This window comes from Physcomitrium patens, chromosome 19, assembly GCF_059467195.1.
Source record: "Physcomitrium patens ecotype Gransden chromosome 19, ASM5946719v1, whole genome shotgun sequence".
NCBI classification, from domain to species: domain Eukaryota; kingdom Viridiplantae; phylum Streptophyta; class Bryopsida; order Funariales; family Funariaceae; genus Physcomitrium; species Physcomitrium patens.
In genome coordinates, this window is record NC_143428.1 from 7,566,068 (window position 1) to 7,636,122 (window position 70,055).

At 35.5% G+C, this 70,055-nt stretch overlaps 7 protein-coding genes across 18 annotated transcripts; 3 read left to right on the top strand and 4 right to left on the bottom strand.

The window, feature by feature from the left end:
• Window positions 1–18,718: 18,718 nt before the first annotated feature.
• On the top strand, window positions 18,719–20,713 carry LOC112295803 (uncharacterized). Of its 2 annotated transcripts, none has more exons than XM_024547760.3 (3): window positions 18,719–18,850; window positions 18,997–19,210; window positions 19,862–20,713. In XM_024547760.3, exons 2-3 carry the CDS (start codon window positions 19,066–19,068, stop codon window positions 20,410–20,412), a joined length of 696 nt encoding a protein of 231 aa, XP_024403528.1. In that variant the 5' UTR covers window positions 18,719–18,850; window positions 18,997–19,065; the 3' UTR covers window positions 20,413–20,713. The 2 variants fall into 2 exon arrangements, with proteins under 2 accessions (XP_024403528.1, XP_024403527.1); XM_024547759.3 differs by having other exon boundaries at window positions 18,719–18,809.
• Window positions 20,714–23,597: 2,884 nt separating this feature from the next.
• On the bottom strand, window positions 23,598–25,335 carry LOC112272664 (ATP synthase subunit gamma, mitochondrial). The gene has a single exon (XM_024500646.3). The coding sequence runs from the start codon at window positions 25,178–25,180 to the stop codon at window positions 24,161–24,163; it is 1,020 nt and encodes a 339-aa protein (XP_024356414.1). The 5' UTR covers window positions 25,181–25,335; the 3' UTR covers window positions 23,598–24,160.
• Window positions 25,336–29,974: 4,639 nt separating this feature from the next.
• Window positions 29,975–36,008, top strand: LOC112272784 (NAD-dependent protein deacetylase SRT1). 4 transcript variants are annotated; one of them, XM_090244912.1, is made up of 16 exons: window positions 29,975–29,989; window positions 30,219–30,248; window positions 30,526–30,696; window positions 31,048–31,077; window positions 31,265–31,357; window positions 31,583–31,702; window positions 32,051–32,151; window positions 32,633–32,741; window positions 33,020–33,099; window positions 33,279–33,357; window positions 33,558–33,611; window positions 33,752–33,845; window positions 34,145–34,227; window positions 34,495–34,562; window positions 34,733–34,835; window positions 35,056–36,008. In XM_090244912.1, the coding sequence occupies exons 3-16, from the start codon at window positions 30,595–30,597 to the stop codon at window positions 35,422–35,424; spliced, it is 1,485 nt and encodes a 494-aa protein (XP_090101038.1). In that variant the 5' UTR covers window positions 29,975–29,989; window positions 30,219–30,248; window positions 30,526–30,594; the 3' UTR covers window positions 35,425–36,008. The 4 variants fall into 4 exon arrangements, with proteins under 4 accessions (XP_090101038.1, XP_024356657.1, XP_024356660.1 ...); XM_024500892.3 differs by lacking the exon at window positions 29,975–29,989 and adding an exon at window positions 30,035–30,108; XM_024500889.3 differs by lacking the exons at window positions 29,975–29,989; window positions 30,219–30,248 and adding an exon at window positions 30,016–30,174.
• A 934-nt stretch (window positions 36,009–36,942) lies between these two features.
• On the top strand, window positions 36,943–41,777 carry LOC112272781 (uncharacterized). Of its 2 annotated transcripts, none has more exons than XM_024500885.2 (5): window positions 36,943–37,077; window positions 37,317–39,056; window positions 39,320–39,726; window positions 39,976–41,022; window positions 41,190–41,777. In XM_024500885.2, exons 1-5 carry the CDS (start codon window positions 36,972–36,974, stop codon window positions 41,277–41,279), a joined length of 3,390 nt encoding a protein of 1,129 aa, XP_024356653.1. In that variant the 5' UTR covers window positions 36,943–36,971; the 3' UTR covers window positions 41,280–41,777. The 2 variants fall into 2 exon arrangements, with proteins under 2 accessions (XP_024356653.1, XP_024356652.1); XM_024500884.3 differs by having other exon boundaries at window positions 36,972–37,113.
• Window positions 41,778–42,671: 894 nt separating this feature from the next.
• On the bottom strand, window positions 42,672–44,121 carry LOC112272785 (uncharacterized). Its single transcript, XM_024500895.3, has 4 exons — window positions 43,857–44,121; window positions 43,441–43,532; window positions 43,123–43,293; window positions 42,672–42,962 (listed from the first exon to the last, which is right to left on the bottom strand). The coding sequence occupies exons 1-4, from the start codon at window positions 43,981–43,983 to the stop codon at window positions 42,846–42,848; spliced, it is 507 nt and encodes a 168-aa protein (XP_024356663.1). The 5' UTR covers window positions 43,984–44,121; the 3' UTR covers window positions 42,672–42,845.
• A 740-nt stretch (window positions 44,122–44,861) lies between these two features.
• LOC112272779 (uncharacterized) lies at window positions 44,862–53,566 on the bottom strand. 4 transcript variants are annotated; one of them, XM_090244909.1, is made up of 18 exons: window positions 53,169–53,566; window positions 52,883–52,980; window positions 52,276–52,611; window positions 51,815–52,079; window positions 51,314–51,608; window positions 50,861–51,089; window positions 50,178–50,602; window positions 49,603–49,911; window positions 49,199–49,258; window positions 48,861–48,977; window positions 48,584–48,653; window positions 47,973–48,161; window positions 47,288–47,586; window positions 46,973–47,050; window positions 46,701–46,847; window positions 46,211–46,459; window positions 45,593–45,892; window positions 44,862–45,400 (listed from the first exon to the last, which is right to left on the bottom strand). In XM_090244909.1, exons 1-17 carry the CDS (start codon window positions 53,549–53,551, stop codon window positions 45,752–45,754), a joined length of 3,690 nt encoding a protein of 1,229 aa, XP_090101035.1. In that variant the 5' UTR covers window positions 53,552–53,566; the 3' UTR covers window positions 44,862–45,400; window positions 45,593–45,751. The 4 variants fall into 4 exon arrangements, with proteins under 4 accessions (XP_090101035.1, XP_024356650.1, XP_090101034.1 ...); XM_024500882.3 differs by having other exon boundaries at window positions 46,196–46,459; XM_090244908.1 differs by having other exon boundaries at window positions 52,276–52,653.
• Window positions 53,567–54,554: 988 nt separating this feature from the next.
• LOC112272782 (BTB/POZ domain-containing protein At4g01160) lies at window positions 54,555–58,388 on the bottom strand. Of its 4 annotated transcripts, none has more exons than XM_090244911.1 (8): window positions 57,815–58,382; window positions 57,412–57,593; window positions 56,997–57,147; window positions 56,578–56,849; window positions 56,117–56,383; window positions 55,644–56,000; window positions 55,058–55,291; window positions 54,555–54,857 (listed from the first exon to the last, which is right to left on the bottom strand). In XM_090244911.1, exons 2-7 carry the CDS (start codon window positions 57,535–57,537, stop codon window positions 55,211–55,213), a joined length of 1,254 nt encoding a protein of 417 aa, XP_090101037.1. In that variant the 5' UTR covers window positions 57,538–57,593; window positions 57,815–58,382; the 3' UTR covers window positions 54,555–54,857; window positions 55,058–55,210. The 4 variants fall into 4 exon arrangements, with proteins under 4 accessions (XP_090101037.1, XP_090101036.1, XP_024356655.1 ...); XM_090244910.1 differs by having other exon boundaries at window positions 57,412–57,660; window positions 57,815–58,354; XM_024500887.3 differs by having other exon boundaries at window positions 55,058–56,000; window positions 57,815–58,388.
• Between the last annotated feature and the right edge of the window lie 11,667 nt (window positions 58,389–70,055).

A 70,055-nucleotide genomic window follows, 5' to 3' on the forward strand; every position in this document is an offset into this window, starting at 1 on the left:
TTTGGAGTACTTCACGTCGACTCGAATTCTAAATCGTCGTTAAGCTTGATAGAATATGTTGCTATCCAAGTTTGACTTTGTTATTACTTATTGACTTGGGAAGCAATAAGAACTATCTGATGCATTATCAAGGAAATTGTATCTAGTGCTAAAAGCTAGAGAAGCAGTGTTTGATCAACAGTGTACAATATTATTGAAGTCGAAATAATTCACACTTTGCTCTGCCATAGTGCCAATTGATGCTGACTTCTTCAACCAGGTACGTACTACGAGTATTAGAGATTCTATAGCCCTTCATATCATGCAACGTGTCAATAATGACAAGTTCAAGGTAGAAGGAGATCTTTTATACTTTGAGAAGCAATTGTATATTCCAAAGGGACCAGCATGACTTCGAGTTCTCCAATCTCAACACAACTTTCCAACTACGAGATATTTTGGATTCAATAAGACCTTAGAACTTATTTCTTGAGATTTTTGGTGGCTCTAAATGTGGAAGGATGTCAAATATTTTGTCTTCTCTTGTGACATTTGTTCAAGATCCAAGAACCCTCAACATTGTCCTTATGGTCTTTTTCATCCATTGCCTATTCTACGTCGGCCATGGTCTTTAGTTTCCATGGACTTCACTACGGACCTATCGCCATCAAATTCATTTGACAACATTTTTGTTGTCATAGATTGGCTTACAAAGATGACACACTTTGTTCTTTACAAGAAAACATCGTCAAGCAAAGATACAATAAGGCCCTTCCTTAATAGTGTGTATCGATATCATGGTTTACCAAATGATATCATGTCAGATCAAAGAACCCAATTCGTATCAAAGTTCTAGAGATCTTTCTTTGAGATATTGAAGGTGGATATCAAGCTTTCTCCGGCTTTCTATCCTCAAACTGACTGCCAAAAGGAACGAATGAATCAAACTTTGGAGCAATATTTACGATGCAGCATCAACTATCACCAAGATGATTGGACTGCATATCTATCGTTAGCCGAGTTTGCATATAACAACACCCTTCATACGTCGACTCAACAAACACCATTCTTTTTCAACTATGGATAACATCCGAAGCTTGATTTGTTGAGTCCGTTAACTAATAACAATGCGACAACTAAAGGATTTGTGAAACAACTATCGGAGCTTCAAACTACATTGAAGCTTCAATTGCAAATTGCCAAAGAAGCTTACAAAGCGTTTGTAGATAAATTTCAAAATCAGGCACCTACTTTCAAAATTGGAGATAAAGTATGGTTGCTTTGACTGAATATCAAAACCAAGCAGCGATGTGATAAGTTGGACTATCGAAGATTGGAACCATTTGTCATCCAGAAGCAAATCAATGAAGTGGCATACCGTTTGGGGTTACCAGTTGCTATGAAGGTACACTCAATCTTTCATGTTTCTTTGTTGGAGTCTTATCGAGAGTTGTCTTTTCCTGAAAGAGTGCAATGTCCACCACCTAGTACTAAAATTGAGAACCATGAAAAATACGAGGTGGAAAAGGTACTAGATTTGTGGTATAAGTGGGAGAAATTGAAGTACCTAATACATTGGAGCAGCTATGATATCAATGAGCACACATGGGAACCAGCAAAAAATCTTATCAATGCATCGCAAAAGGCATAGGAGTTTCATCGACGCTATCCTTAGAAACCTAACCCCTTTTGATCAAAGTTTTTCACTGAAGTTCTTTTTCCTTGAAGTCTTTTAATCCTTGGCCTTATAAAGAAGGGGGAGAAGGAACCTCTAAAAGACATAGTTAGAGACTATAAATCTGTAACTTGAGCATATTCTTCCATGTTTAGTGCTTGTATTTTTCGGTCTGATATGAATAGCCAAGAGATAGATACTATATCAGTCATGTCTTTTCAACCGAGTATCTCACAAAGACGACCTCAAGATGAAGAACCGCTTGTACCACAAAGACGACGGATGATACCTAATAATAGGTCGCTAGTGATTGTGTTTGAGGTAGAACCTGCCTACGGTGATCTTTTCAAAGGAATGTTTGCACGCCATTGTTACAAGGAAGATATGAAAGTTCATGCTTGGTCGGAAATTGAAGGCGTAGGATACTATCGTTGGTTACAAGAACCAATGAACTACTTGCCATGTGAATAACAATTAGAGTATATTATAGACACTATGTGACAAATTTTTAACTTCTTATATTGGTATTGATTCGCAATAGGAGTGCTTCTTGGAGACCTCGAAGCTAAAGGGGAGAGGTGATATCAAAGACATATACTAGGAAGTTGTAGAAGATTCTAGAGAAGCTTTGTAGTTTGTAGAAGTTGCTTGAAAAGCTTCCTAGCTCGTAGAAGGTGCATGAGAAGCTTCCTAGTTTGTGGAAGCTACTTGAGAAGCTTCCTATCTTGTAGTATATATAAGAGCCAAGACTGAGGGAATCCTCATTCTTGACAACAAATCTCTTGGAGCTCTAGCTCACCTCTCTAATGTTGTTCTTATACTCATCTGATTAATCTAATTCTTACCGATTCTTCATGAGCTTCTTGTTTAGATTTCCATTTATTATTCTAAATTTGTGACAATTAGTCATGTAATTATCTATTAGATTCTATTATAAAGTCCTTAGCGAGGAGCAATATTGCTTAATAGCATTTCGGAGACTCAATCTTAAGAGAAAGCCTTGATTTAGGCATTCTAGATGAATTAAGCGACTTGATAAAATTTGATTGTATAAACATTATTATTATAGATACCATCTTCAACAACAACTTCATCAACATTTAGATATTCTTATTTTTTTCTAGAAAATATGGTCATAAACTTCTCATTAATATCTTCTATATCATCATTATATCCATATAAAATGATTCTATTTTTTAAAAAAATATCATTTATTAGACCATCTTTTGAAAAACTTGAATAAACATCTATGAAGGACATTAATTATTTATCAACAACCTTGTAATCAAGAAGTGCAACTATATTATAGAACAATAAGTTTGTACTTTTTTTAATTTGGCAAGTAATAAACAAAAATAATAGTCAATAATAATACAAACATAAAGAATTAAAATGTACCACCATTATTATATATAACTTCAATGTGCATTCCATACCTAAAGAAGCCAATTAACAAATTCAATCTCTGCTTGAAGTACTCTTAAATTCAACCATATGTTTTCTTTTAATGTATAGATTTTTATTTAAGGCCAAAGTATTGAATGTCAAAAAGATATAGTTATAATTTCTTCTCTAGTTTCTTTCATAATTATTAGTAATAATTGAAAAAAATCTCTACTAAAGATTATTATAGCTTTTTTAAATAAACAATCAATATCCAAAATATTCCTAAAAGAATGATCAATTGCTTTAAAAAATAACAATATTGAATTAGAAGTTTATTCTAAATAATAAGCAAAGTTTTGCAAATAAACTCAATATGGTCAAAATTCTTAGTAATTGAACAAAAAAAATATTTGCTACAATCTAATAGAATCTTGAATGTAGAATAGGCGGATTTTTCTCCTTTAAGTAGCTATGTAGTAATTCCTAATGATGCAATATATATGATAATTTTTTGCATCAATCAAACTTTAATCACCAAAGTATTAAAGATAAATGTTTTATCAATTTTTATTAGTCCATTTAGAAAAACATGCATCCATATTCTTCTATTAGAAAAACTACAATATCATCATATGCATTTTTTTTTGAAGATTCAATTGTGGAACATATTCTTCCAAATTTGCTTCTAATTTTTGAATATCTTATATTTTTCTTTCAATAATAAATTAATTTTCATTAATTATTGCATTCCAATTCTTTTTTGATAATGGCATTAGAAAAAATTATACAAGCATTCTTCAGAGTCTTACAAAATCTTATCAAGCAAGAAAAGTCGAAAATCTTTAATTTTTTCATCCATTGAATTGCTAATTCTATTTTTTCTTTACAAATGGGCATTATGATCATTTAAGATGCTTTCTCAAAATCTTTTTTATAGATTTAATGGATATTAAAAAAAATTATGTAATAACAAAATAACAAATAATGTCCTCAATTGAGATCCAATTGTATTCTTGATGCTTCTTCCAAACATTGTTGTCACTCTCTATCATCTTCAAGTAATCTTAAAGGTCCACATGTACTTTTAAATGTTAGATAGAAAATTCCACAAATAATATTTAAGTGCTCAAATGACTGTAAACCTATAATATAGATTAATAAAAGCCTCAAATAATATCTTTCTCTCATAAGAAGATTTACAAAATATAATCTTTCAATAGCAAATCCATGTTTTTTTAATATCCGTATCTTTTTAATCTTATGCCAAATAAAATATTATAGAAATTATTAGTATGTATATTATCTTGTTACTATAATTACCATATATGTCTCAAAAAATAAAGTTAATATTGTCTTTTGTCTTTCAACATGTTTTAAAATTATAATTACCTTATTATTTAGATAATATATCATTTGATATATTTTTGGTAGATGTATGGCCAAACAAATAATATTTGGCATTTCCTCATAGATTCGCATGCCAAAAAATCTCCAAACAACCTCCAAAGGTCCAATGTATCTTACATCAAAATGTTATTTGAACTTATCTTATTGGTTTTCAAATTATGTTGAAATGTAATTATGGTGTTACAGACATATACATGTATCTCAATAGTTACTTATATGATTAGATAGAAATAAGTAAATATAGATTTATTCCATAAAGTCTTTTAGAAGAGCTTCCTAGAAGCTTCATAGATGTGGTTTTGACTTTAGATGTGTTTGTAGGTTAAAAACTTGGCCAACAAATTAACTACGTGTTGGTAGCTTGTAAAATAAGTTAACTTTATGTAATAGCTTATGAAACAAGGTAATTATGTGGCTAATAAAGTCATATATAGATAACTTGTCTTACAAGTTAAGACATGTGGCTAATAAAGTCAATTTATGTTGAAGGTCTTATAGAATATTGCCACGTAGCTCCTCATTAGAGAGTATATATGGAGGCAAGAATGAAGCCTTCTTCATTCTTGTCAACACCTTTCTAGTCCTAAATCTTATTTCAAGACTTTCTAATATTCTTGTTTTTGACAATAGTCATTCTAGTTTAATATTATATCATCTTTTGAGTGACTTTCTACTTCTCTTCAGTAACATAAGACTATATTAAGGATTTTCTTTCTTCAAGATTTACGTCCTTGATAGTTTGACAAGAGTGTTAATATACTATTCTTGTCTTATTTTAGAAGTGAGTAGATTATCCTACTTCTATTATTATATTTTAAAGCTTGCAGACTATCTACTTTTAAATAAAAAATCTTATTTTCTAACATTGATCTTTTCTTTAAAGAAAGTAGATTATTCCTCTTTGTAGAAATTTTTATTAAAAGTTACAGATTATCCTCCTTTAATTTAATTTTTTGGATTTATTTGAATTATCTATAAAAGAAAAGATTATAGATGCTATTCCTATCAGAAGTGAAAATAGATTTGCAACTATTGTAGATCTTCATGAGCTTGTCAACACTCTAGGAGTAGAAAGCTCAGGTATTTCCAATAAGAATCATAGAAATATTATACCTACATCTATGGAAGAAGTTCAAAGTCTACAACAAGAAGTTGTATACTTGAAGGAAGCAAATAGATCAACCTTACAATCAAATCTAGAGAGTTTTATTTCTACAAGTATGATGGAGACAAGGATTAATAAGCTTGAGAAGTTTGATGGAATAAAATCAAAATTTTGAAGACTTTTGCAACAAATCAAGCTCTATCTAAGGTTGCATCTTTTTCTAATATCCCAATGGATTTATTCAAGTTGAATTCATAGGTGTATTTCTATCATGAAGTGTTTTTTCTTGATTTGTATCTTTAATGAAAAAAGATTTGTGACTCCTTTATGATTTGAATTCATTCTTAGAAGTGTTTATAGCCACATTCAAAAAAAGTAATCAAAAAAGAATGGTAGAGATGAAGCTCTTATCTTTATAACAAAGATCACAATCAGCCACCATATATATTGCTGAATTCCAAAACCTTGCAATATATACTAGAATTATAAAGTCCTTATCAATCAATTTTGATATAGGTTGAAGGATAATATCAAAGACTTCTTATTGGCAATGCCAAAGACAAAATCTTTAGAACAATTTATTACTCAAGCCATTACATGTGACAATTGATTATTTGAAAGATGTCAAGAACAAAGATATGGCTAAAAAGAAACAAATCAAATAATGACCACAGCTCCTATGTTTTGAAAAACTTATTTATCAAAGCCAGAACCAATGCAAATTGATATGGTATGTTTTAAATTCCTCAAAAAGCATGAAATGAGTCAATGATGTTAAGATGGCTTATGATCATATTATAGAAAAGCTAAACATATTGTCCAATATTGTCCAAAGAAACAATGTAATTACAAAATAGAAAGCACAATTTCCAAAGAAGACAATATATCGGAATACAAATTGCTCCAATTATAATAGGGACCATGCAGTTTGAAACATATGCAACATCTAATAAAGGTCCTATTCTTTTCTTTGATCTCTTACATTATTTTATAATAGAAGTCTGTTTAGGACCAAAAAATCACAAAGTTTTAGCCTTATTGGATTCAAGAGCCTCAACTTATTTTATATATGAAGACTTTGTTAAAAAAATAAGATATATTTTTAGTTAAGAAAATCAAACATGTACATGTAGAAGTAATAGATGGACATTTATTATCTTTTAAAGATATTATACATTAAATTATTCTTGTAGAAGTAGCAATTAGTGATCACAATAGTTTAATAATATTTAATATGATTAAATCTCCTTCTAATTCAATCATTTTAGGATTATCATAGTTAAAAAGTTATAACCCTCAAATAGACTAGATTTCTTGCAATCTTCATTTTTTCCATAATTTAGCCCCAGGTCTTGCTAGGTAGGTAGAAATCCAAAAGTCTAGTATATATCCAAATTCTTATTAGTATATGCAAAAGCTTTCATGCATGCCGCCAATGAAGGGCCATCTTTTGTAATATATGCCAAGTCCATTTTTAATGGTGAAAAGATATCAAGTGGTATTCTTAACCAATATTAAGATTTTTAAGACGTTTTTAAAAAAAAGAATATAGATATTTTTTCAAAGCATCATCCTTATGATTTTACCATCAATCTTCAAAAAAGAATTCAACCACCATTTAGACCAATCTATAGTCTGTCACAAAATAATTTGGCTACATTCAAAGAATATATTGATAAAAACTTGATTAAGAACTTTATACACTATTCTAAATTTCCAGCCGAGGCTTTTATCTTATTTGTGAAGAAAAAAGATAAATCTTTGTGGATGTGTATGGATTATGAAGGACTTAATAAAATCACCATCAAGAACATGTATCCTCTACCTTTGATTTCAGAACTTTTTAATCAACTAAATCAAGCAAAGATCTATACAAAAATAGATCCATAAGGAGCAAATAACATGGTCTCTATTAAAGAAGGAGATGAATGGAAGACTACTTTTGGAATCAGGTGCAAAATTTTTAAATATAATGTCATGGCTTTTGGACTCACAAATGCACAAATTACTTTCCAACATCCATTGAATGATGTCTTTTGTGAGTTTCTTTATAGTTTTATCATTTATTATTTAGACAATATTTTAATCTATTATAAGAATATAAAAGAGCATAAAGTTTATATTTATCATGTGTTATAAAAACTAAAAGATGTAGGATTATATACAAAGATTAAAAAAAAAGTGTGTATTTCATACTACTCAAGTTGACTTTTTGAGATACATCATTTCCAATGAAGGCCTCATGATGGATCCAAAAAAAGTCCAAACTATCATAGATTAAAAGATTTCAAAATAGAAAGAAATATGTAATATTTTTTGGACTTTGTCAATTATTACCAAATCTTTATCAAGAACTTTCCTCAAGTTATAGCTCCACTTTCATGTTTGACTTGTAAAAACAAACTTGAGTCAAATAAAGAAGCCAAATTTACTTCTACACCAACTTTGTATTACGTTGACTTTTCTAAGATATTTTTTATGGAAACAAATGCATCAGACTTTGCTTGGGATGGAATATTGTCACAAATAGGAATTGATTAAAAATTCCATTTGATAGCTTTTCATTCTAAGAAATTTTCAAGATTTAAGATTAATTATGAGAGCTACTATAAAAAAAACTTCTTACAATTATGGATTCATATAAAAAATGGCATCATTAGCTAGAAGACGCTTCAAGTCCAATCATAACATATACATATCATAAGAATCTTGAGTATTTTATGTCGACATATGTTTTGAATTGTCACCAAGCCTATTGAAGCATATCATTATTAAGATTTGATTTCAAGATTACATATCAACTTAGAAAATAACAAGGTTTATTAGATGCTCTTTCTAAATGGTTATAACTTGTACCAAAAGAAAGAGACGTATATTTTGATCAACAAAGAACAATCTTCTTGAACCTAAAATATTTTCATCTTTGAACAATAAAATCAACATTGTCTGTTGATTTGACCTTTATCAAACAAATTCAATCAAGTATGTCCTCTGATCTATTTATTTATGATTTGAAGAATATTTCTTCTTAGTCTCATATTACTTCAAAGTTCGAGTTCAAGAACAACCTTCTTTATTTCAAAGGATGCTTATATGTTTCAAAAAGAAAAGCACGTTTATATGTTCTTCATGACTTTCTAGCAGTATAACATTTTGGATACAATAAGACTTTAGAGCTTATATCTAGAGATTTCTAGTAGCTGCAAATATGGAAGATAGTAAAAGACTTTGTCCAATCACGCGACATTTATTCAAGATCAAAAACTCCTTGTCATTGATTCTATGAACTTTTCCAACCATTGCCTATACTTCAACAACCATAGTTTTTTATTTCTATGGATTTTATTATAGATCTTCTAAGTTAAAGTTTATATGACTCTATATTTGTAATTATAGATTGCTTCACTAAAATGGAACATTTTATATTATGTAAAAAAATTATTTCAAATGAAGAAATAGCTAAACTTTTCATTGATAATATCTATTGTTATTATAAATTGCTAAAAGATATTATATCACATAGGAAGATTTAATTTATATCAAGATTTTTGAAAATTTTATTCAAAATTTTAAAGGTGGATATAAAGCTTTATTTGGCTTTTTTTCTTCAAACTAATGTATAAACAGAATAGGTGAATTAAGTTCTAAACTAGTATTTGAGGTGTACCATCAACTATCATCAAGATGATAGAACAATTCTTTTGCCATAAGCAAATTTTGCATACAATAATTCAATACATTCTTCTACTCAACAAATACCTTTCTTTACCAATTATGATTATCATCCAAAACTTGATACTTTTGACTTTTAAAAAGTTAGTAATTCTGTCGCAAAAGATTTAGCAAATTATTTTTCAAAGCTACTTGCAACAATGAAGACACAATTGAAGGAAGCCAAGAATGACAAAAGACCAATGCGGATGCCTATTGTAATGAGCAACCACAACTCAATGTAAGTAACAAGATATGATTACATCATGGCAGTATCAAGACTACTCATTCTTGTGACAAATTCAAGTATTGTAGGCTTAGACCTTTCTTTATTAGTAAAAAAGTCAATCTAATTACTTATTAATTATATCTACTAAAGTCTATGAAGTTCTATCTTATATTTCACTTATTCTTTCTTGAACTGTATATGATAGTGAATATCTCAATGTTATATTATAATTACTTATAGTATATAAAAGTTAGTTAGAATATGTAATATATTCATAAGTCTTGGTGTGTGTTAGAATGGTTAATAGATTAATTTAAAGAGAGTGGATATAAGAAATTTTTTATTGAATTTTATCTATTTTGATTATGGCATTTAAAAAATTATAAGACCTAAATATTTAGTATGAAGCCTTGAGAGGAGATTAGAACCTAAAGATAAAAATCTAAACTAATAATAGGCTTATTAGAAGGTATGAAAGAAAGACATCATCAAATGAAGGCAAAGAATAGAAATCTGCATCCCTATTGATCAAAGGCCATATCTAATGGATATCAAAGAGGCTGTCTAAGGCCTTATAAGGGATTAGGTTTTTCCTTCTAAGATCATTCGAGCTTTAGAGGCTAGGATCAAAAAAATTTAATTTTTAGATATGGATTGGATGCAAATTTTATATAATTTGGAATTTTTATGAAGGAATTATTGACACTCAAAATTAAGGTGTCAATTTTGTACTTATTGTCACTCTTTTGGACATAACATACGTTTACGGGAAGCAACAAAGGATTAGCAACTAGGATTACAAAAAATCCTTTTTTAACTATATTTTATATATATTTTTTGATGAATTTGAAATTTGAATGAAGAAGTTATAGAGAGTTGAAGTCAGTGCATCCAAATCATAGGAAGTAAGTAAGTGATTTTGTTCATAGTAATGGTTGGAGCCATATTCTAAGTTTCTAGATGAATTTTTGGCTTAAATCTTTTAGAAAAGGTAGAGTATTGTATTAAAAAGATATACATATAAATTTGTGGTATTTGAATACTTAATTTGTGACATATGAAGAAAATTGCATACAACTATATAAAAACTAGGATTTGAAGCTCTTATTAGGATTTTGGTGATATCTTGAGATTCGTGATGAATTTGTAGTTGAAATTTGTTGTGATAGTTTTTAGAAGTGTATTACTACTTCATGTAAAATTTGAGTGTGTTTGAATAATTCAATTAAAAAATATGAGTTGTTGAAGTTCGGAAATAATACTCCATAAGGATATATAAGGATTTAGAGATTTTTATCATATTTTGGATGTTTTTGAAAACTTAAGACTTAAATATTTAATATAATTACTCCTAAAAGTGACATATATATATATATATATATATGAACTTGTTCTTTCCTATCTCAAGACTTGATTGAGCAATTAATGACAATCAGAAGCTCAATGTTTTTTTGAGGCAAACTCTCTCTATCTTAATATGGGGAAGAAGACAAATACCATGTCCACTTATAGAAGTGTATAATAATCAAGAGTTTGAGGTAGAAGAATTCTTAGATTCAAAGTGGTGCCAAAATAGGTTAGAATATCTTGTTCATTTACATGGATATGATATTAGTGAACAAACATGAGAGCTAGGAAAGAATCTTACAAAAGCAGCAAAAAAAATTGAAGCTTTTCATCAACAACATCTATCAAAATTAAGATGAAGAATAGATAATCTTTGCTATAAAAGAAACAAAATCAAAAGAAGATAATACTCTACCTTCTATCATTTTTTTTTTTTTTTTTTATAGTTAAAGAGATAGAGAACCAAAAAGTAACACATTTAATTCAAGAGCTTTCATTTGGAAACTTATCAGATAAGGCATTTTGATTGTCACAACCTTCAATACAATAAAATTGAGATAAAGATCCTTAAGAATGACATGTCCTTTCTCAAATAGAAGGCAAGATATAACGTATTTAATATCATAAGCTTGAAAGAGACTCCCAATTTTTGGTGATTTTATTAGAGGTACGAACAACTTTCCATGATGTTCTATATGTTTTATTTGAAGGAAATTATGAAAGCATCAATAATAATCAAATAACAGGGTGATCTTTTTGTCTTAGTATAGGATACTATCAATGGCTGAATGGGCCTATCAACCATCTTCAAAAAGAACAAAGATTGGTATATGTGGCAAATATAATTTGCTACATCTTGAATTTTTTTAACATATGAAAACCACTCTTAGTAAAACTCGTTCCTACAAGAAGAGATAATGTCATAGACATACATAGGTATTTTAATAAATAATTATATGATTATATAGTAGTAGGTAGAAGTAGGTAAAAGTAGATTAATTTCATAAGACCTTTTAAGAAAGCTTCTTAGAAGCTTTATAGATGCTACTTGAATTTATATGTATTTGTAGTTAATTGATAGGTTAGAAAGTTGGTCAACAAGTTAACCACATATTGATAGCTTATAGAACAAGCTAATTATATGACATACATATAAAAAACTTATCTTATAAATTAAGATATATGTCTTACAAAGTCAACATGTTTTGGAGGTCCTATAGGACATCGCCACATATTTCCTAATTAAGAGTATATATGGAGGCAAGAATGAAGCCTTTTCTATTCATATCAATGCCTTTAAAGTCTTTAGTCTTGTTTCAAGACTTTTTAGTCTTCTTGTTTTTGAAAAAAGTCATTCTAGTTTAATGTTATATCATCTTTGACTGACTTTCTAGTTTCTTTTAATGATACAAGAGTGTATTGAAGATTTTCTTTCTTTGAGAGTCATGTCCTTAATATTACCCTTTTGTACCAAAATCCAGATATCTCTCAATTACACTATTAGATTAATACAAAATTTCACATACACTTGAGACATCCTATCAACCAAGTATTCTCAAATTTTGAACTATAGATGTAATACCAATTACACAAAGTAGCCAAGAGTATTAGCTCTAATTATACTACATAAAATCCAAATTACTGATAAAAACCTTAAATTTGAATAATAATTCGAAAGTCATATCAAATCCTTTAAAAAAGTCATATTAAGCCTTGTACTTCTAAAATTAGCTTAAAACTAGTTTCTAAATTCTAATTATTAATCTTTGAATGTTTCTTTATTTTGTCCAAAGCAATCATTTTAGTAGCTAGAGGTCTAATTTTGACCTTGTTCTACAAATGGTCGACCCTTGGATATCAATTTAATCTATCTTAAGAATTTTTTAGCTCAATCTTATATTAAACTTAATTTTAGTATCAATCATACTAATTATTTATTTTTTCTAATCTTATTTTATAAATTTATGGCCTTTGTAAGGTACTAAATGAGCTTCTATAGCCTAAAAGATAAAATTACTAACCAACTTTTAATCTATTAGCTATTAAAATAAAAAATAAATAAAGAGGCTTTTGTAAAAGCCATGTTTAAATATCTTAAATTATTATTAAATCAAGATGAATAGATATTAATTAAAAATTCATTCTTGATTATATTTTCACCATATAATTATATTACATCAGGCTATTGCAATAATAATAAGGATTTTGGCAACTTTAAAAGAGGCATTTAAGAATCAAAAGTAAGAATTTTAAGGTTTAGGATTTGGACTATAATTTGTATACAAATGTTAGAAGATTTGGAATTAGGATCATGAAGTTATAGCCATTTGAAATTAATGTATCTTTTAAAGACATATTATTGCTCTTTTGAGGATAAAAGGAATTTTATGATAGACTTTGGAGATAAAAAGATGCAACTACAAGAGTGATTTTAAAATCTACATCTTTTACAAAAGAATTTTTAAATTTAGACTTTATATGAAAGAATTTTTATATTTGGACTTGATATGAAAGAATTATAGAATGTTAAAGATAGTACCTATAATTTGAAGGTAGTGAATGAATTGTTTTATTGATAGTAATGGTTAGAGCCATATCTTGAATTTTTGGATGAATTTTTAACTCAAAATTTTCAAAATTATGTATTATTAAGTTAAAAAGCTGTACATTAAAATTTTATGGTATTTAAATACTTAGTTTGTGAGATATGAAGAAAATTGTATAGTACATATATATATATATATATATATATATATATATATATAAGCAAGGATTTGAAGCTATTGTTAGGATTTTGGTGATATCTCAAGATTTATAATGAATTTGTAATTGAAATTTGTTGTGATAGTTTTTGAAAGTACATTAATACTTCATACATTTTTTTGGTTTGTTTAGATAATCCGATTGTGAAATATGAGCTATTGAAGTTTAAGAAAAATTCACCTTAAGAATTTATAAGTTTTTAAAATATTTTTATTACATTTTTGGTGATCTTTAGTAATTTGGGCTCATATATTGATGTAATTGCCTCCTATAGGAACAATTTTATATATAAACTTAGTATTTTTTATCTTAAGACTTAGTTGAGAAATTAGTCACAATTAGAAGCCCAATACTTTTGTAAGGCAAATTCTACCTATTCTGATACTAGTAAAATAAGACCTTTTGGGAGGGTGATTAGGTATTATTCTTCAATACTAAATTGCCACTTACTATATCAACTCAAATCTGTAAACTGGTATCTTGGTAGCTTAGACTTTTTTACATTTTTGTAGTAATTTTTAATGTTGCGTACTGCCTTGAGTTTATGACACATATTTGGGTCTATCTGATCTTCTATGTTTTGTAACTCGAGATATTTTATACTAAGATAAGTTACTTTTTAGACCTACATCAACCACCACCACCACCACTAATTATACTTGATGACCAACAAGAATATGAAGTAGACAACATTTTAGAGCACTGTTGTTGTAATATATGAAGTCTTGCTTGAGAATGCTCTAGGCACCTGACTATAGAAGTTGGAATGGAAATTGCAACAACATAATTCTAACTCTAATAGAATAATAATAAATTCTAATTAGACTATAATAATGCTAAGTAAACTTTAATTAAATTCAAAGAAACCTCAAAGGAATTACAAAGAAATAATAAGAAATCTTAAAGAAATATTAGAATGATCACAAATATATCTCAAATACATCTTAATTCAATTTTAATTTAATCCTAATTAAAATCCTAGTGGACTTCATTCAAACTTTAGGCCAAAAACTAACTAAATCTTAAACCTTAAATTAAATCCAAATCAAATCCTAAATCTTAAATCAAATCCTAATCAATCCTAAACCAAACCCTAAATCCTAAACCAAATCCTAACCAAATTCTAATCCTGAATCAAATCCTAACTAAATCCTAAATCCTAAACCAAATCCTAATCATAAATCAAACTTTAATCAAATCCTAATCCTAAATCAAATCCTAACCAACCTTAAATCAAATCCTAATTCCTAAACCATATCCTAACCAAATCGTAACAAAATTCTAATCCTAAATCAAATTCTAACCAAATCTTAACCAAATCCTAATTCTAAATCATATTCTAGTAATTCCTACAACAGATTTACACCTTAATTACTAATGAATGAAATGTCGATCACAACTCAAAATTTGCACACTTTCCAATAATTAATTTGAAAACAAGTATAATTTTTTTTAAAAGAATCAGACTTATTGAATAGAAGATATTCTCAAAAACGTATTTGGATATTGGTTGGCCTCCTTTTCCAACCTTGATGTCAATCTCCCAGAGCCAATATCTCTCCTTTTCACTATTCAATTGGTCTTAAAATTCTCATACATATAGCAAAACAAGTCTAATATCTTTTTACATAAATTTCACTCCAATCAAACTAGTAGATTGAAAGAAATCTTAAAAATCCTCATTAGACCTAAAATTCTACTTTTAGAGACCTTGATCCACTAAACCTCAATAATCCTCAATTCAACCGTTAGATTGAACTAAAATTCATAATACATATTAAGCACAACTATAACCATTAATCCACAAAATTTCACTTGTAGATTTATTATCAAACTCTTGAAATGACTAGAAACGTCAATCCTATTTTATTTCACAAAACTCAAGTCATTCGAAAACAAACTTGACTTTGTAAAGCTCTTATAAAATCATTACAAATCCAAATCGCCCAAAACTAATTTTTATAGAAACTTTATCTAATTTGCTATCAAACCCTATTCTTTGATCTACAAAAGAATCCCTAAGTTGCTATAGGTACTCAGTTTTGTACCTCAAGGTGTGATTTTGACCCAGGTTGATATCCGATCTTCCTAGGATATTAATATCTAGTTTTTCTAGATAATTTTTATTAGAATTTACTCTTAACTTTCTCTTAAAGATATTTATATCATTTATTTTTCCAATCTACATTATTTTGTCTTGTTTATGGCCTTATAAAGTAAATAAAAGTCACTTTTATAAAAAGGTAGTACTACTAATAAAAGTTTTACTACCTTCCTATATTTTTTCCATATTTTTTTACTTTATCTTTTAACTTGGGTCTTCTATAATAAGATCCATATTATCATATTTCATCATATAGTCATGTTACAATACGACACCTCTACCTTTGCCATGGCATTGGATGTCTATAACTTTAGTACAAAGTCCTCTAAAAAGATTATTCTATCTACGATGCAATGTGAAAACCTACACAAAATCTCATCTATTATTTAGAAATAATTTGAAGATACCATCAGAAGCAAAATAAAAATATTCCACATTAGTAGAGGAGGATTAACTGAACATGATATAGATAAGATATTTGAATTGTTGATGCATAGGGATAGATGGTTGAAGTCATGTTTGAAAATTTTATATAAGTTTTTAGGATTGAAGCGAGATTAGTGAACTATATGAGATCCACTATAAAATATTCTAAAAAAAAACTTATGACAGTTATTTAAATAAGGTCTACCATAAAATATTCTAAAAAAAACTTAAGATGGTTATTTACATGGGATCTATCATTAAGAACATTCTAAAAAGTTACAAGATGGTTAAACAAAGTATAAACAAGACTAGTCATGGTCATGGCTTTGGATCCTTTCTCTTAGTAAAGTTTGGTTTTATATCTTTCTATTCAGTTTTGTTCTATTTTCTTTTGTTATAGTCTACTTTGTCCTATATTGTGATGGAATTTATGTTGCTGTAGATTAAAGGATTTTAGATTTTTGGAATTGTTTAATCTTGTTTCAAAAGCAATTATAATTTAATTTCAATAAAAAATATAAATAACCAAATATTTATGATGATAAAATATATAAATAAAAAATAATACTAAAATTATATATTTGAATCTAAATATATTTTATAATATATAATAATATTTAATTTTAAAATATATTAATTATATTTTAAAATTTCATGTATGGTATTTTGATTTGGTAATCCTAAAAAAATGATAAATTAATAATGATTTTACATTTGTTTCTTAAGAATTATAAATTAAATAGATAGATATTTTTATTATGTAGTTTTTTACAAAATATGTGTAAGAAATAGTTTATATATAATGTAGATAAAGGCCTTTAATAGATTTTATAATATTTTGATGTATTATTAAAATAAATTGATTCTAATTTTTATTTGTAATTATTAATGGTTGCAAATAATTTTTGCTCATCTTTTGTGTTTTTTGTTTTGATTTTCAGTGATATAGAAGGATTTCTAAGATATTGTCTAAGATTTTCAAGATCCTTGGAAGAAAATTTTGTTAAATGAACTCAATATTCTTGTAGATACATATTTATTGTTGACCTTATAAATTACATTTAGGTTTTAATAGAAGATTAAGAGTTAGTAGAATTTTTTTTATAACTTATAATTAATTAAATTCTATATAATGATATTTTATTTCACATTATATAATTCAAAGTAACATATTCAATGTAAAAAAAAACTTATTCTATTGATAATCTAATGAGTACGTCTTTAAGTAGAATGGATGTAAAATCAAAATTTAGTTTATAAGAATTATTTTTAAAATTAACCTTTATGAACAAATTTTGAGTCATATTTGAAAGTACTTAAAAATTACTAGTAGATGTTACAAATACAAAAGTAATGAACTTAAAGATCAAGTAATACAAGAGAAATAGGATACTAGAATTAAAAACAAGAGTAGCTGCTAAATCAAAGACAAGGCAATACTTTGATTGCTTTAAAGGTTTTATTGGCAAAACCAAAGTGTCTCTTTTCTTACTTATATTGTAGCAACCATGCCTTCAAAAAGTTACTAAAAGAGAGTTTGAAAAGTCTAATAAAAACTTTTGTAATTTTTTTTTAAAAAAAATATGTATTTTTTTTATAAGTTCTAAAAACTCTAATTGCTTTTAAATGCTTTATACATATATATATATATATATATATATATATATATATTAAATAATTCTAAAAGATACTTGAAGCTCTAATTTATTATAAGTTTTTGATAAAATATACCAAATTTATAAAAAAAAATTATCAAATAATAACAAAGGTTAGTATCATTGGCTTTAAGAAACTATATGCTTTTGTAAGAATCACTAAAAGTTTAAAGTATATATATTTATATATATAAAGCTGTTAAACCACACCTCAATGTTAAAACCACACCTTTCAAACTATATGATGATTAATCTTTAGGGACTTGGAATGGGGGACATGGATAGGGAACAAAGGATGGAGGTGGAAACAGGGGATAGGAGATATGGAACAAGAGACATAAACAAGGGATGGACAAAATTGATCATGAGATGGTAATGTGATAATATGAGGTGTGGCTTTAATAAGCTCTTATACATATATATATATATATATATATATATATACTTTAAAATTGATATATATATACTTTAAAATTGATAATTCTATTTAGTTTGTGTGGAACTCAATGCTAGTGGGAAAGATTTGTTGCCATGCACAATCATTCTAAAACCTACTACATTCTTTGGAATCCTTTTAAAACCTCCAAACACATTCAAACATTCAAAATAAACTTCCATAAGAGGCTGAAGAAGCAAACGAGGTGAAAAATTCTATTGGAATTTTGTTGCATGTCTTGGATGAAGAAAAGTAGAAATATGAACTGAAAACGCAAGCTGGAATATGAGCCTCAACAACCACGCCTTATGGGAGCGTGGGAATAGTCTGAACTGGTCGAAGGCATGCTCCTCAGGCACACCAACGAACGACGGCTGACCTTCGTCGCCACTTCGTCCCCACTTCGTTTCTACTTCGTTTCTACTTCGTCGCCGTCCTCGTCGTCCACCATTGCGTTTCTTCCTCCATCCCGTAGACCTAATGCATTTTTTTTTCTCGTCTACTTCAAGCTTGCATTACTCCGCATCTCCGTCGCCATCATCCGCGAACAATCACGACCATTTTTGACGCATTGTTGACAACAGAGGTGAAGAGCGATTCTGCACACTGGGTTCTGGGTTTGTGAGGGTTCGTAGCAGATCTTTTGGCTATGGCTTCTTTAGTTGAGGAGATTTCTGCAATATGTTTTGGGTCTTGTTTGAAGAGCGATTGGTAGAATTTATTGGTTCTGTTTTAGGGAGCTGGGATTGATCCCGGTTGTGGATGTTTTGCAGCTGGAAGAAGGAGCGTTGAGCGTGTGATGGAAGCGATGTAGAGTTGTTGGGGTGTTGAGCAGTGGGAAGATGGCGGACCTAGCCAAGGAGGTGTCGACGATTGGGGGCATAGCAACAGTTTCAGTCCTGCATTCCTTCATCCCTACCCATTGGCTTCCTTTTTCGGTTGTGGGTCGCGCGCAGAAGTGGAGCATATCTCGCACTCTTCTTGTCAGTACGTTCCTTACCCTTCGAAGTCCATTTTTGTGAATACCCTTTAGTTTTTACATTGATAACTGAGTTGGTAAGTATTTTTCGAGTGCATGTTTCATTTTTGGGTGCTGTCTGAACTGCCTCGGTGAGAATTTTAGCGATCTGGTAGTCTTACTATCTCAAATTAGAGAGCAGTTTATTGAAACGAGCAGAGTCTGAGGCACAATTGATATTCCTCTAGTCAAATAGGAAGGTCTGGTTCTAATCGTCCTGTACTTCGATTCTTTTGTGTGAATTTGTACAACAGCTGTAGTTGTAGAAGAGATTCTTATTGCGAACCGAGAGTGGGACTTTGTCGCAAATAAACTGTTTCGTTGGGGCACAGTACTTTCGATTTGATAGAGTTACTCACATTTAGACATATTATGCGTCAATCGGTGAACATTCCCATCTCTGGTTTAAACTGTGAAGAGAATTTAAATGACATCATACTAAGTCATTTCTTGAGCCTGCACTATGAGATGTTTATATATTCATTTACTTATTTAGATGTGGATGACAGGAGGCACTCAGAAGAAATTAAATTTAGTAGATGTTGGTGACGTAAGCGATTCTGTTTTCCCTACATTGCAAGTATTGTGGCACTAATGCACATCGTGGGACGTGGTTACAGCTGCATTTGGTGCCGTGTGCCATGTCTTGTCCACTTCAGTACTGGGAATTGGCGCAATTTATATGGCAAATACTATTGCTGGAGAAGAAACTGTCCACCTGATTGCTTCAGTGATCCTCGTTGTCCTAGGAGCGACGTACATCCTCTTGCATTTCTCTGGAAAGGGTGGCCACGGATCCCATAACCATTCAATGGAAAAAATGGCAGTCGCTGGACTTATTCTACTGCCAGCACTCTCACCCTGTGCGACTACGTTGCCCGTGTTCCTTGCTGTGGCCAACGGGTCGAACGCCACTCTGGCTCTGGCCATCGGCGTTCTGTTAGTGAGCACGTTGACAGTGATGCTAACTTTGGTCACTCTCTCTTTCTATGGCGCCGCCCAGCTGAAGTTTCGCTCTATAGAACGCAATGACAAGTTGCTAGTGGGCACTGTGTTATGTGCAGTGGGCATCCTCACATACTTCTTCCATGACCACGACCACGAAGGTCATGGCGCCGTGGGAAACGTGGAGGAATTGCACAAATTAAGTGCGCATGTACATCATCACTAAGTGATTAATTTCTTTAGATTGGATTGAAATTCGTTGCTTCTTTGGTTTCATGCTATTGCCTAGTGGAGTGTGATGGAGATGTTCTCCTTATTGTTCGTTCTTGTGATATGTTGATTTGATAAGGAGTTCAGCGATTAGTTTTAAAGGGGAGATTTGAACTTTCGATGTTGGCACGAGACTGAGATGTGTAAACATTCAAAGCTTAAAGGCCCCTTTAGAGTATGAGTTGTACAGGCCATGTGAACGATTATAGTATACTTGGGATGTAAATAAAGTGAATCAATGACACCATTCTCAATCACTGAGAGAAATAAGATAGCAATTTGTGAAGGGAGTCATTTTCGTTTGTGCGCTCTGCAGTACCACATTTTGATGCTTGGCTAGGGAGAGCATCTTCCATGTTTTAGCATGTGCAAGATCAACCTCTGTCATAAAATCCAACTACAAAGATTATGGTGAAATAAATTATGCTGAAATATCAAGAATACCCTTGCATTTTTGATAATTGCAAATGTACCCTAAAATATGATAAGGTATTATGGATTTGGCAAAGGCATAGTAATTCTCATGGATTTCATTACTTTTTTGTGTCTTCATATGGAGCCCAAACCACTTACCTTTATGATGTCACTTGTAGTTAGATTTTAGCTTGTCTTTTTGATATTTTGCCTTGCAGATTTTGCCTTGCAAATTCTCAATATCTAAAAATTTCTTTACTATAATAGCATTCCAATGGCTTGTTGAGGCAATGCTTTCTCTATTGTGGTGCTCATATCCTTCAAATTGTAAGCTCTTGAGTAGTAAGATTCTTTTGCCTCTCCAATCACTCACTTTGAGTTATTCAAGATGATACTAGAAGAAGAAGGATTTCCAAGAACAATCCCAAGATTCAAATAGACGGGGTCGAATTGATTTGCCTCCCTACAATGTCCATGGGCATATAAATATATGCAATGTGACCTAAATGGTATGTTGATGGTTCTTGTGATAGTGTTGGATGTTCATGCAAAAAATGGAGTAGAATATCTTGAGTCACACTAAACATCCATGGATATCCAATATTACAAACAACATCCCTTTTGCAAGTAAATGCATTGAAATAGAGCAACAAAGCTTAAAGCAAGATATTGAGCACATGGATATTTGAATTTGATACCAATGAAGCCATGTAATGCATGATGCATGGCAACTATAGATATTTCATTAGCATGACAAGGCAATGGGTGTGGAATAAGTCAATTGGAGGACCAAGGTGTGAGATGGTGGAGTAATAGACCAATGTTCTTGTCTAAGTGGCATTGACAAATGGATTATAAATTTGTTAAATTATTAAAAGACAAACATTTATTGTTTGCAACACATCCAAATTTTGGAGAGCATGCAATTTAAATGATGCAAGCACAATAGTAGGAAAAATGTTGCCTCATTTAGGAGTTGGAATGCTATTCTAATAGAGAAAGTTTTAGATGTCAAAAATATGCAAGGCAAAATGTGCAAGGAAAAATGTCAAAAAGATGTGCCAAGATCTAACTATAGGTGACATCATAAAAACATGCAGTTTGGGCTCCATTTGAAGACAAAAAAAGTCACTGGATCCATGAGAATTATTGCACCTTTGTCAAATTGGTGATACCTTATCATATTTGAGGTTGCATTTGCTATTGTAAAAAATATAGGAATATTCTTAATATTTCAACATACTTGAGATATATATATATATATATATATATATAATATTTTCTTTATATATAAATACATGTACTTGTTTTTGCATGTATACAAACATATGTCAATGACAATAAGAAATTCAATATTTTAAAACAATTAACTATAGCTTTGGAATTACTCCATTTGCCATGGAACAAAGTATAGAATTTAATTGTAAAATTAGGGAAATTCGAAAGCTAATTCACTAACAAATGCTTATAAGAAGCTTTTTATTAATTTATTTGAGAAAAGAACTAAGAAAAAGTGTTAAACTGTATGATATTAGTAAGAAAAATTAGACATTATCAAGTTTGCTAATGTGGGTAATTTAACAAAAAAATTATTAGAATAAAATTGTGACAAGAATATGCAAATTGAATGCACCAGAAATGACTTGCAAACCACTGAGTAATCAATGAAAAGCTACAATCCTATTGCACTTTTTTCTATTTCACTTGTCCTTTTTCTTTCCCCCTCCACCTCACCTCATCAGATACTGCAATCACATCTGCTCACAAGCCAAGCCTTAAATTTGGTGTCGTTGCAACAAGTCGAGGGAATTCAGTAGGGGTTAAGGAACGAGGCCGTGTGTAACCAGGTGAAACAGCAAGTTTTAGAGATTTGGTTGCGGCACCCCGTTTACAACTCCATTAATTTGTGTCACATGAAGGGAGTGTTCAAGTCTGCGTAACAGCTTCGAAGCATTTTCATCGGTTTTATAATGGCAAAATTCATTGCAATAATGACGGAGATAAACCTCAAATCCCCTATTTGACACAACACATGGCCACCGTGATGAAATCGACACAGGTGCTAAGCATGCAATGTGACATCAAGGAACAGGCGAAGCGAATGCATTTACTGGGCTTGGAAAACAGGTTTTTAATACAATGTTCAATATAAATTAACTATTTGTCAGAATAGATTTCTGCATCTTTGACAAAGTGCTCTCATCGTCATGATCAGTTTGGATCCTCATTCTTTTCCGTTAGAGTGTGCATTGATTGTACATTCCAAGGATGGATGTCAAGAGTGTGAGTTAGAGGCTTGATGCCTCTATGACTCACATTTACTGATGTCTATTTGGTAATGTGAACCGATCTCAAATGCAATGTCTAATATTTCTGAACTTCGAATTACGATTAGAATTGAGGACAACAAGCGTGCGAAACATAAAAAATGATAAGCCAAGAAGGGACACATCACATTATTATGACTTGTATTTGGCAGACAACAGGCTGCTTAATATTGAATGAAACTGAAAAACTTGAGTTCATGCGCTTGTTGAAAGCAAATAGGGAAAGGGATTCACAAGTTCTACCAGGAGTGAAAGGTGGTGGATTCTGAAAGTCCTAGAAACAGCAGATCAAATGCAGGACAAGAACTGCTACATCAACTCACAACCAAATGCCCGGATAGATGCCATACGCTTTACTCTTTTGTATCAGAGCTAAAGCATCCAGGTGATCTACTCAAAATTAACTCCTCTTGACCATTCGCCACGAGGAGATGAAGCTGAACCACTTTTATTTTGGAAATCTAATGGGAAAGGGCAACTAGATAGAGCATCCTGCCTCCACATCTTATTACTGATATGTCCATAAATGCTTTGTAGCACCACCAGAAGCAACATATGGCGTACCAACTTTCACAGGTCAAACGATTATCTCCTCGAGCTACACGACACTGATCGGTCAAAAACTAGTAATGAAGTCCTGACTCACTACATCAATCCCAGGTGGGTACTTACTCAGAAGATCCACTACAGGAAACTCCGTTCAACAATTGAAACAAGAAAAAGCCCTAGAAATCCTAGTTCTAGGACAGCATTTGAACACCGATTCACAGTTAGAGTTCTTAAGGCATGTATCCACAAAGATAGAACATAAATGCTTCAATGAACTACTATCTGGAAAATCTTCCGAACTGCTGACATCCCCATAATGACTAGAAAACTAAATGTCCAGCAGGAGAGCCATATGCTCAAGTCAGCCACTATCAGACTTAGTCAAGAAATCGGATGCATTTGTTTAGAACCAAACTAACCCTCTAATGCAGCAGCACCAGAGATGATCTCAATAAGCTCCGTGGTAATAGAGGCTTGACGCGATCTGTTGTAACTTAGAGTCAAGCGGTCAAGCACCTCACCAGCATTGCGAGTAGAACTGTCCATGGCAGACATACGTGCTCCCATCTCACTGGTAGCATTCTCGAGCATGGCATTGTAGAGCACAGAAGCCAGTTGGAATTCGGCAAGGTTCTGAAGAACTTCTCCCTGAGTTTCGGCTCCCTCGGTTTCATAAGACTCAAGGTTACCGATCTTCTGTGCTTCTTCTCCTGCCAGCGTCTCCGGAGAGAGCAATGTCGCTACGGTAGGAAGAAAAGAAACAGCGGAATTGAACTTGTTGTACACCACCTTGATGACATCATACTCGCTCGACTTGATGATCTCGTCGGCAATCATGGCACACTGGGTGAAATTGATCGACACCTTCTGAGTCTCAGTGATGTATGTGCTGATGAGCTTCTTATATTCCCGCTGCAACTGAGCCTTTCCCTTATCTCCCACAATCACGAACTTGGTGTCGTGACCCTCGCCATTCAACTGATTCAACTTCAACAAAGATCGCGAGTACTTCACCACGGTGGAGTTGATACCTCCACACAAACCCTTATCGGTCGAAAGTGTCACTACGAGAGTTTTGTTCCCCATAACGGCAGGCGCATCTCCTAGCAACGCAGTGAACGGCTGAAACAACCCCCGCGAGTTCTCAGCCTTCACCTGCACAGTCCTCAACTTAGACGCGGCGACCATCTTCATAGCCATGGTAATCTTCTGGATATTCTTTACGGAACGCATCCGATTACGCACCGCCTGGTTCGACGCGTACCTCACGCCAAAAGGTATCAACTCGTTACCCGCTCCCACACCTGATTGCACCCCCCACGGAGACCCCATAGCTCCCCCATTCTGAGCCCCTACGGACGAAGAAAGCGTCAATTTCTCCGCAAACTGCTTCGCGAGACGCGATCCACCACGGCGTGCAGCCCCTGTAGCCATAGCTGCGATCCAATGTGAGCTCCGGGATGCAATGCTAGCACAAAACAATCTAGGGTTTGGATAGTATAAGAAGACAGAGCGACCGATTCCCCATGCCTTTTAATTTGAGTCTCCCAAAGGAAGCGAGAGACCAAGCGAGACTGAGAGACGGTAACAGGCTACACCGGTTGATCAAGTTTCTAACCGGAGACAGTCAAGTTATTCGGCGATGACGATAATTCAACCCCGACTTGACGGATTCATATTCTCGTCAGTGGATCCGTCAACTGAATCACTCTGTCGACGATGGCATTCGTCCCTATCTCTATTACATTTCCTTGGACGCCGTCCTCAATGCGCCATCAGATTCGCTGAAAATAGTTCATATCATCAACGAATATAAAAGCCACTTGTGAAATGTGGGTATTTTTCTTGCACAATTTTTTAAGTGATAGAAGAGAATGATAGACTATTTATGGTCATAAGCATACACTGAACCAATGACAGTATACTTTGATGACTTTGATATTGTGAAAACCTGGGTTTGTTACATCTAATGATAACAATGTTTCAATATATAAGTGGTTTGATGCTGTTGAAACAGTTTATGTTTTGATGAACTGGGAATTCAGAAAAATATGACAATAAAATTCTAATCTTTGTACTTACAAATTTATTTCTCTTTCATACTAATCATAAGCATTAATATATATATATATATATATAAAATAAAATTAAGACTTTAGAATTGTGATTACTTTCAAATATAAACCACAATAGATTTATACAAAACGTGATGAATATTTTGCATTCAGATTCATATGTTTTAAAAGTTGTTTTTTTACTTAAATAGGCTATTTAACAAATTATCCAATTTACTGAAATTTGATTTTATTATGTTAAGAATCATATATATATATATATATATATATATATATATATTTCCAAAAGAATGATCTATATTTTGTATGAATAATTTTATCTGATAGATTTAGAATTTTCTATGTATGTAAGACATTGGATTTGAAATGGTTTACAGAATGGTTACATTAAGTACATAATTTTTCATTACAATTATTATTATAACATTTTTTGCACTGTTCTATTTGGGAATCATTCACAAATCAGAATTTTCAAACATAATATCGATCAATAATATGAAATATAACCCAAAATTCCAATTTTATAATTGTAGTTTTACATATGGTTGACCAGTTATATATATTTTTAATTTCATGCAAAATCACAAACATTTACAACTTCATTGTCTTTCTGAATTCCGAATGTTTATTTCAAATTACTGGTTAAATTAAATCTACAACCATGTCCTTCATTCAGTACAATTTTGTTTCAATGTAATCTTGTTTTTATTATTAATATAAGCATGAACTGTATTTCATATGCTTAATAATTATGGAAATTAACTAGAATAATGTCTTGGATCAAAGTCTAAGTTCCATAAACATCTGATAAGGCACCCTGCTCCTTTACTCTTATTTTATTTTATTTTAATTATTTACCTACTCTTTTTCATTCTGCCATATGTTCTAACTCAACCATGCAGAAGTAAAATCTTTGCTGCTTTTTGGTAAAATTTTGAAAAGCGCTAATAATACAAAGGTATGATTTGGAACAGTGAATTTTTGGCAGCCCACTTAGGATATTTTGTAACCCTCCTCCAAACTCTTCAGCTGATGTTTTTGGAAATGCCATTTGGAACAAGTTCTCATGTTAATATTTCTACCAAAATATTCTACCAAAATATTCAAGGGAGGTACCAAAGTGTATGCACCCATGTTTTATTTATCAATCATGAAGAATATAGTAATCATGATGAATGTGGTTGGTTTCTGTTGGTTTTGGATCCGATAGTGGAAAAATGAATGTATAGGACATTTTTTGTTTCATAATGGATGGATCAATTTAATAAAAACCTTGGTCCACTTAAAATTCCATTATATAGATATAGATATATATATATATATATATATATATATAGTTAGTTAGTTAGTTAGTTAGTCATTATTGTCATATATTACAACTTGAATTATTTAAAATTTTAGTAGTTTTACATATTAAAAGAAAAAAAATTATCAATATATTTAAATTTGTGATCTAATAAGTATTTATTTTAGATTTTTTAATATATATATATATATATATATATAAATATATATTTCATAAGAAGAATAATAATAAAAATATAATATGAAATTTTTATTATGCTATAAATCTTGATTAATGAATTGTGATTTAAAGTATTTTTATTGAAAATTTAAAAAATTCTTCAAATGAAAAATATAATAAAATCTAAAGCTTAATTATTATTTTATTTTGAAATATTTGTTAAAACCATAAGATTGTTACAACTCATTGTATTAATATTACCAAATAACTAGTCTTAGAAAGTATCAAATTATAAAGATTATCTTATCTATATATATATATATATATATATATATATATATATATATATATATATATATATGTATATTTAGAGAAGTAATTACTTAGAAAATAATGTGTGTTTTATATTTCAATTCAAATTATTATTTAAAAACATTGAATTAATAAACTTCTAATGTAATTAAATATTGAAAGTTTTATATGCATTATTTTTTTTTTTTCTCATGAAAATACTTTGGAACAAAAAAAAATTGAAATAAAGAGAATCGCATATGCACCACTATTGGCACATAGAATTGTAAAGTTTTTAGAATAACTAAGTTTTTATGAAATAACAAATTATTGTGCTACATGGTTCATGTTTTTGTCAAATCCAACTATACAAGGAATGTACTTTTGCATCTTAAATTAAAACATGATACTAAGTTTCTTTGATGCATTTTGTACTAGCCAAAAATTATAAGTAATGCTTAAATTTTGTTTCTTTAGATGAAAATTATTCAATTTTTACTTTTTTGATTTAAACTATTTTTATTGCCACTAAATCTTAGTCCTTAAGAAAAATATGTTAGTATAAAGTTTGTTTCCTCTTTCTCTTTTATATGATTTTTAATTTTTTTAAATCAATAATAAAAAATAAACCAAAATTGCAATGTTAGTTCATGGAATAATTTGGATATCAAGCAAAAAAATAAATAAATAAAAAGATATCCTCCATATCTTTTTTTTATGTAGCTAATATCTAATTTAATTTAAGATTGTTTCATATGGTATTTTAAGATTATTAAAATTAGATTTAATTTTTAAAAATATATATTTATTATTTATTATTAACCTTATTTAACATATTTGATTTATTTATTATTTTATCAATTTGCATTATTTTGAGTTTATAAATTCATATAATACTCAATTGCAAAAGCCATCATTAGTGAAGAAGATTTGAAATTTTGTTTGTATGCATCATACTTAGGCCCTTCCAATGTAGAACATTATAACACTTGTCATATATTAAGTAATATAGAACACTGATTTCATAATACAAGATACTAATAATTACATAAAACAAGGCTTTTATTCCACTGTATGCTAGAGCTGTAAAAGAGGGGAAATTTGCATTTTAAACTTAATAACAACTTTTTGCTGTTCCAGATTAATTGAATTGTCCTATGTTAAAAGGGCAATGTCCTACATCTTAAAGGCCTCATTATACTAATAAAATACATTTTTTAATATGTTAGAGTGTCCATTGCTTGTAGAGAATGTTTAATGACAAGAAGAGGGAAAATGTTATTTAACAATTACATGTTAAGTGTAAACATTGTATTGATATAAGTCTAAATTGCCAAAATTGCTTTATTTGAGGGTATTAGTAAAAATTTATGATTCATTGAAAACAATGATGATTCAAAAGATATCTTTTTTTTATACAATATATATGTATATTACTGTAGAATATAAAAGAAATTTAATAACACAATAATATTAAATCAGTAATATAAAATAATAAAATAATATTAAAACATCATTAGGACTTCATCAAATATTTTGAAAGATTTTAATATGTTGATTGATATATATATATATATATATACATACTCTCAAGCCAACATAAGTTAATGTTGCATATGTTTAATTTTCAAGTTTGAAGATTTGAAGGTTTTTATTTTTACATAAAACATTTTATAAAATAATAGAATAGAAAGAAAACGTAAAACTTAAATATAACATGCAATTATCCATTTTGTTCCAAGTATACATTTATTTGGGCTTCAATAACAGAAAATGATTAAGTTGAAGTAAAATATTTTTCAAAAGAAAGCACTTAGATGATAGAATGAAACAGGGGATAGATTTTATATTAATTATTTTATAAAAACTATTTCTTCACCTTTTACTTGTGAGAACCACTAATCTTTCAAACAACAACCTTTCGAAAGCTTAAAGTGCAACTTCAACTCACACAACGCAAGTGTAAAACCCAACGCAACAATTCCTCCACTTCTACTCTACTTAAAATTTCTAGAATCTTACCAAAACTTCCACAAAGATAGCACCGTCGTTAAGAAAAGGCAGGGCAAGTGCTACAACATCCACTTGACATTAAACCAAAAAGAAATAAAAGAAGACCACACCCAGGCATCACAGAGCAATGCGTGAATATTCGAGAGTGTGGGTCATTGCCAAAAAACAAATCTGATGTGGGAGAGAGACTGAGTGAGAAACTGCATTAAAAAATGGAGATTCATGGCAGCCTTGCTTGGGCTCCAGGTGTGAACTAAGCAAAGCCTCACTAACAGAAGGGACCCATTTCCATGGAAAATAGCAGGGGGTCACATTTCTGGCAAAACTTAGTATGAAACTAGTGTGAGAAAAATAACACACTGAGCAAGGGGGAAAGAAAGAAAGGAAGGAAGGAAGGAGGTAGAGTGGGAGGGAGGGAAGTAAGGCCCTGGTTTGTTTTTATATTGATGCTTTTGTTTCTTGTGACATAAGAGCTCCTTTTGTGCTTTGCTCCATTTGCTGCTGCTGCTGGGAGCGTGGTATGTTGCATGACCGCCCAACCCTACCGGCACATATAACTGGGTCGCGGTACTTTTGCTCATCAGGTGACCACGTATCTCTCTTTTTCTGAGTGTGTTTTTGGTCCCAGTTTGGTGCTGTGCAGATGGGGAGCTTGAAGGTATGGTAACCGGAGAGCCTCGGAGGAGCGGGAGGGATGGGCTGTTTTGGTGCTTCGTGGTGGGAGAGAGGACGTAGGGATGTGTGTGGCTGTGGAGCATAGAATTCTGGATGTGCGGGGATATGAGTTTTGACATTGGTCCAATGTTGGGGATTCTTTTCTGGATGCTGCAATGATGCTGCCAAATGAATTGGTGCTTGAGGTGATATGTGGTTTGCGTGGTCGTTTGATCGAGTCCTTGTTTTGTGACATGGTTTGTGTCTTGATTGGGTTGCAGAGTCGGTTGTGGGCACCGAATGGGAGCTCGGTGATCAAGAAGAAAGGCTCCGGGGTCTAAAGAGAGAAGATGTCTTCGCTTGGATATGCCGAGAAGTTGTCGTATAGGGCTGATGTTGGTACAGTGGGAATGCCAGAGCTCTATGACCCAGCCGAAGATCTTCAATCCAAGGTAAACTGAAGTTTTTAATGCTTTGTGCAACATCACGGTTTTTCCATGGTGTTGTTTTCTGTGTGTGGTGCTAGGTTCTGCATCTCCCAGCGCTGCATTCCATGGTGCTTTGGCTTTTTCTTGGAAATCCTCTGTACGTTTGACACTGAAGGAAGGAATAGCTACGTGCTGTGGGCTTCTGTGTCTGTCAATTGAGGAAGCTGCGTCTTGTGCATAGATCTCCATCGCACATGTCATTTTTCATGTTAGCAGATGTGGGGACAAATGGGTTTCTTTTGTATTCATGAACTCCTTCTGGACGGTTAATGCGTGGTTCTGATTGCTTGTTTTGTGGGATTTGTGAACATGAAGATCGATAAGCTGGCCCAACTTATATCGGAGGTTGGTTCCCTTCCACTCATTTCAGAAAGTCTCTCCCGAACATCCAGTTTTGGAACATTTCCTTGTCTATCCTTCCGTTTGTGGAACGGCTCGTGTCGCGACGAGTAGAAGCTGATGATTTCTCAGAAACTATGCCATTTTCTTCTTTAGGGTAGTACGAGCTATTTAAGAAGTATGTAATTTGCAGAGTCGTCATTTGGTAGCGTTCACTGGAGCCGGCATTTCGACCTCCTGTGGAATCCCCGATTTCCGGGGCCCTAAAGGCATCTGGACTTTGCAGGTTACACATCATCCTTAATTTTTATGAAAGAAACTGCATCTTAGCGGAGGTGTGAGGCCATATAGTGAGACTTGTATTTTAGGGCATCTGTCCAACAACTATAGGGCATGACAGTGATTCTTTTATATTGATGTTAAGAAAGAGTGTATATGTGAATATTTGGTTGGATTCTAGACCTCTCGTTGATGCTCATTCCATATTCAAATTGATATTTTCTTTTTGCAGCATGAAGGAAAGCCCATGCCGAAAATTGAGATGCCCTTCGATCAGGCTCGACCAGGCGTTACTCATATGGCTCTTTTTGAGCTTCAGCAAGCTGGAATACTCAAGTTCATTATTAGCCAGGTGATATACTGATTCTTGCCTATGAGTGACTTGAGTTCTGGGTTGAAATTCCGCTAAGTTTTTTGTTTGAGTTTCGCCACTTCTTTACATCGTTTAGTTGCCCGTTGTCATGGTGCTTGCTGGTCGGGCTTACGTTGGTGTACAAGAAGCCGGTTTTCAATAAAGGACTGCCCAGAATTTTCGTCTAATTTCCGAACTACTTTTTGATTTAAGTGCAAATATTCAGAATTTTTGATACTATTTTGAGCAATTCAGCCAACATTATTAGTTGTCGAGATGATGAGTCTTGTATGTTTTGCAAATTTGGCACCTAAAGTGGTCGTGGTGTTTCCGTCTATTTTGAAGCAGAATATAGATGGGTTACATTTACGATCTGGAATTCCGAGGTCGCAATTGGCTGAGCTTCACGGCAACTGCTTTCGCGAAATATGTTCTTCCTGCGACAAAGAGTAAGATTTCTCGCATTACGGGCTTCTTTCTGTACAATAAATTGGTTTCAAAAGTTTGTTCTACGGTGTGTCCCAGTGTTTCTACTGCGCTATTTTCTGGATTGGATACGTATGTACCGTACTACGGCTGCTTATATGTTGCTTGACCATGAATATGGAGCATTCAATGAATCCTGTGTGGATTATTTAGTGAGGTTACGAAGATCTGTATTAGCAACAATCCTGTACCTTCAGTGCTTCATATTGTGATATAGTTGATCAATTTGGTCATTCGTGTGCGAATTTCTAGGTTAAGCAAATATGAGCTTTTAGTTCTGCGAATCTGTGAGTTGTGATGGCTTTAAACATCTCAATTCACCTTCTTGATTGCCTCTTTATACAGGGCCTTAGCTGCAAATACAGATACAAAGATTTCTGAACAACGTTATGGTTTCCTCGAACATTGTTACGGTTGTGATAGCCCTTGGAACCTTTTTGACAGGTATTTTCGAGACTTCGAGGTGGAAACTCTAGGATGTAAACCAACTGGGCGCCGCTGTACGGAACACGATTGTGGAGGGAAACTCGTTGATACAATTGTAGACTGGGAGGTATGGCTTGAATAAATTTTTTTACCCGCATCTTCGAGGTTCTTATGTATCATGATGTATTAGGTGGTTTGAATTTATCGAAGCTCACTAGAATTGTGCATATTAACAGTAAGAAAATATTTGCTTGTAGATTATATGTCTGCTTTGTATGTAACTGCGGACCCTTTACTGTCAAATGGGACTTTGTGATAAGTCCGAGTTCTTATGCTTTGGAGTAGGCTAAAGTATTGCATGGTGTAGTTAATAGAACTGACGTCAATACTCCTTTCATTTGTCAGGATGCGCTGCCTCCTGCTGAATTGAGGGCGGCAGAAAAGCATACAAAGAAGGCTGACTTGGTGTTGTGTCTTGGCACAAGGTATCTATTACTTTGGTTATCTCCACTCCCTCCCTCTCCCTCTTTCTCTTTCTCTCTCTTGCTGACTATATTTCTCTCCCTGAACGTTCATTGTCGTATTCTTTGCATTACATTTTCTGGTTTGCATAAAATAAAGACTCTGGATGCTACAGGCCTCATTTATTATATCGCTTTCGCAGCTTGCAGATCACCCCTGCGTGTAATCTTCCTTTGAAAACTGTGCGAGCAGGTGGTAAAATGGTTATTGTCAATCTGCAGGTATTTTAGAAATCTTTGAAATTTAGGCGGAAGCATACTTTAGTTTCACTTCCAAGGAATGGAGTAGCGTTTGGGTCGTTCACATGGGCGCTAATTCTTTGCCCTCGGTTTGGAAAAGGTTTCTTAAGATAGACAAGTACGTAGAAATTTCTCTGCTGATGTGTCTGCCCAAATTCGTTAATCTGTGATAAATGGACCAGGCAACTCCAAAAGACAAGAGTGCAGCTTTGCTGGTCCGAGGACGGGTTGATGAGGTGCGTTTGAATTTCTTGTACTTTCTTGATGCTTGCTCGCACTTTGTGTTTGGATGGCGACAAGCTCCTTTTCAGTTCTTGAGTTAGAGTTTAGTACTTCATTTTAAGACAGCAGTTACTGCAAAAATTGCGGTCTCCAGGTAATATCAGGAATAATGAGCCGCCTGCATCGGACCATTCCACCATACGTTCATATTGACCGCATTCTACTTAGCTACTACTATTACTGGACAAGTAAGAAGCCAAAGCTTGTTCTTATCCTTTGTAAAGGCTTCGCTTTTCATACCTTTTGCAGTTCATTCACTGTTTCCCTTGTATCCACTAATATCCATGATACTTATTCTGAGGATCCACTGAGTATTTTGTCTTGTTTTGTTTGAGCTCTAAATATTACATGGCTAAGTGTCAATGTTAACTTGGTTTGCGACTAGTATTTGGATTGCTGTCTTTGTCGTTTAGAGCACATTTTTCAGCCTGCCTTTCGCCTGGAGGCCTTTCAATTAAGTTATTTATGGAGCTAAGAAAATTTGCAGAGAAGAAGAGTGTGAAATGGTACTTTCGGATTTCAAGCATTCATGGGCAAAAAATGGCTTTACCTTTTATCAAATCAATTGAGGTAACTTTTCGATCTTTTGTGAAGCTAGTATCACATGTTCTCTTTATGTAGTTGTGCAGTATCAGCTTCAGGTAATAAACCCACATCAAGGTAGGGAGTCACTGACTTCGCTGTGAACATGATTAGACACATATCTGCTTAGATTTTGGTCTACAAGCTGAACAGAACAAATAATTCTCTGATTATTTATGTATTTAAAATCTAAAGAGTTCTCCACATGCAGTCTACATTAGGTCGGTTATCTAATTACAAACGTTTGCGATGTAGGTAATGTTTCCAAACAGGCCAGAGTTCAAGCCAGCCGCGTTCGCCAAACCTCCATGCCTCGTTCGCAGGTGTGTCATCATTGGATTCGTAAATTCATTCCGAATTTTTTTCTATATCAAACAGTTGTGCTGCCGTGCCTAAATTATGAAGTATGCAACCTTATATTTTGCTAATTCTGTAGTGCCTGTATTATTAGTCTATATGTGTAAATCTAACATAAGCTTGAGTTTGAAAATAGGGAGACCATGCGGCTGAAAGAACTGGATGTTGCATTGAAATTGCACTTTGCGGAGGGCTGTATGTGTTCCAGTGGCGACATTTTTCAAACGTTGTCGTTTGAGGTACGTGACAACTATTTGTTATGTCGAATTGATTAGCAACGACTGTGAAGTGGTCGTCACTCCCACATTACAACCTTTCAGAGGCAAGATACAATTATTAGTTTCTGGCCATGGTAGATGAGCGTCATGCTCAATTGTTGTATCATTATTATCAAGTGTAACGTTAAATCCCTTCGAGAGACTAATCTAGTAAGGATGATGTGTGATTTGCATTTGAAAGGCACCTCCAGAGAAAACCAAAATAGTGGACGTTGATCCTAAGGAAGCTTTGAATAGCCTGAGGTTACGTGCTGTGGAGGAAGGAGTTTGTGGGATACCAACATTGATTAGTGCAAAAGCCTTTCCTGACACCAGCCAAGGCGCCACTATGGAGTACGGTATTGTGACGAGAATAGTTCAGCTTCCCTCTGTCGAGACCACCAAGGAAGAAGAGACTATCAAGGAAGACCAGACCATCAAAGAAGAGCAACCCGAGGAGGAAAAGCAGACGGTGGATGTGGCAATCTCCGCCAACGGTACAACTACCAAGCGAAATACACCCAATAAAGGCGTCCAAAAGAAAGGGGCCAAGCGACGGCGCAGTACTTAACATCCAAGTCACCTTTGTCATGCCACGACTAGAACAATGACAAGCAGAACTTGTCGAGCACAGCAATCAAAACGCGCTCTTGTGACTGCCATTGTGGGATCAGTAAACGTTCTTCATCGACACAAGACCTCTTCGCTCTGCAAATGAAACTTACGTCCATTTCCTTTCTGTGAGCTCACTGTTTGTATCTCAGCAAGAGGCTGTACAGTCCCTCTAAAATTAGTAGCACCATGTTTTTGTGTGAGGAGCTTGCATAAAAAGTCTTATCATGGGCTTCGTTGCACACAGTAGGACTGATACAGAGAGTGAGACCTAGACTGTTGGAAGCTAGCCTCATGCAGGTAGTAAACGCGAGAGTTGAATGATTATGTAGACCTTTGAGGTTGCGATAGATGAATGCGAAGTTTAATCTACACATGCCGAATGGCAACTATTTTTGACAGGTTTAGGCTAAACCGTAATCCCTGTTTATTACAGGTTCCATGCGCGTGCCACAGAGGTCTCAATGGGACGCTGCTGGACTACCTCAATTGTACATTACAAGTTTTGGATGAAATGAGCGGATGCTCTGTGCTTCTCTGAAAGCAACCAGCTTTGTGTTGGATCTTACATTGCAGATTGAAAACACCTTTACATTCAAATCACAAATCCATGTTACTTGACTCTGTCCATTCTAAGTACTGCCTAGAGTCTAGAACATCTTGGAAAGTGTGTACTAATAATTGTTTTCGGTTCCTCTAATCCCCCCAACGGGAGTTAAAGCATGCTTCCTAAATTAGACAACGCGGTACACTGACCCCATAATTTAGAAAGTCCCAATACGAGGACAGTCCTAATTTTCGGTGAAATTTTCAACAGCAACAGTCACTAAACTGGCACGCAGATCCAGACCCGCCACGTGTAATCGGAAACGAAATCGGTTGGAGCGGTGTGAACACGCTCAGGAAGGATGAAACCACTGCTGTCCGATCGGAGAAATCGGCGGCGAGATTTGATCCCCAACGGCTTCATGTCCCAACGGCTCTCTCCCTCCGATCCTTGGGATTCCCCGTTCAAGGCTGCTACGAATTCCTCCTTCAAAACCCATCGTTCGGGCTCAAAACCTCCCTGTTTCGATTACTTGAGAAACGAACTGTAGCCGAATGCCATCTTCTTCACTATCACACCTGTGCTTCGGTTTCCATCTGATAGGGTTGTTTTCCTCAGTTGAAACGAAGCGTCAGGGTGTAGCTTCAAGCTGAGTAATTTGGTCGTTGGGTAATATCCTTCGAGAATTCTTCGAGGGAATACGTTGTGAGTTGTCTGTTATGTGCAAAATTCGCTTTGCTTGCGTCGGTGGGTTTCAGGAGTTTGCGGAGTCTGCGGGATTTTCCGAGGCTCAACTTGAGACGCACGGAGTGCGGGTATGTGAGGAGGTCGGGAGGGGAGAATTGCCTCGTGAGAGTTCAGTTGTCCATGGCCTGGTGGCTGTGAGGAGGAGAGGAGCGTGAGAAGAGTTTAGTTAGCTGGGAACCGGGTGTGAGATTTGTGCGCGGAAGGGGGTGAAGATGTCATTCCATGGAGGCACGGGACATAAGTCGCCTTTCGCAGAGCGTGCGAAGGCGACGAAATCGCACTTGTCTCCGAGACGTTGTAGTACGGCTGCTGGAGCTGGTAATGTTAGACCGGCTGCACAACAATCGCTTTTTGGTAAGGAGAGGGATGTTGGGCAGAGTGTTGCAATCTCACCAAACCCCTGGCGATGTCATGGCTACCTCCTTTCTCATTATGAGTAGCCAGTAGTGGTTTCTGCGAGAATTACGCAGTTTTGCAGTGGATTATATGTGGTGGCATCAATCTAATTTTCGGCTGGTAACTATTTTTCTTAAGACATCGTATTTTGTGCTGCACAGGGGGACAGCTAAGGAGTACGCAGTCACAGTCCGAAGTGAAGGAGCCTACTACTCCGACCAAAGCATCAGAGGGGAGTGCCACGAAAGGAACTCGCCGGGATGAGTTTTCATCTTTCAACGGTAGGAGAGTGGGTACTCCTATCAAGACGCCTAGAACAGCGTTCGGTTCGATTCCACCTCGGAGTCCCAAGCGTCCTTACGTCGGCTCGCCAAAATATCAGAAAGTGCTTCTAGAGCGGCCAGCGTTCTACAACTCTCCGGCTACGGTGGTGTCTACGACAGACTCTGGCAGAAAAGAAGTGTCGATCTCTGAACTGCAGAAACGTTTGAAGAGATTTCTTCAGGATGAAAATATTCCTGCCCACATCCCGCTCGAAGTCACTCGCGCGGAGCACTTTGACGAAGTTCCTTTCAACATCAGTCGATCACCGCGGGTGAACCCCCTCTTCTATCATGACAACAGTGTGATTCAAGTTGCGAAAGGTGGGGTTGCGTTCACAGCAGGGGAGAATCCTAGCACGCACAGTCCCAGTCCAAGTGTGCATAGTCCTGTATTTGAATCTCTGAAGGAAACCGATGAATCAAGCTCTGGAATGCATTTTACCAGGGGTGGAGTTGCATTTACTGCCGGTGTAACTGTTGACACCTGCATGCACACACCAGTTGCCCTCTTCAATGACGAAAGGGTGCAAGAAAACAAAGGTGAGAAAGAGGGAGATCTGGGAAGAGCGGAGGTGGCGGCTTCCTGCGAGGCAGATTCCCTCCCTGAGTGTCCTCCGGAAGAGGAGTGTTCTTGTGCTGATGAATCGATCAACCCTCCCGAATCCACAGAGTCTGCGAAGGATCTCAGTACGGAGGACTTCCCCGTCTACTCGGAGACTGATGTCGGAAATCAAGTGGAAGAGTCTGGCCAAGAGGATGTGTTCCAGGGTCACCACGAGTCTGTGGAAACTGTGGCACTCGAAGTCAGCCATCCCAATCCTGAGAAGTGCATTGAGGTGGAGCAGCAGTGCGATGCAAGCGCCAACGTCATCATGTTCGACGGGTTAGATAGCAAGCCCCTTGAGGAGGCAGTCGAGGTGACCACCACTATCGAAGATGCCAAGGAAATAGTTGAGTCTACCCCTTTGATCCAGGAAGCTACCTGTGGCAGCAAACCACCTGTAGCAGCATCAGAACACAAATCACCTGTGGCAGCAATGGTGCACCACTGTTCTGCGAAGGTAGAATTTATCTACGATGAAGAAGAGGAAGCACAGGCTGTTGCCTCGGAGTCTTGGTATGAGAGGTTGATAAGATTTGTTGTCCTTGCCGTCATGGTGACTTGTGTGATGGGCTTTATGGCCCTTGTCTCTGGCAGTCAAGGTCTTATCCCAGAGGCCTTCCGTGTCAAGTCTGCGGTTACTCCTTTCAGCAATTCCCCTGTGAGAACGTCAATTATACCTGTATCCATCGGCTTCTTGGGAATGGGGAAAGATCATGAGAAAATTCCCTGCGATCCTGGGGTGCACTTTGGATTGAAGTTTCTCTCGATCTCCTTCAAGCCTGATGTGATTCAACCTGAAGGCCACGCGTTTCGGCACACTAGTTTTGGGTACGATTCCGCCCAGGATGCTGAACTTCCCGTACACGACGTGGAAGATTTGGATCAGTTAAAGAGCGTCACCGAACACTATAAGGAATTACAAGGGAAACTTCTGTTAGACGTTGCTAGTCTGACGAGCGAGTCCGCACCATCTGGTAACTTCTCTTCGAACACTACGCTCAATGTTGATCTAAAATGGTTGTTTCATCGAGAGTGACAAAATGACTGAAAGGCTATCATGCATGTTGAACAGTGCATGCCGTCCCCTCTTATTCTGCACGCGACGTTACTGAGTTTGATATCCAGCAGCAAGCATTGAGCTTCATTTTGGGCAACATTAGGTGCAATGTGGATATCAATGGATGTCCTGTCCTGCGTTGAAAACTTCAACTCACTGTTGGATTGTTAAATTTTCCAGGCACCTCTGATACCGTGATTAAAGACGGTAGGACATTTCACGATACAGAGGGCGTCGCAGAGCCCGAAGACAATGAAGTCATCTTGGAGTTAATGCCTAGTGAGGGTGCGACGGATTTGGTAACTGCCGAGAGCTTGTCAGAGCTAAATGTCCAGCCGGACGATCCAGAGTCTGCGGAGGACGTTGTCGAAGAACGGGGATTGGAGGCTGTTCCTCTTTCTGACGAACTTGGCTCTGGATTGGCTGACTACTCGTTGACGAGTGAAAACCTTGAAAGCAGCCGAAGCATCCTTGCCACAAATTTAGAAGTCGAAGCTCTGCAATTGGAATCTAATGCCGAGTTGGATGTACTGGTCGACGCTCAGAACGTGTTGCCTTCCGATGACACTGATTCTGCCGATTCTACGGTAAGCGACCACCGCAAATGATCCATGTAAACCGCCTTCGTTCCTGATTTTCGGCTTTATTCTTGCATACAGTTTTTTATTTTTCACAGGTTGCTTCATTGCCACCCGCATTCATTTTTGAGCAACTGTGCTGACTGGTAGTTTGACATTGTACATATCTTCAACAATCGTCTAAATTTGAATGCACAGAGTAACTATCGTTCTATTACGCGCGAACTCTATAACTGAACAACGTATCTATATCTACAGGAGCAAGTGTGTGATGTTTCTATGGAACCAGTAGAACTTGATTCTAATTTGGAGGAAGTCACTCCGTCTGTGGAAAAGATATCAACGCTAGAGGTGTCAGGAACATACACCTCTCCCGTCATAGTAGAGGATCTCGTGCCCCATGTCCTCGAGGACATATCAACAGACCAACTTTCTGTTGAATCACCTTGGCAAGGAACTGAGGATGTCGTCAGCATGGGCTACCCTGCCGAAGAACATGGTGTTGTGAAAGATTCTGAAGACATTGAGTCTTTTGTGGACGAGGGGCCCACCCTATCACAGAGCTTGATGGAGGAAGTTCATTCGAGTATTGGACCTACTCAATCCTCTGAAGCTGTCTGCGACGCTCCTGGGAGTACCACGATCGTCCCTGAGGTGGATATTCATGAGGAAGCTGACCTTCACACCACAACCATTGGCTTTCTTGTGGCGGCTCTAGCTTTTACAATGCTCTTCGCCATAAAATCACGCAAGAGTCCGCCAGCCACGGGTGTCACTCCTGTTACTCAAGCTGAAGCTTTCACTGCCATAGCAGCTGATAAAAAATTGTTTCCTTCCACAACATCCGCCTTCAAGCCTGAAAGTAAGCCTGTTACTCGACCTACACGATCGGTCTATGACTCCTACATTCCTGCCAGCGAGGAGTTGGATGCCATTACATCACCACTGAAAAGCATCCGGACACCCAGGTACATTGGCATGGAAGGCTTCTCTGCAAAATACGGGGCGGCTCAACCTGCCACTAGTTCCCCGAACTTCTACCAACCGTCAGCGAAAGTTGACAAGCTTCAGCAGAAGCCTACCACGACATGGCACCCTGCAATAAACAGTGGTAACATGATGTCCAGCTCGTACCGCCAGACGGCGTCATATGTTCCGACGTTACCCTCCGAGTCGGGTATTTCCACATCTACAAGGGGTGAGAGCGAGATGAACTCTGTGGCAGAAAGTGCCCTTAGCATGGGAGCTGAAGAATGGGAACATCTGGGAAGCTATACCACCACTGAACTCATTTCCCTAAACGACGTAAGTTTTCGTTTGACCTGGAAATCGCACAGTGATCCCTTTAAGCTTTAGCATGGCGTGAAGTTTCAGTTATCACACGTATCTTAGACAAGAAACATTCTCCTACAGAGTGTCACTTGTCCTCTCAACTATTCTCAGTGCCAATAATCATTTGTGAGCCTGTCCAGGGTAGAGAAGAGCTCAAGAAACGTACTCCAGTGCGAAGATCGCAACGTATTCGCAACAAAGTGTCACCGCTTCCCGTAAGGTTCACATAGGTTTTCTGTGCAGATCTACGCAGGTTAACGGATTTTCCGCCCTAATCTTCACTTCGAAGGTACAGGATGGTTCTGATCATCTGAAGTCCAGTATGAGGTCAAGCTACGTTATCCACATTTCTTAACATCAGATCTTCGATCGAAGACCTGATGCTGATGGATTGTGATAGAGCTGACTTGGTGCAGATCCTCCCGTAGGATTCTTTGCATAGACGAGCACGGGGAATGGGACTGCTATATTCACTTCGCATTTGAAGCGAAGCGCGATGAAGTTAAGTGATGGCATCGCAGTAGAGGTGTACTCTCTGTACAGTATTCTAAAAGTATGCGGTGGATTTAGACATGTCTAGTGCGAACGCTCAACCTCTGAGTGAACGTTGCAATTTACTGTTATTAAGGCATTTAGGAAGATTGCAATTACAATATCTGTCTCCGCCACTGTATACCACTACAACTTATGAACACTTTACAGAATATAAAGTGTACTTTTAGCTAAAACCTTTATAACTTCGATTGGATGAAAGACAGTTGGATTTGAAATCACTAAGGTTATTGCAGAAAAAGCATGTTTTGTTCCCTAGTGCAAATGTTTCTATATACACCACAACAATCTGCAAACAACAAGCTACATGACGAGAAGCATTCTGTCAACTACGTCCGAGGGGTAAGCCAGGCAATAATCAGTGTGAAGAAATAAATACTCTATTGTCAATTGGAAACGACGTTGCACAGCTGACGAACCGTAATGGAAAATATTCTTTTTGTAAAAGAGAAAGTTCTGAAGCAAAGAAAGGGAATGTTTCCGAAAAAAAGAAATATTATGATACACATGATTTTATTAGTATAACAGAAAAGGTATGTGTTGATTGGTATTGTATGATTGATTGGATGTATTTAATGTGCACATTGTTGTAGTGTTTGCAGGATGGATTGTTCACTACGTTCAGTGTTCAAGGTTATGTACAAATATCCCCAAGATGTCAGAAAATTATTGATTAGAACAGTGGTCACTATTATTTCAAAAGTACTATCTTCGGGAATACAAAATTTACGATGATAGATACTGGATGAACGTTCCAACTTATGCGCTAGCGGTACTGTCAGGATTTGTTTGTGGAAACAGAAGTAATACTATTAATGTGTCTCATCTTGATATCTAATCTGGCCAACACGTAGGAAAAAGTAATTACTGTTTACGTCGAATTTCCGGTTCGCGAATAAGGATAAGGCGACCCAGTTGCCACTCTCAAGTTGAGTGGTTGGGAATACTGGGCGACGAATGCAAAGATGGACGAACGAGAGACAAGCCAAATAGATTTCATTCTAACCAGGCCGGATCTTAAGGCAAACCCTCCTTATCACATGCACATAGACATAGTTAGAGATGTCCAATTTACAAGTCATTTTGCAAACTCTTTACTTCAAAAGAATCACATAGATTCATCAACCAACTACAGTCTTCCTCCTCCGTTGCACTTCTTACGAACATGAGGCATTCTCCGACTTTTGTACACAATGAGTTCAACCAGACAATTCAGGTCTGTGAAATGCAATGCAACATTTCAACTAGTGGCCGTCCTGGTGTTCCGCATACTTCTCCTTGTTCATCAAGTTCTCGAGCTCGGACTTGTCAGACAACTTCACCTTGATGAGCCAGCCTTCGTCATAGGGGCTGCTGTTCACCTGCCCAAACAATCATGTGTTAGTCAGAATGGGAACTGTTATCAAGCACGAGCAAAGTAGATGAGAAGAGTTCAGTTCCTGGGTATCAGTGTTTAGATTGAATTTCCTAGAGATTATCAAAATTGGGCACTTCTGGAACTTGTAGGATGTCAAAACTTACTGTCTCGGGAGTTTCCGAGAGGGAGCTGTTGGTCTCCACGACCTCTCCAGATACAGGGCTGTAAACCTCACTCACGGCTTTCACACTCTCTACCAAACCGAATCTCGTCTTAGCAGTGACGGCGCTTCCTCCTTCGGGCAACTCGATGAAAACCAAATCTCCCAAGGCTTTCTGTTTGACAATTTGAGTTAGTATTACTTCTACGGCACGAGTTTCATAACTTTGTGAGAATGACAATGCCTATCTCTCAAAGAGTTCCTGGGCAAATTAGAAGTAGCTGATTGTGAGCCATTGCCATAAAGTACTGTAACCATATACCTGGGCATGATCGGAAATGCCGATGGTGCCAATGTCACCATCAACCTTCACCCACTCGTGAGTCTCGGCGTAATGTAGACCATCGCGGACCTCTGTAACAACAATGCGAAAATCATCTACGATCCTCGTAATGCAAGATGAGGAACCCCTAGAAAAGCCTTGTACGAGGTGAAGGGCAAGTACCTCTAACGTCACGCGTGGTGAAGAGACTGTTCTTAGGAAACCCAAAACAAGATAAAATATCATGCAAGAACGATCCGCTCAATGCGCCGAGTCTGACACTTTCTTACAAGGACAGTACACCCATTGTAGTGCATGACTACCTCGTGCATATGGCCTTTTCTAGTTCACAAACAATGCTTCAACATGTTACAAGCACCTCAACGAAAAGATTGCAGATAATATAATCCACGTACCGTCGGAGGCAACCTGGGTGGTGGAGAAGCGTCTGGCCAGCGGGACGTAGATGCTCTGAGTGAGTGCAGGCCTGCCCCGCAGCCTCAACAAGGTAGCTGCCTGTGTCGCTGCCGATCGAAGCGCCATTGCAACAAACACGTAACTAGACTACTTGCTCCTCACTCGCACCTCACGCGCTTGGCTGGATGTTCCAATGCGCAAGGCTGTTGTGAATCTGAGACTGGAGCTGTGAGGGGAGGGTGAAGAACAAGATGAGCCTTAGTGTCTCACAGTCTTGGTTGAGGGGATGAAGAATGCCCATATGAATGAACGGTGGCAGGGCGGGCCCATCTCATCAGGAATGGACCTGCTTTCTCTTCTTCTCGCTCACTCGCTGAGGATGAGATAATCATCTCCAAACATAGGCCTCTTGTCAAACTCACACTGGCCTCTCCTTTTTTACCCTTTTTCTCAACCCCTTTCTGATAACTCCAAACTTGCATAATCCCGAAAGTACAAAAGTCCTGGGATGAATTGATGCGTTACATAATTCGGAGAGTTGTGAGCTCAGACATGAACAAATTAGACGCGCATAGTGCATCATATCCTCCTGGATTTGGTCGTGAGGAATCTGGAATTTATTACGTCATTCTGGGTGAAGCCTGTTGTAGACACGCGCTTTCCTTTACTTACCTTCATAGGTTCGGATTCGGTGGCTTATCCTCTGCAAAATAATTACGGGATGTAACATGCTGCTGGCGTCTCCACATCACAAAATTGTTGACTGTAGATCTTTGATTTAGTTACTGTTTACTAGCAGTCATCTTTCTAATTAGCCGCTATGGTGGAATCAAGTCCATAGCAAATTTAGGCAATTTTGCTTTGTTCACATACCTCTGGAATCCCAACTTTTAGGTAACCAACCCCAGGATAGAGAGAAATAGGCCAACAACTTCATAGCCATGATTTGTAGATTACTGAATTTGCAAATGAATTCCCGTTTAGTGCACACATGATTGCCAGCGTTGTTAAGAACGAAAATTTTAATTAAACTTCATTGCTGAGAGCAAATGGGATGTGGGTCAGACGACGAAGCACCCTGGCCACATACAAGTAGGCACTAATGAGGAATTCTATCGCTACCGAGCATTGAATCCAGCAGTTGGAACCAAGTGCATGCACATGATGTCAATCAAGCTATCAAGCGTCTTTGGGATTTCCGATACCCTCGTAGATTAAGAAAATGAACGTTTCTCTTCCTCACTACTCTGGAAATTTCCAGGAAATAAGTAATTAAAAGTACTAAAAACCAAATCATGAGTTGCATTGGTTTCATGGTATTAGACATGAAGCAAGACTCAGACTCTGGCGCTAATATAAGCATCGACGTTCCGAAACATTTTCTTTTTTCTTTTTTCATATATTTATTTTCCTGTAAAAAATGATCCGTAGATAGTATAAAACACATCAACAGCTTGGGCTTCTCAGTGGGCAATTCCAGAAGGTTGAGTTGATCCAGTGAAGGTCGAACAGATGTCACTGCATCTCCTGGTGCAACCTACACCTGTTGGAAAGAAAATCCCTCCCATTTAAAAATGTAAAATGCGCCTATATTCATCCTGTAAACTTGTGTCTAAGGATCGGAACTTCGACAGATAATTTGTACACTAAAATTGAACATGGACACATAAACTTATAGCAATTACATTCAGGATTAACCCTACTGTTAATTTTGATAAGATGAATCAATTCTTACCAATATTGTGAGCCATGAAGAACAACAGGTTGATGAGCAGTAAACGTCTGCACGTCATTGGTGCCTTTTGGGGAGCGCCCAGGTAATTAACATAATACAAGTATTTCCCTGATAGTTGACTACTGTTCAGAAACGTTGCTCAATGCGGTGCAACTTGATCTACAAAGAGTCACGTTTGGGATACACTTGCGCAAAATGTGCTCCAATCTGAGCAATATTCTGTCGGAGTATTGCAAAAAGATGCCCCTCCCAATCAGTATAGGCCTCGCTCCCGGCACTGCCACCCTCTAAACCTTGCATCTGCATAACATGAGCAAACACCGTTGAAGGTAATTGTAACAAACTACAATCGGGATAACTGAGAAGATGATTGAGTAGTGATTCAATTGTCAGAACTTAATTAAACACACTTAATAACAGTAGCATTGCAAATTGAACTGAGAAGATAAGCCCTGAAAGGAAATTCTCCTTGACCATCTTGATACACTACGAAATCAAAAGCCGTGAAACTTGAATTGAGGAAGTGTAAGAAAGAAACTAAGGCTCTCGTATAAGAATAACACACAAAAAGAATACATCTAAGAACGAAGAAAAACTCAATACCTGATCAAAACTAACCTGTGCTTTCTCGGCAGAGGCAACACTTTGAGGAACAGAATCCAACACCCCTCCCCAGTTGCTGTTACTAGCCCTTGCATGATGCATGCATCGCCAAACAAGGAGGAGTAAGTCTGCCACATCAGCAGCATCAATTATCTCTATGATTTCTATGGTAGAAGCCAAAGGTTGTGGAAGCCATCCAGCATCAGCCACTAAAATAATCAGCCGTATTACTTGCATGCGATCAAGTCTCTCCTCCTTGAATACCTGGAGCACAAGGGCAGGATCTTTGTTAAAACACTGAAAAGAGGAAAGAGGCAACAATAAGTAGCAATAACCAAACAATATCTCTAACCTTAAAGAGAAGTCAAAGAGCACATAAGCAGACGTAAACAGCTGAAGGATTCAGAATAAGACATAGATTAGCAATAAGAACAAGGACGTTCAGATATGTAAATAATATAATGATAAGATCAAAAGATCACAATAGACATGTGCGGGTAATTACTCTGGGAGGTGGAAAGCCTGGATCACGTCGGGTGCGAAAGGCACTATGCCAGCGAGAGATGCTGTCGGCAAGAAGTGCCCGGATAAACTCAAGCACAAAATTCAGCACTTCTTCACTTTGCCGGTATTTGACAATCAACTCTAACATCTACAAACAACATTTCTGCAAATCAGAAAATCAGCGATAAAAAATTACTGCACCACACTAAGAAACGACAGCCTCTAATTTGCAACATGAATATTGAATAAACGTTGATAACCAAGGATACAGACCTCAAAAAGAAGCAGGTTGTGACCAAAACACTCTATCAAAAATATGTGTCGTGGAGTGGAGACTTGCTTGGGGAGAACCTGAAAATTTATGTCAAACACATGAGTACCTTGGCAAATTAATAAAACAAGATTCACTGTAATCCGACTGTGTTTTAGAGTCGTTCCAAACGACACAGATCAGATCTTGAAACCGCAAATAATGTATTATATGAGACTCCCTACATGGTACCACAATATAACTGCACAATAAAAGCCCCAGAAGCAGCCAACAAATAGTACTACAAAGGAGCAACCACACAAATGACTGATCGTTACCTCCTCGTATTGCTCCATAGTCGTAGCTAGCTCATGTGGGGTTTCTAGTCGATCTTTCATTTGTGAAGCCAGTATGTATGCAGGATGTGGAGACCAGTCATCAGGCTCTTCTGCAGCTTGCAAGACGGCGCTGGCTACTGTTCGCCCAAGAAGGTCACTCAGTTCAAGCATGGTGCCATCTATAGTGTCTTCATCTGCACCATCTTTTGAAAGCTTGTGAACAGGTCTAATCGCATCTTCTCTACGCGGAATTGAGCCAAGTTTCTCCCTTCTGCCGTTATCAAGGGAAGGCAAGCTAGCTGCAAGAATGAACATAAGACAAAAACATTCGTTACAAGAACAGTAGCAATAAGCAACTCATAAACGCAACAGATTTCAGTAGAGATTAAATATCAGGCATATAAAACGCAGTTATATTGAACCATAGGTATATTTCACATCCAGATAAGAAAGGCAGATTAGTATTCTCTTAATATACAATCACGTGATCAAAATAATCGAGTGTGTAATAAATTGCAATCAGTTCCTTTCTCCAGACTAGTACTGATGGGGAACTAAAGCACCAAGAAGAATCGAGAATGACATCAGTTCACCTCCAAAGGTAGCATGTGTTGCATCTCAAAGAATCAAAGAAGTATACAGTTTGTCAATAATAGATGGCAAAGTCCCAAGCTGTACTGCAAACCTGACTTCATTCGTCGGTTTTCTTCTAAAAGAGAGAACTTTGGCGGTGCAATAGAACTGTGCTCTTTTCCAGATGACGAAAGAGCGAAGTTGCTGGATTGATGAAGCCTTCCTGGAACCAGTACGGAATTAGAAAAAAATCCTCGACCACTTGCTCCAACACCACGTCTTTGTGTCCTTCGATCGTTATCTGTTGACCACATAACTCAACATTTTTAGATACAGATCCAACTAGGTATTACGTGCCTTGTGACACCTAGTTGAGCCCAAAACTCATAAAACCGAGATTCAAATCCTTGAAGGATCCGAAACCAAGATTTACAGACCACTCGGATACCGAAGCTCTTAACTTTACCTGATTAGCAATTTATTACATACTCGATTATTCTATGATGGTACAGCATGTTGGTTTCACCAACGTCTGTCCAAATCACATCCAGTACTTGTGCCTCGCATCTGACGCGATGCTATGCCCAATAAACCATGTTTCAGATAACACACAATCATCTAAAATAAAAATCCAGGTACTGAACATGAATGTAAGTTGCCCTTGTGCTTGATAAAAGTGGATTCTTATATTTTAGAGGAAAAGAATTACAAGGAGTAGCTTACTGCGCAAAGATGAGGTTTCTGCCTTTCGCTCACTTCGCTCAAATGAATAGTCAAGCAAGCTGCTCACCATCTACATCGCATATGCAAGGACCACTTATTATAATTTTCATGACATTTGTAATTGATACTTAGATAAAGCCATCCAGAGTGGATTCGAATTGAAGAATGTATTTGGACAACTGATCAACTCATATATCCTGAAAACAGAAAGACGTATTATAAAAGATGCATGTACAAGCATTAATATACTACAAGGGTAATAAAAAGAGGGACATACAACAGTGAAAACTGCAAAGGAAGATGAGGCTTGTTGAACGATGACTCGTTTTAAATGCTCCAAAGCTTGCACTCGCTGCCACTTTCCAATTTGTTCTCCACTAAGTTCTGTCGTTTTCTGACAAACATGAATGTATGTGTATATACATGTATATTAGTTCAACTTGTGTAATTGAAGCAAATCAAGAGATCCACTAAACGAAGTTACTTCTATGAAATGAATCTTTTAGTCACAAGATAGAATCATCGTATGTGGGCCTCCAATGGTTTAAATTTCCACGAAAAAATGGTATATTTGGTTCCAGAATGACAAGCGACGGATGTAAGACATGCACAAACCTCAACTTCCACTTTGTCAAGAGGCTCTTCCACCCGTTGAAAGAATATACCCAGAAGATTCTGATAAAAAATCAACATGACCAGAGAATTAGCTCTGTAGAAGCATCCAAGTAATCCATGCCAGATAACAACTCTCAATCAATGCATCTTTGAACAGTGAACAAATCCAACATGCATCTATTGAATTGCTGGTACGAAGTTATGTGCCAAAAGTACAAAACACTGGTGAGAACAGATGGGAAAGTCCCCTAAAAAAGAAAAAGATATGATATGAAGCAGATGCGACCAACTGCCTTCGAGCATATGGGTTAACCTAACATAATCTTCCATTTTCTGGAAAACAAAAGTAATACTAGGTGAACTGGAACTCCAGAAACGAATCAAATAGGAAAGTAGTTAAGAACCTTTAGTCGAACAACAACTGCTTGAGGCCGGGAATCCTTGCCCGGTGAAAGGGATTGAAGGATAAATAATACCACGAGGTGAAGCTCCCAGAAGTTTTCCCTGCGTAGAAGTGGTACCAGATATAACCATTGAGAGTCCATTACCTTTCGAATAAGAACCCACACCACTTTCCAAGAGAGTCCTGTAGAATCTTTCAGTTCTTTTAGTTCTTTTCGCTCGATCGTGTGAAGGGGCATCAAATTGAATTGATGGGACTCCCAAAAATTCGGATCAAGAAGCAGCTTAATTGCAAATGCCCTCTGCAATGCCTGTGGATCAATGTTCAAGCACACGAATGATATGGTCAAAGACTTTGGAAGTTCCATATCAGCATCAAAGTATCTGCAAACACACAATATGAAGATACAACGAAAAATCGAGTTTATACTTAAGGCACAAACCACCCAAATGCTAAGGGCCTTATTTGGTGTCAGAAAGTGAGACGAACTCGGTAATACTTCTTATTTAAACGAAGCAGCATAAACCCACGAAATATACGTGCATTTAGAGAACTTGAAACGGACTAGTTTACTACCTTCACATTGTCAGACTTGTCAAATGAAGAAATACATATTTGCGACCATATCTCCAACACTTGGGCACCCCGGCCTTGTCCAGCAAGCAACTTCATACCTTCCATCACGAAAAATAGCCTTTTCATTGATTTCTTTTCCAGTCCTTCTCTGTCACTAGGAATGACCAAAGTTTCTTCAGCTAAAAGTTCAGCCACTGCGTAATGTCCACTAGATAGTATAGTCATCCGGCACACTCCAACAAATGGGTCTCCACTCCACCATCCCCTTCCACTGGAAAGAGGAAATGACTCCGAGCAGGCATTCAACAATTCTGCCCATAACTGCTTCAGATTATTCTTGAGATTGTCAATAAACAAAGAGTACCCCGTATACTCATCCTTCGTGCTGAAAGTCACTGGCTCAGCACCAATGATCTGTTCGGTACCTGAATCAAAGACGTCATACAAGGTTAACAAAGGAAATTGAGTACACCAGTATAATTCGATTGAAAGGTTCAGCAGCTTAAAACGAAGAAAGTTTCAGCGATTCCGATAACAGCTACATCAAAACATCAAATCATATGATATTTACTTCGAACCAATTTTCATCAACCACTTTGCGATACAAGATGACGTCCTTGGTGCTTCCACGATTTTGACGTTCGAGATGAATCAGACTATGTGGAAAGACGAATCATTCGTACCTATGACCCGTGGTAGTGTATGCCTCGTAAGATCCAGGTACAATCCTTGCAGCAAAGAGGTCGCAATTTCGAGAAACCCCCCCTCCAGCCTGTCCGTGCTGGAAAGCCCAATTAGTTGATTCAGTAAAAGAACAAGATCTGCCCCCACAGGCGCCACTTCACAAATCCTTCGACTCAGAATTGCAGATAACCATGCAGAGAGCTTTTTGGGTTCCTCTTGAGTAACACTCTGCAATTTCAAAAATCTCTGGTCAACAAGGCCCAACCTCTTTTGCTGCTTCAAAGGCTAGCCTAATTTCAATGAGTAATCACGTTGAACACCAAAGATGGAGGATACGTCCAATCAAACCGAGTTCCAATCGAAGAAACATATTGATGAACCTGCCCGATTCCGACATTGTATCAAGACCCACGCAAAATGTCAAAGCCGAATAAGACGGGAGAGAAGGTTACCTCCAGCAGGGTCCAGAGAGAAGAGAGCGGACCTCCCGAGTCAATCACATCCACAAAGGGAATACTGCAGGTCTTAATTGCCTTCACAGTTAGGCATGGTAACCAATGGCGAGAACAGGCAGCCAAAAACTTAGGACAAAGTGTCGCCATGACTAGCCACAAGCTCCACATCTCCGAAAGCCTTTGCCTGTCATTACTTTGCAAATCCTTTATATCACCCTCTTTTTCGGATGATCCGATTAGACTCATATTCGAAAATATCCGCTGTATCTCAACAGCTACCTGCTCTGGTCCTCTGAAACAAAGTCATCCGCAAACCACTGTGAACCATCTAGTAAGCAACAATGATATACATTCAACATACCATGGCTTCTGCATTGCATAACATAATAAAAACCTACTCTTCATATACATCTATTCTTCGGGGTAACATAAAAATACTAAATACTTGAGAATATTTTGGTCGACTACATAGATAGGGTATAAGTAATCACGTCAGACCTTAATGCAGCGTATTCCAAAACACCAATTCGTCGAACATAGACTGAGAGGGACCTCATGTTTTTGGCATTACATGTCATGGCATTGTCCACCAAATCATCTATCACAGCCCCAAGGAAGAAACTCGAGGTAGATGCTGTGAGGTGAGCCACAAGCCAATCGAGGGGACTCCGATGAGTTGAGGTGCTTTGCATCACGTCCCTCACAAGCCACTTATGGAGCCACACAGAATTATTTCCATCACTGCAGTTGGACTTTCCCTTGCCTGCGACACACGCTTCCAACAGTGCATCAACACAGCCGATAACATGCAACTGCAGCTGGAACGAAGTCTAGAAAACCACAATACTTTAAGAAGTTACTTTATTAGGGTATAAGTGTGCATGGAAGTGGAAACAAAACTACGTTCACATTGTACACAATGTCTGGCGAATGAAAGCTACAACAAATTAAGGAACTACCTTCAAATTCCGTGGAAGTCATATCACCGCCAATCTCTTTAAAGGGTGAAATCCGATTCAAGCTTTTGGATGCGCAATAATTGATAAGATTTACCAAAGCGTGGCACTGGGGTCGTGCCAACCAAATGCCTACGGTTTGTGCCATATGAATCCCTGCTTTTCCACTGTCCGCTCGTTTAATCACTCCTTCTAAAGAGTCCAGGTTCCGCTCGTTCAAATCACTTTTGTGTCGTTCATCTCTAGGCTCTTTCATACCCTCAGTTGCACTAATCTGTTGCGGCGAACTATGTAGTGTCTTCTCACCGCCAGAATTGTCCATTTCTGTGTCCTCATCGTCTACAGACAACCCAGATTCCTCCATCAATGCCTCCAAGGATCCTGGTAGCAATCGAAACGTAGAAGATACACAAAAACAATTGAAGACTTACAGGATCGAAGAGAAAGAAAACCTAACATTTGCGGTTATTATAATCCTTCGGTGGGTAAAACAAAGCAGAATTTTGACACAGTTCATGAGATGCTGCGTAGAAACACAGCTCAGAATAGGGTAAACTGTAATTGAGGTTATGCAATTAGAAAATTGAACACAAAGAACGTTCACAATTACCTTCAGCCATGGGAGGCTCCTCCGATTTCTTCTTGGCTGCGTGTCCAACCACAGTCTCATGTCCTCCATGGTTTGTGTCGATTTCCTCTTCACCCAATCTAAAAAAATAAAAAATAAGAATAAAATCCCAGAAAACACCCACCATCAGAAAACTTCACCACAACTCTCAACTCTAAAATCATAACCGAAGGCAAAGAAACTCAATTCCCAACAGAGTATAATTTGGATGACCGATGGAAGAACTGGGGAAAGAAGACGGACAGGGACCCAGATTGATGAAACAAACCTCTCCTGATTGTGGAAGTGGCGCAACACCGAGAGAGCCCATTGCGCGTTTTCGAACGCAACGGCACCGGAGGAGGAGGAGGATGAGTCGAGCTCGACGAGACGACAGCGCCGATCGCACTCGGCTTGCATTGCAGCAGCTGCACTGCCATCGTTCATTTCGACAATCAGGAGGTGATGTGCATCGGAAGAGCGATCGATGAGCATGGGTCGATTTGCAAGTTTGAAAGCGGCTGCAAAATGGTTGAGCGGGGCCAGAATTAGCACCCTAGGCTTGTCCCCCATTCCTTTTTTTCTCCCCATCCCCCCGCTATACCTCGCGCTATCTTCTTCTTCTCCTCCTCCTCGCCCTTTCTTCCCCTCGCTTCTGCTTCGTTGCTCCATTTAGCGGGGCTTTTCTAAATTTAGCGGGTCGACATCCCCCTCCTGCTTTACTTGCAGATGGATGAATAATGGATGTCTTATGGATGGGTGGTCATGCATCCATTGAAGGGCCTCAGGCAACAGCTGCCTTGAAATATGAGCATATGTTTGTGATACTCCCAATTGAGGCACCTAATATCACTTAGAATCTCTTTTTATGTGACTATTATAATTACCCGATTGACTTTCATTTTAAACTTAAACTAATTTCGTGTAAAATGTTTGTGGTGTATGTACATTTATTATTGACATTTTTTAATCAATATTGTATGTTTAGTTGAATTTCCGTGTAATTATAATATTAGTAAAAACGATTTTTTTAAATTACTCTAATTTATGTGAAATATGAATGTCTACATTTATTTACTTATTAATTGAAAGTAAAAAAATTAAAAATGTTTTTCACTATCAATTTTTTTCCTTCGGTAAATGTATATATACATACATATATTTTTTAATTATTTTCCTTGGTACCCATTCTGTGTCCATTATGTAGTTGTGTGATGTCTCTGCACAATAGAAAAATTAATATCAATTACCTGTGTAAATTTCATTGTAATTTCTATGCATTTATATTACAATTCATAAAATATATTTGCACTACAATAAGTGATGATCCTTAAATATAAACATAATAAACAAAATATGCATAATAATAATAACTAATATTCAAAGCATTTATGTCATTAAAACAAATCCTTTCTCGGTGCTTGTTTTTGCTTGGATTTGCAAAACTATACATACTGTATTCTCGCCATTGTATTACAATGCTTTATTACAGTATACTAATTATTTTCTTTATTGCATCTTTCTCTACTTACTAACCTCGATGCATTCAATTATTCATTTATATTCAAAACATCAAATCATGTAATGGCATCTGTTTATAATGTATTGCTAGTTCAATTTGAAAACATTCTCTATAGGTTGCTCCTTTGTTCAACCAACTGCTTTCTAATAATAGTTGGGGACTTAACTTGAGATTTTTATTTTATTTTTTTATTTTAAAAGATTCTCCATATCTACACTTCAAGAAGAAAACATAAATGCACAAAATGTACATGTAGGCTAATTGTACACCTTTATTATAGCTAATGTACAATGAGTACTTTCAAACCGTTTGGAATGCATTATTCTCCGCAATCCACAATGCACATTTTCCTCCTTTTCTCAGCAACATTGTTGATTCCAGCGTTGTTAATGAGTATTGAAAGTTTTGACTTACGTTGCCTTAAATCTTCCAGGAACGAAAACACTGCGCCGAAGTCTGCACCACATGATTCTAAGAGTTGGAGGAAAATTGGGTCGTTACTGTAATAGCAAACATGATTCTACAAAGCTGGAAGAAAACTATGCAAGAAATATGGTCATGTGTTCAAACTAAACATGACTCGTTGCATAAAGATGGACAGTGATCTTGCGAACATGAGTGGCCACTGGTGCAAAACATGTCAGACAGAAGCTTACCTGGGTTAAAAACTTTCATGCGGTTCAACTGTGCCCGTTGAACATCGAGTGATTTCTAGCACTCTTGCAGTCGTACAGGTAGAATAGGGAGAATCGACAACTGCTAATAATGGTATGTTCGACTGATGTGAGCCACGCGATTACTGGCAATACTCAATTGACGTTCTTCAGCATAAGGTTTCCTGCAGAGCTCGGAGCTCTATCCTTCTCAAAATGGAATTGCATCCGTTGTTCCTGGACCCAGTGGTGGAAACTCAAAATGAGAAGTAGCTAGTGAAGAAGATTCATCACGCCTCTGCAACTGACCATCCAGGTCAGTTGCAAACGCTTCGACTCTCAACTTCAAGTCCAACTTCAAGAAGACAGGTCCATTTATGGTCAAATTCCACCTCGGCACATTGAAACCACGTTCAATACCCCAACCAGAGAAGAAATCTGTGAAGGGAATGCAAGCTCCTGCAGATTCTACACCAGTTAAACAAAACGACCCGCTAGTTTTTGTGTCGTAGTTTTGAGAGTAATCCCTCTTCATGGCTATGGTGTAATCTACAAACTTCAAATCCTCAACCTCTTCGCATGAGCTTACAGAATCATTTCTTGGGGGAAGCACGAGGTTCACAAAACACGTCAACTGTTGATTGTAGCTTGTTTTCACTTGGCCGTGGCGGGCCTCGAGGTAGAATTCATACTTGTCGCAGAGACGAAAGGTGCGGGACTGAAAGCTTTGACCTATGCATATGACGAGCTCTAGTGGAAACTCAAACAAGACTTGGCAACTGCCATCCGGCTGCTTCACTTGGAATGTTTTGGAGTTTCCCCAGAAATTTTCCAGTATAGTGTTATTCCGGGGTCTGTATCGGTTGTGATTGGTCTTTTTCCAAAGCATCTGCTGTTGCCGTGCGTGGGTGAAGCTCTTGAACCTCAGTGCCTCCATTAGCAACGCCTAGAATGAGATGGAAAGCATGTTAAGATCCTCTAAAGCTAGAAATTTCAGGACTTCCACACCATAATGAAATTAAAAGCAAGAGATAAAGAAACGCATTGGAAGCCGAGCCCAACCTGGCATGCTGCAGTCTGCATTTGAGGGTTGGTCGACACGACATCTATGAGAAAGTCGCCGGTCATCCATGGGAAACGAATCACACCAGCAACTTCCTCAGCTGCTCGTTGCTTTTCCTCTGCAGTTCGGCAATTGGAATCCACCCAGTCAAGCAAGATTTGAAACACCTCTTCCTCGTAGGAAACCATCAGGGCGTCACTGTCAAGAATCACCTTCACTCCCTCAATCGACAAAGTTAAGAAGTCTCCTTTCTTTGACGATATATCCTGAGATTCAACGAGAAGAATCACTTAGGAGCACACGGGAATATCAAAGTTGCAAACCTGCACTAGGTCAACCACCCGTAAAATCCAGTCTGCAGCTGATATTTAAGTTTATGACTGAAATTACATGCCACTTCAGTCTCAAAACGAAAATTGGAAGATAAGCAGTTTTCGCAAGGTTGCCGACGACATCATGCCTGAAACTGTGAAGCAAGGTAGCTGCGGTAATGCTCCACCACAGGTTGGACCGATCGATCAGCTTTCAGTGACTCTGGCAGGCTCAAAACAAGTAGACAGTCACTCAACGTGTTTGGGAACAGCTTCAAAATTTTGGCTAGAGGCTCCATGCATGACGAGATAGCAAACCGATCTGCTAAACGGAGGAGCATGACCGTGGCTTCGATATCTAATGGCTCTGACAATCGCCCTGTGTACATATACTGGATGAGCTGCTGAAGCCCAAATTTTTCTGCAAAATTTCACAATCAAGTGAGAAAGCGATTAAAATGAGGAAGTTATCAAGTGAGAAAACAAACCAGAAACTACTGAAAGTAAACTTGGCATTACGTGCACGGCCCTGTCACTGAAAATACACATTTTTCTGTCAAAAGTGTACCTTCTTCATTGACGTGCACTACGGCATTTTCAGAGCTCGACTCACTCATGCCATTAGAAAACATCCTCATAAAGTAATCGGAATGAGCAGCCAGGATGACAGAGCTGACATAAAGCTTTTCGATATGCTGTTCCTCGCTCTTTCCTACAGCCTGATTCAACACCACCAAGCAATGACACGCTCAATCTTAAGTTCACCATTCTGAGAGACCGAGAACGTCAATCGAAGCCCCAATTCTCTCGATTCAAGCCAAGTCCTCCAATTTTTTTCTCAGTCAGGGTATCGCTGTCATACAACTGTCTTGTCTGTTGTCAGACGGAATAAATACAGCCAGAATTGGAAATAATCACCACCAGCATGCAGGCCAGGGGCAATGTACAAAACCATGTGTTCAAGGAAGATGAAGGAATAGTACCTCATAAAACTCATTCCCGACAGGAGCCACGTCCATGTGAAGTACGCGGTCAGAGAATACAGGATTGTTATACGCAAAGTCAAAGGTCACCATCTTGCTACTTCCCCAGGTTCTATCATGCCTCATTTCCACCGAGATTATACCAGAGTGGCCATCACCAGGTGTAAATTAAGCACTACAGACTGTTGCCACCAGTAGTTATCTATAAGTTTCATGAACCTACTTAAATTACCACACCAAACCCTACAACTGAAACCCACCCGAACCACGATCACAAAACAAGCCATCAGATCCAGGTACGTTAGCACGCTGCGCACAATGCTACCGTACACAAAATGCGTAATTAGTAGCAACTCAATAATGTGAAGCGCAATCAGAGAATGTAGCGAGAGACCACACGAACCTGCGACCATGAATGTTCTTGCTACAACACCACGTCGCAGAAGCCAGCCCACACTTCGTACAGTCATACCTACACTGAATTACCACATGCTGCCACCTCCCAAACCAGCGATCCCCCAAATTCACGAATAGACAAAATTCTCTTCGAACGCGGATCGAATCAGAGCGAGCTCCTCATCCCCTCATCCCGAAGCTCACACTACGCCCATCTCCATTAGCGTCACCGGAATTCCTCCAACCACTGATGCAACACGCAGCCCCCACAAAATATTTGGAACCTCCAGAGGTTGTGAGCACCAGATGGAAGGGGCGCGACACGCAGCAGCAGCATCGCTTGCATGTTTGAAACTCCAGATCCTCCGCCACCACGCGCATCGCCCTCCGCTCACCCAACCGCACCGCGCAGCCCGAGATTGGGTACCACCACAACAACAACAACAACAGGACCGCACAGTACCAACAACAACAACAACAACAACAACATACAGTAATAACAACGAAAGTAGAAGTAGAAGAAGAAGAAGAATTCAAGAGGCCACCCCTCCCTCAAGTCGAAATGCGATGCGATGCGATGAAGAATGAATACGAGAGAGAAAGAGAAAAGGGGCTTTGGGCTTTGGATGGGATGGATGGTCGGTGCTCCCTCCCAAACGAAGCCCGTCCACCATCCCACCCTCTTTCACACCCCGCCTTGCCTCCAAGTGGATGACTGTGTCTGTCCAGTCGATGAACGTTGATGGATGACAATTTGACCCCGCCGTAACTCCATTTGGATGACTGTTGATGTCCTATTAATAAACGTATGTGAGTGAACTTTTGCCCCAGCTTGGCTCGATGTGGATGAATACTTCTGTCATAGTGATGAACGTGGATGGATGGACTGTTTAACCCCGCCTTGGCTCGATGTGGATGACTGTTTTTGTTCCGTTGATGAACGTATGTGGATGAATTCTTACGTGGATCTGTGCCCGTTCTCTGATATTGGGGGTGTGATTATCTTTAAGGTTTAAAACTTTATCCTTTTTTTCATGTGGTGGGAGTTCAATAACTTCTCATTAGAGCATTGGTTCTAATTTTTTTATGTTTTCATGAGGTTTTTATTATTATGAAATATGTAAATTAACATGTGCTTAATTAAATTCAATCAAATTTATGATTATAAGAATTGAAAAAATTATAATTGATCAATTGAATTGGAATGATTTCCATTGAGAAAAAGGTAAAATTATAAACCAATATTGAGAAAGATTGAATATATAAAAAAAAAAAAAAAAAAAAAAAAAAAAAACTTAATCAAAATGATGCTATAAAAACTTTTAATAAGTAAATATATACATAGATCTTTGCAAGTTTTAGAGGTACTTATGTTATGTTCTTTTTAATAATAACCATCGTTTTAAAATACTAATAACAGGAATAAAAGCCACTGAAAATAAATTAATCCTTTATGTAGGTGCAAAATCTTTAAATATAAGATTATATAAAATCAAACATATTCACACTTTTTATATGTGTTTATAAATATATTTTTGGTGCTGTTTGATACTAATTTGCAGTTTCTTATGCAAATGTAGTATATTGCTGCATAATATAACTATAAGTTGAAATAGTAAATTTTAATTCCCTTCAAATTTTAAAAGTTTTTGGACAGTTTTTTCTTTGAAAAACATTATATGATCCAACAATTTTTTTTTATTAAAGATATTATCTATGAACTTTGAACACATTCTTTTCACGTAAAAGTTTATTTAAGATTATATAAAAATTCTTAAATAAACAAAAAATAAAAATAAAATAAAAATAAAATTGCCAAATCAAACTAGCAATCTTATGTTCTAATTTTCAATGCATTTTCTTGCAGGTACTTGTACGCAAAAAAAGAAAAAGAAAAAAGAAAAAGAAAAAGAAAGCAAAACAAAACAAAACAAAAAATAAATAAATAAACAAAAAATAAAAAACAAAAACCAAATTAAAATTAAAATTAAAAATGGAATAAGTTATCTATTGAAACCAGATTGTCATAAACTTTTAAAATTTCGTGATCCTGATTTAGAATCTTTAAATTTTAATTCACAAGAATTGCAAATAATTTAAAATGTTTACATTGAATAATTATGATGACTGGTTTTAAAACTTTAACACAAAACATATTGATTTTAAATTTTTTATATGTAATCACATGTTCAATCAATTCAGCAACGAAAAGAATAAAATGATCTTCTTATTTTATTCACAAAATATTAATACAAATAATAATTATGCATTTACTTCACATAAAAGCTTTAAAAACTAAAAATTGATTATTGGAAATCTAAAGCATTTGTTTGTTTAACTAAACTTACCAACAAGATTTTTGTGTACACTTGTATTCCATAAAACATATTTAAATTCAGAGTATGTTCATTACATCAAGTTACACATGTTTTGAAACTTTAAAACCAATAATCAAAGAACAAATAAAAATTCAGAAAAAATTTCTAAACAATTAGCAAGTTAAAGCTATAATTAAAAATATTAAATTAACATGAGTAATTGCTCACTGCATTGAAGAAATTATCTATGTTTTATGTTCTGGATGAAATATGGCTCCTCAAAATATAATATTAATTAATCAAAAAAATTAAATAAATAAATATATATATATATATATATATATATATCAATGTTTCAGTTTAGTACGCATTTGAATTTGTTTTTATTAGAACTGTTTTCAATGTTTTTAGATTTGTATTAGAGACTTTGCTGAGCCAACTTTAAAAGCTAAAAATAACTATATATTTCTAAACTATATTATCAACTGTATGTACTTGATAATTACTCTACATCCCTATTCATATGTAAAAATTATATTAAAAAAACTATATTTAAAATTTTATCTTGAAATATATTGAGATAAAATAAAATATACAAATATAATTTCAAAGAATAGATAATATTTGTAATAGTTTATAAACCAAATTTTAATCCCTTTTTTATAGTTGCTACATATCTTAAAAAATTTAAATTTAACTTTAATTATTTTTTAAAACCATAAAATAATCTTAGAAAGCTTTTTAAAAAACATATTAACATAAATATTTCCATCCATGCAATATCTAATGCATGCTTATATAAAATAATGTTTTGATCTTTTAGGATTATATAAGTTTTTTTTTTCTTATATTTTAGGGATTAATTTTAATATTTAATAATATGATATTTTATTTTTTATGTAATACCTATTTTATAATATAATATAATAGTTTTTTTTGGCTTCTAAAAATTTTACTTATAAAATAGCTTCTTCAAATATATAAATTTCCAACCTCTATGGTTTAATTGCATTAAATTAAATTAAATTAAATTTAAACAAAGATCATTATATACAATACATTGAGTACTACAAATCAATCACAAAGTGTGTCATCTGAACCAAATATAAATGCACAACCAACAAAATTTTAAGGAAAGATTAGAAATCTACACAAAATAAGTCAAGCTATCTTTTACATCACAAAGAGGAAATCCAAGAGTATAAGTGTGAAAGTAAAAAAAATCCTAAAGCTTTATTAAAATGGCTAAATTACTATAGCTAAGCAAATTCTTATAATAATTTTTTTTTCTTTCAAAATCACTGACAAGACTCGACTTGAAATTTAATGAAATAATTCCAATAGATGAAAAAATACTAACCAAACTAAACTAAATTTATTCAATAAGATTTGGCATCCAATACCATATTACATGAAAAAATTTGGATAAATAAAGATTATTATATATAATACATTGAATACTACAAACTAATCACAAATTATATAATCTAAAATAAATACAAATGCAAAACCAATACACTCTCTAATGCCTTCTTAGTTGATTAGGAGCCACTTTAATTACTTGGAACTACAAAACATACATAGTTGAAGCTAAATGCTACAATGATATTATTATCAAATTGTACTCATCTAATGTAATATTGTAGCAACTAAACCATCTAGGTGTGTGACAAATACAATAAAAGAAATCTTCAATTCTAATCAATAGATGAAGTATGATTGAAAGATTTCTTATAACAAGGACAAATTCAATCTTTAAAAAGGTGAGTCAAAAGAAGTGGTATCAAACATGCCATATGCTATCTATGTTGGCATTTATCATACAAAAGCATGTATCAATATCTTTCATCTTACTACATATAAAACAAGGAAGATCAATTAGTATAATTATAACTTCATGATGTACAAAATCATCCATATGAAGATAAGAAGGAGTACAAATTTTTGAATGCTTTTGACACTCTTGTCCATCCTTGTTTTCTAACAATAAAATATTATTAGGCAATCGTCATGGACATATACATGTAAACCAATAATTACCTATATGATTACATAAAAGTATGTAAAAGTAGATTAATTCCATAATATCTTCTATAAAAAATTCTTAGAAGCTTCATATATGCTACTTTGATTTTATAAGTGTCTATAATTGACTTTTTAGGTTAAAAACATGGTTAACAAGTTGGCCATGTGCCATACATATTGGTAGCTTGAAGAACAAGCTAATTATGTCATCCACACATAAAAAAACTTTTCTTGTAAGCTAAGGCATGTGTCTTGCAAAGTCAATACATATCAAAGGTCCTATAGAACATTGCCACTTAATTCTTAATTAGATAGTATATATAGATACAAAACTGAAGCCTTCTTTACTCTTTTCAATTCTTTTCTTGCTTCTACTCTAAATTCAAGAGTCTCTAGTTTTCTTATGTTTTGGCAATAGCCATTCTAATTTCTTTTTAATATACATATTATTTTATTTTTATTTTGTCACTTTTTTTTTGACATAGATTTCCTAGGTTTATGTATCTTCTTTCAATTCATGTTCTTGATAAATTGACATGAGTATACTTACAATATTAGAGCTTTGTCTTCTCTTGATTAAGAGTAGATTATTCTTTTTTCTTGATAAGACATAAGTATATTAGAAGTTACAGATTAGTTTTTTTTTTTTTTTTTTTTTTTTTTTTTTTTTTTTTTTTTTAATAAGACATAAGCATATTAGAAGTTGCAGATTATTTCTTTTTCTTGATAAGACATAAGTGTATTAGAAATTATGAATTACCTTTTTATAAATTAATATTATTTTTAATATCTTCTTTGTTCTTGAGTCCCTTCTTTTGCTTGTCTTGAGTGATATGAGACATTTATTTTTTAAATATTATCATGAAAAATCTTATTTAAATAAATAGTGCAATGACACAAATGTAAGAATAAATGGTAGAATTAATGCTTGCAATGCATCGACTAAATTTACCACCACAAAGAACAATAAGAATATTAAGAAGTAAAGATATAAATATAATTGGAGCTGCTTCAACATCTACATCCAATCATATCATTTTTCTTATAGTAGAATATCCTTCCAATACTAGAGAACCAAGAGTTGCTCTCCTTGAAAAGTTTGATGGCACAAGAATCAAGTTTCAAGGATTTATCAATTAAGTAAAACTTTTGATTGAACTTCAACCTCAAAGATATCCAAATTCAAGATCACAGATTAGATTCATTAGTACACTTCTTTTAAACTCAACATTATTATGGTTTTTATCTTTTTTTGAATGACGAGTTCTAATACTAGATAATTTAAAGGCTTTTTTAGCAGAGTTTCGATCCATGTAGAGAAGACATGATGCAACTTATTTTGCAACCAACAAGATCCATATTTTATGATAAGATAGTTGATTTGTAACATTATATGTTTCACAATTTTGTCAACTTGTAACTGATATTAAGTAGGATGATGTTGCATTTATTAGCCAATTTCTTTATGGATTATAATATGAGGTAAAATAATTGATGCTCAACTTACATGATCCTCAAACATTGAGTCAAGTAATTGACTTTGTTGTGAAGTGTGACAATCGATTTTTTGAATTTCGATCTGAGAGTGAGACAAATGAGCCTCAATATTACTATAATTCAATGGCAACACCAATGTCCCTTCAATACATACATTCAAAAGTAGAAGATATGCAAATTGATGCGGTATGTTTTAAATTTCTTATTGAGCAAGAAAAGACTTATTATCATTAAGAAGATTTATATTTATATTGTGAAAAAGCTAAGCACACTGCTCAATATTGTCCAAAGAAATAATAAAATTATAAAATGAGGAGTAAAAATATCAAAGAAGATAATATATTAAAAAATAAGTTTATCTAGCTGCAATAGGGACCATTGTTATGATGTAAATTGGCCACCAAATGAAAGAGTGAAGAAAATATCATATTTTCAAAGATCTTATTTCAAATATATTATAACAAATTATCTTAAAAAAATAGATAATATTCAAGGGATAGAAAAATTAAAGGTGTTAATATTATCTTTTTCTAAAATAGGCTTCTATTCACTTTGTAATACCATAAATAGAATAAAATAAAGTAGATTAGAAAAATAAACAATATAAGCTTCTTTAGAAATAAATTAAGAGTAATTTCTAAAAAAAATCATCTAGAAAAAGTAGATATTGATACCTAGAGAAGGTCGGTTATGAAGTAGGATCAAAATCAGACCTCGAGGCACAAATTTGAGCTCCGACGACGATTCTAAGGTTCTTTGAGAGATTAGAGAATTTGATTACAAAGCAGACTTAATAGAATTTTGATAAACATTTATTTTAGGTGATTTGGATTTGTTTAAGGTTTATTTAGGATTTGATTAGGATTTATTTAGGATTTGGCTAGGATTTTTTTAGGATTTTGTTAAGATTTGTTTAGAGTTTGGTTAGGATTTTTTTAGGAATTAGTTAGGATTTTATTAGAATTTGGTTAGAATTTGTTTAGGATTTATTTAGGATTTGATTAGGATTTGATTAAGATTTGGTTAGAATTTGTTTAGGATTTGTTTAGGATTTGACTAGGATTTGATAAGGATTTGGTTAAGATTTTGTTAGGATTTGATTAAGATTTGTTAGGATTTGACAAAGATTTAATTAGGTTTTAATTAAGATTTTTATTTTAATATTTTATTAAGATTTCTATTTTAGTATATTATTAAATTCTATATTAATTTTTATGATTTCTTTAAAGATTTTTTAAGCATACTTTGTGTTTCTTACTTAATTTCTTTGAAAATTTTGATTGAATTTGATTGATGTTTGATTATATTTGCTAATCATTAATTATAATTTATTTAAGAATCTATTAGAATTGTTAGGACTTTTTGTTGCAATTTTTCTTTTATCTTCCATATCTAGATGCTCGGTGCATTTTTAAGTCAAATACCATATAATACAACACTGTGCACTAGAACCTTGTACAATACCTAATGAAGGTCTTATTCTCTTCTCAAAATCCTCTCCTTGTTTTACATTAAATATTATTTTAAGATCTAAATATTATAAAGCCTTTGCCTTATTTGATTTAGAAGCATCAATGTATTTCTTAGATGAAGAATTTTCTATTAGATTTAGCGTACCTTTAATAAAGAAAACTAAACATGTTCATGTAGCAGTTATAAATGGTCATCCATTGTCTTTTAGATAAGTTATTCACAAAATCATTTCTATAGAAGTAATAATCAATAGTCATAATAGCTTTGTCATATTTAATATCATTGGATCTCTATCTAATTTAATCATTTATTGTAGTTAAAAAAATATAACTCTCAAGTAGATTGGATTTCTTGTACTCTTGAATTTTTTAAAAGTATAACTAAGAATGTAATTAATCAAGTAAAAAATCACAAGTCTAATATAATTAAACTTGTATTTGTAGGTGCAAGAACTTTTTTGTATGTTGCAAAAGAAGGATCACCTTATGTTATTTATGCCACATTCATTTCTAATGGTGCAAAGACTTCAAGTGGAATTCCAAGCCAATATTAAGAATTTCAAAATATATTTGAGAAAATAAATGTAAATATTTTTACAAAAAATCATCCCTATGACTTCTCAATTGACCTTCAAGAAGGAGTACAACTACCATTCAGACCAATTTATAATTTATGACAAAATGAGTTGATTGAATTCAAGGAGTATATTAAAGAAAATCTAGCCAAGAACTTCATGTACCATTTCAAATCTCTAATAGAAGTCCCAATTTTATTTGTAAAGAAAAAAGATGGATCATTGCAAATGTATATTGATTATCAAGGACTCAATAAGATCACCATCAAGAACATGTACCTATTAATTTTAATATCTAAACTTCTTGATCAATTGAATCAAGCTAAGATCTATATAAAAATAGATCTATAAGAAGCATACTATGTGGTATGCATCAAAAAATGAGATAAATAAAAGATTACATTTTCAACTAGGTATGGATATTTCGAATATAATGTCATGCCTTTTGTACTTACAAATACACCATCAGCTTTTTAACATTTTAATGAATGATGTTTTTTAAGAGTATTTAGATAATTTTATTATTTTTTATCTAGACAACATCTTGATCTATTCAAGGAATACAAAAGAATATAAACTTTATTTTATCATGAATTATAAAAATTAAGAGATACAAGATTCTATGCCAAGATAAAAAAAAAATGTGTATTCCATATTATTCAAGTTGACTTCTTAAGTTACATGATTTTAAATAATAGACTTAAGATGGATCATAAGAAAGTTTAAACTATTATGGATTGAAAGATCTCAAAAATGGTCTGAGATATTCGATGTTTTTTGAGATCTGTCAACTACTATTAGATCTTTATTAAAGACTTCTCTCAAATTATAGCTTCACTTACACATTTGACTTGTAAAGAAAAACTTCATTTGAATCAAGAAAAAAAAGCCACATTTAAAGCTATAAAGATAGCATTTTTTTTGTACCAATCTTGTATCCTGTTGACTTCTCTAAGGCATTTTTCATGGAAACAAATGCATCAAACTTTGTTTTGAGTTTCGTATAATTACAAATAGAAATAGATAATAAACTTCATCCAATAGCTTTTTATTCCAAGAAAATTTCAGCAATCAAGATTAACTATGAGATCTATAAGAAAGAGCTTTTGTTAGGGACATAGTCCTTAGAACCTTCTAGAGACAAGTTTCTAGAACCTTCTAGAAGCAAGTCTCTAGAACCTTCTAGAAGCTTCTTAGTTGGTGGAAGTTGCTTGAGAAGCTTCTTAATTAGTAGAAGTTGCTTGAAAAGCTTCATAATTGGTAGAAGTTGCTTAAGAAGCTTCCTAGTTGGTAGAAGTTGTTTGAGAAGCTTCTTAGTTGGTGGAAGTTGCTTGAGAAGCTTCTTAGTTGGTGGAAGTCGCTTGAGAAGCTTCCTAGTTGGTAGAAGTTGCTTGAGAAGCTTCCTAAATAGGAGTATATATTGGAATCGAGGCTGAAGAGTTCTTCAGTCTCGACAACACATCTCTTGGAGCTCTAGTTCACCTCTCTGGTGTTGTTTTTGTATTCATCTGATTAATCTAGTTCTTGCTAGTTTTTCTTGAACTTCTTGTTAGATCTCGAGCCTGTATTTCTGTGTTCGTGATAGTTTATCGAGATTGAACTTACCTCAGATATCAGAGCTAGTTTCTTCTTCGTTAGAGTGTCAATTACCCCTCTGCTTGAAGGTGTACTAGCATTTTAGAGGTTGCGGATTACCCTCTTCTAAACTGATATTTCTTTTGTTATAATATTAGAGTCTTATTCTTCTTGAAAAGAGTGGATTACCCCTTTTCTTGAAGCTCTTAAGGCGTTTTAGAGGTTGCGGAGTACCCTCTTCTAAACCAATATTGTCTTCTTGTAGAGTCATTTCTGTCCTTGTCTTAGAATGGCTGAAGGCCACGACATTAGTATGATAGAAAGTTCAGAGTCCAAGTTGGATGCTATCATAAATGCCCTCGATATGTTATCGCAAAGAACTGCAGAAATTGAAGAAGTCGTGGCAAGGCTTCATAATGATAGAGCATCTGGGATGGCACAATCTAGGTTGCACTAGCTTCAAACTTCTACACTTGGAGAAGCAACTTTGCCTCAGGTTCGATAAGCACCGTTAGTTCTATAACATAAGTAGCCCCAAGTTAGCCTTCCGGACAAGTTCGATGGTACACATTCCAAGTTTCAAGGATTTGTCAATCAAATCAGGTTGATAACAGTTTTACAGTCCGAACGCTATTCAATAGAGGAGTCACGTGTTGGGCTTGTTGGAACCTTACTTACAGGGCAAGCTCTATCATGGTTTGTTCTTTTGTTTGAGAAACGATCATCCATACTAAAGAACTTTGAAACCTTCTTGGAGGCATTTGCGGAAGCATTTGGTGAACACGACAAGGTTCGATGGGCTACAACAAAGATCCGGTCACTACGATAAGGGATGCGCTCTACATCAGTCTATGCATTGGATTTCAGGTAACTAGCATGGGACATCAATTGGGATGAAGAAGCATTGATGAGTCAATTCTATTGGGGTTTAAAGGACGATGTGAAGGATTTGCTGCTAACTCTTTCTGATCCGCGAACGCTCAACAAAGCTATTAACCAAGTTGTGAAGTACGATAATCGCCTATTCTAACGTTGCTAAGACCAACGCTCAAGACAACATATGGTTCATCACACCCCAATTATGTCGACAAGCAGCGTGAATTCACATTCAGAGGTAGAAGACATATAAATTAATGCGGTACGTGTGAAATCCCTTACTCTAGAAGAAAAAAAGCGGTGTATGGAAGAAGGTCTATGCTTATATTGCGGTGAAGAAGGCCACAAAGTTGGAAATTGCCCCAAGAAGCAAAATTGATGCATTGTCAGGACCAAAGGCACGTTTGTTCAGGAAAACGAGGATGCCCAGTCATAATAGGAACCGTGCGGCTGGACAGTGAAATATCGCAACAACAATCAGGTTCCTTTCTTTCCGCTCAACCTGTCCTTTGTTTTACAATTCTTTTGCTTATTGGCCCTCAAAAACTGAGAACTTTAGCATTATTAGATTCAAGAGCATCTGCTTGTTTCTTAGACGAAGAATTTGCAAAGCATCATAAGATCCTTTTAGTACAAAAATCCAAACCTATTCATGTTGAGGTCATAGATGGGCGACCTTTATTCTCTGGTAGTATCATCCATGAATCAGAACCTATAGAAGCGACGTTTAAGGGCCATAGTAGCCATATTATATTCAATATTATTAGAACCCCATCAAATCCTATTATTCTTGGTCTTTCCTTATTGGAAAAGCATAACCCATCTATAGATTGGAGGTTGCGGAAGATGACCTTTCCCACAAAATCATCCAAGAGCAAGCCTAGTAGAAAACCCTAAATAGAAAAATCCTTATTCATTGAAGCAAGAGCGTTTATAAGATCGTCCAAGGAAGGCACACCGTTTGTCATTTATGCGGCTCCAACTATCAGAGAGAAGATCTCGATAGCAAGTATACTTGAGCAATATAAGGATTTTAAAGACGTGTTTCAAAAGAAGAATGCCGACATGCTATCAAAACACCGACCATATGACTGCGCCATAGACTTGTAGGAAGGAGCACAACTGCCTTTTGGCCCAATCTACAATCTATCGCAGACGGAGTTGGCAGAGTTGCGGAAGTACATCAACGAGAATCTAGCTAAGAACTTCATCCGTCATTCAAAATCGTCAGCTGGGGCACTCATCTTATTTGTGAAGAAGAAAGATGGCTCGTTGCGGATGTGTCACGGACATACATATAATTACCTATATGAATAGATAAAAGTATGTAAAAGTAGGTTAATTGTATAATATCTTCTAGAGAAGCTTCTTAGAAGCTTCATAGACGCTACTTTGACTTTATAGGAGTCTATAGTTGACTTTTAGGTTAGAAACTTGGTCAACAAGTTAGCCATGTGCCACGCATGTTGGAAGCTTAAAGAACAAGCTAACTACGTGGTCCATCCATAGAAAACTTGCCTTGCAAGCAAAGGCATGTGGCCTAGAAAGTCAACATATATTGGAGGTCTTATAGAACATCGCCACGTGGCTTCTAGTTAGATAGTATATATAGAGGCAAGAGTGAAGCCCTCTTCACTCTTGTCAACTCCTTTCTTGCTTCTAGTCTAGTTTCAAGGGTCTCTAGTTTTCTTGTATTTTGGCAATAGCCATTCCAGTTTCTTTCTTAATATACATATTTCTATTTTGTCCTATTTCTTTTTGAGAAAAGTCTCACTTACTCTTTAGCTTTCATCGAGTTCTTGTCCCTGACAGGATGTGCATGGACTATCGAGGCCTCAACAAGATAACAAAGAAGAATCATTACCCGTTAACCTTGATTTTTGATCTCTTAGAACAACTTGGATGTGCAA

What these genes read in the sequence shown, in the direction of transcription:
- LOC112272781 (XM_024500884.3), top strand. Translation starts at nt 36,972, where the DNA reads ATGTCATTCCATGGAGGCACGGGACATAAGTCGCCTTTCGCAGAGCGT. An exon ending in CTGATTCTGCCGATTCTACG is followed by an intron (nt 39,727 to 39,975) that starts GTAAGCGACCAC and finishes CTATATCTACAG; the next exon opens with GAGCAAGTGTGTGATGTTTC. An exon ending in AACTCATTTCCCTAAACGAC is followed by an intron (nt 41,023 to 41,189) that starts GTAAGTTTTCGT and finishes GAGCCTGTCCAG; the next exon opens with GGTAGAGAAGAGCTCAAGAA.
- LOC112272782 (XM_024500887.3), bottom strand. Translation starts at nt 57,537, where the DNA reads ATGAGGCATGATAGAACCTGGGGAAGTAGCAAGATGGTGACCTTTGAC. An exon ending in TCGGGAATGAGTTTTATGAG is followed by an intron (nt 57,148 to 57,411) that starts GTACTATTCCTT and finishes GTGTTGAATCAG; the next exon opens with GCTGTAGGAAAGAGCGAGGA. An exon ending in ACCTTGCTTCACAGTTTCAG is followed by an intron (nt 56,384 to 56,577) that starts GCATGATGTCGT and finishes GTTGAATCTCAG; the next exon opens with GATATATCGTCAAAGAAAGG.
- LOC112295803 (XM_024547760.3), top strand. Translation starts at nt 19,066, where the DNA reads ATGGCGGACCTAGCCAAGGAGGTGTCGACGATTGGGGGCATAGCAACA. An exon ending in ATCTCGCACTCTTCTTGTCA is followed by an intron (nt 19,211 to 19,861) that starts GTACGTTCCTTA and finishes ACGTGGTTACAG; the next exon opens with CTGCATTTGGTGCCGTGTGC.
- LOC112272785 (XM_024500895.3), bottom strand. Translation starts at nt 43,983, where the DNA reads ATGGCGCTTCGATCGGCAGCGACACAGGCAGCTACCTTGTTGAGGCTG. An exon ending in CACCCAGGTTGCCTCCGACG is followed by an intron (nt 43,533 to 43,856) that starts GTACGTGGATTA and finishes TTGTTGTTACAG; the next exon opens with AGGTCCGCGATGGTCTACAT. An exon ending in TCTCGGAAACTCCCGAGACA is followed by an intron (nt 42,963 to 43,122) that starts GTAAGTTTTGAC and finishes TTGTTTGGGCAG; the next exon opens with GTGAACAGCAGCCCCTATGA.
- LOC112272784 (XM_090244912.1), top strand. Translation starts at nt 30,595, where the DNA reads ATGTCTTCGCTTGGATATGCCGAGAAGTTGTCGTATAGGGCTGATGTT. An exon ending in GTGTTGTGTCTTGGCACAAG is followed by an intron (nt 33,100 to 33,278) that starts GTATCTATTACT and finishes TCGCTTTCGCAG; the next exon opens with CTTGCAGATCACCCCTGCGT. An exon ending in TGGTTATTGTCAATCTGCAG is followed by an intron (nt 33,358 to 33,557) that starts GTATTTTAGAAA and finishes TAAATGGACCAG; the next exon opens with GCAACTCCAAAAGACAAGAG.
- LOC112272664 (XM_024500646.3), bottom strand. Translation starts at nt 25,180, where the DNA reads ATGGCTACAGGGGCTGCACGCCGTGGTGGATCGCGTCTCGCGAAGCAG.
- LOC112272779 (XM_024500880.3), bottom strand. Translation starts at nt 53,551, where the DNA reads ATGGAGCAACGAAGCAGAAGCGAGGGGAAGAAAGGGCGAGGAGGAGGA. An exon ending in CACTTCCACAATCAGGAGAG is followed by an intron (nt 52,981 to 53,168) that starts GTTTGTTTCATC and finishes TTATTTTTTTAG; the next exon opens with ATTGGGTGAAGAGGAAATCG. An exon ending in CAGTTGTTGTTCGACTAAAG is followed by an intron (nt 49,259 to 49,602) that starts GTTCTTAACTAC and finishes ATTTTTTATCAG; the next exon opens with AATCTTCTGGGTATATTCTT.